At 36.8% G+C, this 72,089-nt stretch overlaps 2 protein-coding genes and 1 long non-coding RNA gene across 22 annotated transcripts; 1 reads left to right on the forward strand and 2 right to left on the reverse strand.

The window, feature by feature from the left end:
• Window positions 1–12,293: 12,293 nt before the first annotated feature.
• LOC112738211 (uncharacterized) lies at window positions 12,294–16,246 on the reverse strand. 8 transcript variants are annotated; one of them, XR_011869662.1, is made up of 9 exons: window positions 15,737–16,246; window positions 15,068–15,212; window positions 14,775–14,952; window positions 14,548–14,630; window positions 13,891–14,215; window positions 13,716–13,762; window positions 12,907–12,993; window positions 12,731–12,803; window positions 12,294–12,651 (listed from the first exon to the last, which is right to left on the reverse strand). It is a non-coding gene; the product is annotated as an uncharacterized lncRNA (long non-coding RNA). The 8 variants fall into 8 exon arrangements; XR_011869663.1 differs by having other exon boundaries at window positions 12,294–12,654; XR_011869664.1 differs by having other exon boundaries at window positions 14,775–14,971.
• Window positions 16,247–23,157: 6,911 nt separating this feature from the next.
• LOC112738213 (WD-40 repeat-containing protein MSI4) lies at window positions 23,158–29,276 on the reverse strand. Its single transcript, XM_025788555.3, has 15 exons — window positions 28,702–29,276; window positions 28,534–28,597; window positions 27,904–27,990; window positions 27,735–27,797; window positions 27,462–27,527; window positions 27,293–27,367; window positions 26,938–27,013; window positions 26,653–26,860; window positions 26,263–26,344; window positions 25,874–25,947; window positions 25,668–25,779; window positions 24,806–24,880; window positions 24,603–24,679; window positions 23,973–24,072; window positions 23,158–23,555 (listed from the first exon to the last, which is right to left on the reverse strand). Exons 1-15 carry the CDS (start codon window positions 28,971–28,973, stop codon window positions 23,448–23,450), a joined length of 1,539 nt encoding a protein of 512 aa, XP_025644340.1. The 5' UTR covers window positions 28,974–29,276; the 3' UTR covers window positions 23,158–23,447.
• Window positions 29,277–33,587: 4,311 nt separating this feature from the next.
• LOC112738216 (uncharacterized) lies at window positions 33,588–52,755 on the forward strand. Of its 13 annotated transcripts, none has more exons than XM_072211850.1 (9): window positions 33,588–33,938; window positions 34,074–34,117; window positions 34,625–34,730; window positions 36,071–36,219; window positions 37,003–37,109; window positions 38,894–39,024; window positions 51,142–51,243; window positions 51,346–51,696; window positions 52,500–52,755. In XM_072211850.1, exons 6-9 carry the CDS (start codon window positions 39,022–39,024, stop codon window positions 52,578–52,580), a joined length of 537 nt encoding a protein of 178 aa, XP_072067951.1. In that variant the 5' UTR covers window positions 33,588–33,938; window positions 34,074–34,117; window positions 34,625–34,730; window positions 36,071–36,219; window positions 37,003–37,109; window positions 38,894–39,021; the 3' UTR covers window positions 52,581–52,755. The 13 variants fall into 13 exon arrangements, 8 of the variants coding, with proteins under 8 accessions (XP_072067951.1, XP_029147419.1, XP_072067953.1 ...); XM_072211852.1 differs by having other exon boundaries at window positions 33,604–33,938; window positions 34,069–34,117; XM_029291586.2 differs by lacking the exon at window positions 38,894–39,024.
• Window positions 52,756–72,089: the final 19,334 nt, after the last annotated feature.

Here is a 72,089-nt window from a genome sequence, read left to right on the forward strand (position 1 = left end):
GTTCTTCGTGTTCATCTTGACCTTCAAGCTGTTCTTAGTTGTTTTCTTCGTTTTAATCTAAAAATTTTAAGTTTTGTGTCATTTTATTATTTTTCTCTTTCCTCATTAAATTAAAAAATATATTTTCTATTTATTTTAATTGAATTTTCGAAATTTTCATAAAAAAATAAATAAAAATAAATTTCCAGATTTTTATTTTAAAATTTTTATCTTATCTTATCTTATTTCAAAAATCAAATTTCAAAATTCAAATTTAAAAATTTTCAAAATTCAAATTTAAAAATTTAAAATTCAAATTTCAAAATTTAATTTTCAAATTCAAAATTTAAATAACATTTTAATTTAAATTTGTTTTTATTTTCGTTTTTAATTTTTATTTGCTACTATGAACTCTCACCCCTTTGGCTATGAGTCTGGTTACAATTATGTTGCAGGAAGAGGAAATTACAAGGAGAACAGGCATCAAGGTTGGAACAATCAAAGATGGGAGGAGCCACAAGGATTGGATCAACCCTCATGGCAACAACCACCTCCAATGGACTATCAACAACTACCACCATATGCCTATGAACCCTTTCCTTAACATGACTTTGGACCACCATACTCACAAGCCCCTTTCCACCATTCACCTCCATATGACCCTAACCCGTATCCACCATACCAACCACCTTATGAGCCAAATAAACCCTCCTACCCACCCCAAACCTCCATGGAGAAAGCACTTACCGATCTAAACTCTACTATACAAGCTCTCGTCGCCCAAATCGGACCACCATATACCTTCAACAATCAACTCTCAAGCTCTAGTGCACTTCCTTTTCAACCACTGAATGATCTCTCTATCCCACCACCACCATCCATAGAAGAGCACCCACATCCATCTACCCAAGAGCCATATGATCCTAATCATGCAATCCAAGCAGAACAAGAATCAAGGGACCATCTCAAGGAATCAGCGGATCGATTTCATGCAACTCTATATCAACTAAATCAAGCGATAAGTCGATTAGCTTCCCAATACTCGGACACTCAAAGTGCTCCCATGGCTACATGTGGAGAATCAAAAGAAGAGCGTAGCATGAAGGAGACACTAGAAACTTCGGTGGACAATGAGGAACATGGCTTTATATTGGAACAAGTGGAGGAAGCCATAATAGTTGCAGAGGAAGAAATGGTTGAAGACTTAGGAGATGCTGAACCTCCATGGAAAAGTCAGGTCATAGAGCCTCCTTCCAAGATGGTTGCATTTGATGCTGAGGAGGGTGTACAACCTCCAAGGCATATCATAGTTAAAGACTTGGAAGAGGTTGGTCAAGAGATGGAGATTAAAGAAGAAAAAGAAGCACAGCCTCCCATGCCCTTGGTGAGCAATGAATAAGAGATTGAATTGGAAGAAAGCTACCAAGAGGAAGAGGTTGATATTGAAGAAACTTGCAAAGAGGTGAAAGTTGTCAGAGAAGAGCACAAGGGAGTGGAGCCTGTAAATTCGTTAGAAATACCTCCCCCTAAGTTGCCATCATTCTTCACAACATTCAAGTGGTTAAAATTCATATCCCTTAGCTTTCTAATTCCACTTGAATATGGGCTACTGGAGACGGATGGTCAACTTAGAGCTCTTTGTGGCATTAAGCGTAAGAGGAAGATGTTAGTGGTAGGAGTCGTCATGCAAGATTCAATATGGTGGAAAGCTCAAAGTTTAAATGCAAAGGTTGGTGTAAAGCCCAGCTGAATGGGTCTAGGAAGTTGTTTGGCCGCCTTAGTGAGAATTCAGATTGCCTGCCACCCAGATGGAACAATATTGCTCAACAAGACGGGTGCAAAAGCAAGATTTGGAACCCCAGAATTCATTCTGGAAATCAACACTCTTGGGGCCTTGTCACTTGCTTTAACTTGCTTGAAGGCTTTCTGTGCCTAGTTTGGGATCCCGGAGGCCATTGGAAGTCCAAGCATTGGTGGCAGTTTCAGGATGAGTTCAAGCACAAGCCACCATGACAAGGAGCTCACCAAATGTCCAACTTAAGGACTTTAACTAAAAGTGCTAGGTGAGAGACAACCCACCATGGTATGATCGTTCTTTTTTCATTTTTTTATTTAGTTTTATTTGTTTTCGAGTTTTATTTTATTTTATTGTATTGAACCTGGAGTTTTGCATAACATTCATATTAGCATTGCATTATGCATACTGCATTATTAAAAAAAAAAAAATACGTATGCGACGCGGCAGCGTCGCTGATGCGTCCGCATCACCAGTGCGTTTTGAAAAAAAAGAGAATTGAACAGAGAGTCACGCGAAAGCGTGGGTGGAGGCGCGCTTTAGGCACAAACATGCCCACGCGTCCGCGTGACCCACGCGACCGCGTCATTTGGAAAAATAGCCTCCCACGCGTCCGTGTCACCCACGCGAACGCGTGCTCCAACAAATCGACGTAATAGGGGTGCATGGCCGAAAGTTGTGCTGGAGTAGGGCTGGAACGGTGCTAGAAGCACAAGCCTTACCACGCGAACACGTGCCCCACGCGTCTGCGTCGTTTTGCAAATATGGCCATTCACGCGATCGCGTCACCCACGCAAACGCGTCACCCCAGATATTTGGCAATATGAGCTTCAAACAGAGAGTTGCGCGACCGCGAGGCTGCCCTCGCGCTAATGGCACAGATCGATCCACGCGACCGCGTGGATGATGCGTCCGCGTCATTTCGTAGAAGTGCTATCCGCGCGAATGCGTGACCCACGCGTCCGCGTCAAAAGCAACGCACAGCTTATCCAGATCAGCTAGATATCTTATCTTTTCTTCCCCAAATCCTAATTTCTTTCTTCTTCTTTCTTCTTTCTTTCTCTTCTTCTCCCCCTCTACTCTATCCCTTTAATTTAATGCATTTATTTGTTCTTTTCTTTTGGTTTCTTTTTCAATTCTTTTTCATGCATTTTTATGTTGGTGTTGGAGTTTTATTTGGATAGTACCTTATTTTATTTGAGCATGTGGCTACTCTGAGGAGAGATTTGACAATTGACATTTACTTATGGCTCTCATATATATTTGGATTACATTATTTTCATCCCTATTTTAACTTGCACACCCAATGTATTTGGGATTATCATTCACAATTGTCATCATTACACATGCTCTTTAATTTGGCACATTTATTACTTGATGCTTGAGCTATGCTTCTCATGCCTATTATTTGCATGTTTTTACCCTCTTGCATCTAATTATTTTGAATTGCCCTTTTTGATCTTTATTGTTGTCTTCCCTACATGTTGTAGCTACCATGTAGTTGGGCTATCATTTTTCCTTTGGCATTCCTTATCACTTGGAATTTTCTCCCTTCCGGTCTGAGTTTTCTATATTTCACACTCTTCCTTTTTCCTCTTCCTTAGGCATGGGTACCAAGAAAGGAAAAGAGAAGGCCACTAACAAGACACCGGCACGGAGAGGAACCAAGAGACCTCCAGCTAAGGCGCCTCTATCTACAAGCGTCAGTTGTAGCAATCCGTCCACTTGTACATCTCAGCATGCACCGAGGACGGTGCAATCTTTAAGTGTGGGGAGGTCGATATCGATCTCCATGGGTTAGTTACTCTTCTATCTCAACACCAATGGTTTATTTTCCTTGTTAGTTATTGCATTTACATGTTTGATTGCATATTTGTTTGATATTTTTTGTGCATATTTTACCACCACTTGGTTAAAGTAATATTTTCTTTTTCAAGAAACTTTTTAAAGTATTTTACTAATTTGAATAAAATTTAATGTTAAACTTGTTTGAAGAAATATTATACTGGAACATGGTTTAGAGCTCGAACATACAAAACCAGTGAGATTTTTGAGCCTATTCGATTGGTTGTATTTTATCAACCAAAATTCTGTTTTAGTATGTATTTTTCTCTCTAAAATTGTGATCTTTGTCTTGCTTAATTCTATATTTCCATTATTTGATGTATGCATACACTTACATGATTGAGGCCTTTGTTTCACTGAGCTTACATACCCATATGGCCTTACCCTTTCATTATTCCTTGCAAACCAATGTTGAGCCTATTATACCCATTTGTTCTTTACTTTAGCACATCATTAACTCTAAGCGGAAAACAATAATGTCCTTAATTTGAATCCTTGGTTAGCTTAGACTAGTGAGAATACTTATGAATTAAGTGTGGGGAAAAGTGGGTTTAGAAACATTTGGTTTGAGAATTGAGTACGTTAGAATTTTTTGAAAATGTGAAAGAAATGTTTAGGACATGATTCATACATCCAATAATTTAATCATATGCATTGAGAAAAATAAAAGAAAAAAAAATATATATATAAAAAAAAGAAAAGAAAAAAATATTACAATTAAGCAAAAAGGGGACAAAATGTCCCAAAGTAAGTGGTTAGAGCAATGCATATGTGCTGTACTTGAAATTAGAATGCATGAATATGTGGAAAACATGGTTAATGGATAGTTAGATGTGGTATTATGATTACATGGATTGTCTAAAGTTAGGTGGAAAGTTTAAGTTAATTAAGGATTCAGATTTTAGTCCACTTGGCCAAATACAATCCTACCTTGACCCTAACCCCATTACAACCCTTAAAAGACCTCTTGATATGTGTATCTGTGCATTAAATTTATGTTGATTGTTAGATGAAGAGCAAGCCTTAGAAAGCAAGGTTAGTGGAGAATTGAGAGAATCGAACCTTAAACACATGAGTGATTAGAGTGTATACACTTCCGGTGAGGGCTCGATGCTCGATTCTTTGTTCCCGGCTTTCATGAGCTATTTTCTTCTGCAAGTCTATTTGTACTTCATTTTTATGATTTGAATTAGTGAAATCCAGTTCATGTTTGTTCTTGAAAGGTTTACTTACTTTTCACCAAGTAGGTAGAAACATTTTGTATTTAGTTGCATTCATAGAGATAGGATTGCATTTCATACATTTTACCATTCCTCTTCACTCCTTTATAGCTTCTCTTGAGCTTAGCATGAGGACATGCTAATGTTTAAGTGTGGGGAGGTTGATAAACCACTATTTTATGGTTTATCTTGTGCTCAATTGAGTGGATTTTATCAACTCTTTACCCACTTATTCATACTATTTGCATGGTTTTACTTTTTCCTTCCTGATTTTGTGCTATGATTGAAAACATGCTTCCTTGGCCTTATATTTGCTAATATTAATCCTCTCTTATTACCATTAGATGCCTTGATATGTGTGTTAAGTGTTTTCAGAGATTACAGGGCAGGAATGGCTTGGAGGATGGAAAGGAAGCATGCAAAAGTGGAAGGAATACAAGAAGTTGAAGGAACTGCAAAGCTGTCAGCCTGACCCTCTCGCACTAAAACTGTCACAACTTGAGCTAAAGAAGTTCAAACGATGCGGTTCCAGTTGCGTTGGAAATCTAACGTCTGGGGCTTCGATTTGATATATAATATGCCATAGTTGCTCTGATGCTAGGCGACGCTAACGCGTGCTCCACGCGGACGCATCGCAGTGATGAAAATCAGCGTGGCAGATTTCTTCTCCAGCAATTTCTGGGCTGTTTTCGACCCAGTTTTTGGCCCAGAAAACACAGATTAGAGACTATAAAGTGGGGGAATCCATTCATTCATAATCATAAGCTCATAATTCATAATTTTAGTTTTAGATGTAGTTTTTAGAGAGAGAGGTTCTCTCCCCTCTCTTAGGATTTAGGATTAAGATTTCTCTTACTTTCATGATTGTTTCTTTTTATCAGGTTCAATGTTCCTTTAATTTATTTTTCTACTTTATTTTATTGCTTTAATTGATATTTATCTTTTAAATTTAGCTTATAAACCTTTCCATGTTAGATTTGAATTTATGTTTAAACGTAGTTTGATGTGTTTCAGATTTATGAATGCTTTTAATTTAATTTAGAATTTTCCTTTTTGGGTTTGGTTGAGTCATTGGAGACACTTGAATTATCGAACTCATTGTTGATTGAAAATTGGAATTCTTCAAGAATTAATTTGAGTTCCAATAACTCTAGCCTTTCCCAAGGAAAGACTAGGACCTGAGGAATCAAAATAAATTCATCCACTTAACTTACCTTCATAGTTAAAGGTTAACAAAGTGCGAGAAAAATCCAATTCTCATCACAATTGATAAGGATAACTAGGATAGGACTTCCAGTTCTTATACCTTGCCAAGAGTTTTATTATTATTAATTTATTTTTCTTGTCATTTAAATTACTTACTCCTTATTTCAAAAACCCCCAATTTACAAAACTCATAACCAATAATAAGAACATACCTCCCTGCAATTCCTTGAGAAGACGACCCGAGGTTAAATACTTCGGTTATCAATTTCAAAGGGGTTTGTTACTTGTGACAACCAAAACGTTTGTATGAAAGGGATTCCTTGCCGGTTTAGAAGCTGTACTTACAACACGATTATATTCTTATAAAAATTCTAAACTAGCTAGAATCCTCTTCGTCACCTTCCTAAACAAGTTTCCAAATCCGATTTGATTAAGCAAGTTCACCAGTTCAATGTCAAACTCTGATGCTCACAGTATTAGATTTATGTTACTTGTTACCATTCCAAGCTTTTATTTTTAGCTCATGTTTGGGGCAAAAAATGTATGCAATCAGGTATATTGGTTCAGCTTCCATTGCCAAAGCATATCAATGAAGAGAAAGTTCTTAGTAAAATCAGCCTTGATGAAGTCCATAGACAACCTGCACTTCTCTATCTTGTGCATGTACCTAAGGTAACTTAGTAGTAGTAGGAGTAGTAGTGATTACCATTAAGATTAGATTAGATTAGATTGGATGTGTGGTTCTCTTCCTTAATCTTTTAGTTTAATTTAATTCCTGTCTTTTATCTGTTAAAGCTGTTGTCAGATTCAATTTAATTTAACATATACTACTAACTAAATCGAAAAATATCCCAGACTCTTGTGCACACAATTGCAACCAATGCGGGAGTTGAAGGTGCTGTTGTTGTTGGCAAACTATTGGAATAGAACAACCCTGATCTTAGGTATGATGCAACAAAAGGTTAGTGTTCCTTGTTTTTTTTATTGATGTTTATATGTCAAAAGATAAGGTCAAGCAGCATCACTAATTGTCCTGTTAACTTCTTTTTCTCATGATCAGGTGAATATGTTAATATGGTTAAAGTTGGAATTATTGATCCACTGAAGGTTATTAAAATAGGTGAATATGTTAATATGGTTAAACTTTTTGACCCTGATCTTAGGTATGATGCAGCAAAAGGTTAGTGTTCCTGGTTTTAGGTTTTTGTGAGAATTGAGAAATGCATTTTGATTTAATCTTTTATTTGGTGTGATTGGTAGTCTTGGAAATTTAATAATTATATTTTTTTAGTCCCACCAAATATAATACTGATCCGTGGCGATTCAGGATTTTGGTAGGGGTTGAAGAGCTTGTTGGAGTTGAAAGTGTAATTTTGTTGAATATGAAGTGTTCCATTGAAGATCAGAGAAGATGTGAAGCTGGTGCTGAGTGCCAAGGTGATAAGTAGCGCTCTTTTTTTTTGTTCTTGTTTGTAGATATTGTTTTAACTTATTGTCTCAATTGCCTCATGATTGTTGTAATTTGGCTCTGTGATATATCTATTATGGAGTTGGATTTACTTGGCTGTTGGGGAGGAGAACGATTTTGCCAGTTTGGTGTAGTTGAAATTCCATTGACATGGCCTTGGCAGCCAATTTTCCTAAATGTCGAAACATTCTTATAGAAGTGCTGTCATTGTATTTTTCTTGAAATCTTTGCAGATAATTATATGTTTGGAAATGGTTTCTATCAAATTATTAAACTTAGTTGCTAGCTGCTAGTTGTTCTATCTAGGTTCGGAGAAGATAGGGATTTGATAGTTAATCCCTTAATCAGTTATGGCAAGGTATTATATTCTTGGCTTGGATAGTAGTAATGAAGAGATTGACTGAATTTAGTTATACCTAAATGATCATGGGACCAAAAATCCTAGTTTACTAGAATTTGTAGGATTCAGTCAATTGTGTTAATGATTAAGAATTAAGTAAATGGGACCAAAATTAATGTTATTGTTGTGATTACCAAAAATAATAATAATAAAAGTGCTGATAGGTCCCATATATATAATGGTGGTGGAGGGAGTAATTGATGATGAATCTCTATTAATTCAAAGCTTTTCTTCTGGTGATGTTTTAGGAGGACCTTCAAAGAGAATAAGTGTTGCTACTTTCTTCTATATATTCATTCTTCTCGAAAAAGCATATATAATTAATAATTTAATACCGATAAATATTATATAATATATAGTTACGCTTTCTTTGAACTGCTATATTGCCTCCTTACTATTTTTAGTTTTTTAATTAATTTCTGATCCTCCATTATTAGACCTTCTTACTTTTAATTACCCTTTGTGGTCAAGCTATGGAGTTTATGAATTAGTGAAGAACAGAAGTGAAGTATTTTTAGAATTGATAGATAAAATTTGATGCAACAAGAATTTTCGCCTTAAATTATCATGATAGTTGAATAAAATAAAATGGTGGAATCTACTATCTCTGGTAAAAAATAACAGTATATATACTATTAACTACATCATGATATTCAGAGAGCTTTAATTAGAAGTTACAATTTTGAAGGGAGTGTATGGAGTGCAGTGTCACACATAATAACAGGCTGGCTTGTTAACACGGGTTGGTCTGGTGGCAGGTAAGCGTCGTCGGAATGATTGTCCTTTTTAAAGCTTTAGTTGATTACATGTTTAATAGGATTATTTACTTGTTTAATGCAGGTATGATTATGGTAGCTGTATCAAGCTACCCTACACAAGAAAAATCATTGATGCTATTTACTCTGGAAGCCTCTTAAATGCTGAGTACAAGAAGACTGAGATTTTTGGGTTTGAGATCCCAATTGAAGTTGAAGGGGTCCCTTCAGAAATTCTTGATCCTATTAACACTGTTAGTAGTTTGTGTTGAGTGTGTATGTCTAACCAATTCAAAATATTATAACCTATAGGACTATCATATTTATGTTGTCTTGAATTTTTATGTTGAATCTTTATTTTAGAGGATTATTTATTATTTTGATAAGTTTGTAAATTGATTATATCTAATATTTAGCACAAATTTTATTTTTATATTTAAAAGTTTAGTTGCCTCGTTATTTAATATTTAGTATAAATTTTATTTCTATATTTAAAAGTTTATTTGTATTAATTGTCAACTATTTTTTCAATAAAAAAATAAAAAAATATGGCTATTAAAATCGACGACACCCTTGTCGCTTTTTAAATTTAAAATAGACAAAGAAAAATAAAAAAATCAACGACATGTTTGTCAATATTTTAATAATTAAATCGACGGCTGTGCTGTCAATTTTAATGAATCAAATATCGACGGCAAACCTATCGATTTTATTAAAAAGGTAAAATTCTCAGCCTCATATTATAGACAGAAAGGTTGTCAATTTTATTGAATTATTATCGACGGCCTGGCAAGCCGTCAATTTTATTAGAATTTTGAAAAATCGACAAACTTAATAGCGACCACCACTACCGTCGATTTTGCTGTCGATTTTAACTGTGTTTCTTGTAGTGGTCCCTGCTGGTTTCATCACAGCCAAGTTATAAACTTCACAAATACATCAATATATCACAGAAATTCAATATAAACTCAATCAATAATCAATCACAACATCAAATTACTTATTCAAATACTCGAAACCCTACCTTCATGCGAAATTAAAATACTCGAAGCTCCGGAGAAGCTTTTCGACTGAGTTGCTGAAGAAGAAAACGTCAGAAATTGTCTGTGCCTCATAGAATTTCAATTGGCCGAACTCAAAGAGAAGGGGAGCTACGTCCCTATCAACTTCTACAGAATAAAAGTGACACCAACACGTAAAGAAGGAAAATACGAACACTTTTATCATATTAAATTTTTTATTGGAATTACGGATGGCAAAAAATTAAAACCGGAATTTCAGTGGAAGTTACGATTTTCTTCCATGAAAGCTTCGGACTCTCTTTTCCTTATTTCCTTTCTTCTGTTACGGTGATGATAAGAAAGGAATGAAGAATGATGATAGGTGATTAATGGAATAAAAGAAATGTGTCACATTATGTATATATATGCTTATATATAAACAAGCAACGTTTGGCTTTTCCTTGATTTTTGTTTCTTTATGGCTTCGGCCATTATTAATAATAATAATAATAATAATAATAATAATAATAATAATAATAATTTTATTATTATTTTTGAAATATCTTATTATAATAAAAATTATTTAAAAATCTTAATGAATTTTAAACTCAAAGTATCATAAAATTTAATTTAATTATTTTTAGGAGAATAATTTTTTTTAAATAAAATAATAAATCATGAATAATTTATTATTTAATTTTTATAAACTCGGATTGTTACACCACCAAGTCCAATCTCCAAGTTCACCTCCGCCAAGTTCAAGCACCACCAATGATCAACTTAATGCCTCTAATACTCAATCTACACTATCTCCACATAATATACACAATATTCAATCACTAAGGTTTTGTAAAATTTGATGAACACATGAAAAAAGTGGCTCTTACCTTTACCCACTGAAATTGGTGATGAAACCTAACTAGAACTCAAGCTAGAGCTCCCCAAAAGGACAAGAATCACCAAGTTTCATGAACACACAAGCCAAAAATGTGATTCTCATTCCAAATCAAATTTGCATCTTGGTGAGGGAGAGGCTTATCGAAATTTTTAGATAGAATTGATTGGTGGTTCAAAAAGGGTAGGCTAAGGGAGAAGTATCCATGATTATTTGGATTAGCTCAGAATAAAAATTGTAGCATTAGTAATTGCAATATGTGGGATGGACAAAACTGGATTTGGAGTTTAGAATGGAGGAGGCAACTAAGGGATTGAGAAGAAGAGGATTTTGTAGGTTCGATGCACTCATTATCAAAGGTGACGATTAAAAAAGATGAGGTGGATAAGTTGTTATAGAGGCTTGAATCAAAAGATGATTACTGAGTGAAATCATTCTTAGATGTTTATAAGAATAGAGAAAGAGGTGTTGAATAAAATATCTACAACTTCTCAAATAAACTATGGAAGGGCCTTGTATCACCCTGTGTCGAGTTACTTATATGGTTTATCATATTGGAAAGATTGAATACTAGGGGTTGACTATGCAGATTGGGAATGGTTACTCAGAAGGATGGTTGGTATGTGCTTTGCGGAATTGGGAAGGAGATCATTCATCATTTATTCTTCTCTTACACTTGGTCTTGGGTGGTGTGGGGAACTATTATTTAGAAATGGAATGTTTCCTAGTTTGGTAGAGATCCACTAAAGATTGAATTGATAATTAGATGGATAGAGGAGTCCATAAGCATCGAAAAGAGGAATAATATAGTGAGGATTTGGAGGAGCATCACAATATCAGGTTGCATGGTGAACAAAATACATACTAGAGAGAATTCCACAACGAATGATTTTCATGCAGATCCTTATTCAGCTACGATTGAGTACAATGATTGGAAAAGGTGAGAGTTTGGTGGTCATTTGACTGTATGCAACAAAGTTTAGGTCGATTCATTTGATCACAACAACGATCCCGCCATAGTAACAACCACCCCCACCACGACAACTACCACCACCATAGCTACACTATCCGCCCCATCACCCCTACACTATTCACCCACTACAAAAAATTCTGGTAAAAACAGCGGTTTTTTTTGTATTTACGGCGGTTTGAAGTAATGGCGGTTTCATAAAGCGACATAATTCTGGGCACCATTCTGGTTATTACGGCGGTTTTTTGAAAACCGCCACAATTTTCTGGGTTAAAATGACGGTTTTTGAATAGGTTAAAATGGCGGTTCAAACCGCTGTTATTTCCAGGGTTAAAATGGCGATTCTTGGATAGGTTAAAATGGCGGTTTGAACCGCCATTATTACCCTGACAGAGTGGCATTTTAGTTGGTTAAAACGGCGGTTCAAACTGCCGTTTTTTTCGAGGGTTAAAATGGCAATTTTTGCATAGGTTAAAATGGCGGTTTGAACCGCCATTATTACCCTGACAGAGTGGCGTTTTGGTTGGTTAAAACGGCATTTTTGAACTGTCATTTTTACCCTGACAGTAGCATTTTGATTGGTTAAAATGGTATTTTTGAACCGCCGTTTTACCCTGACAGTGACATTTTTTATCGTTTAAAAAATAATTTTTTACCGTCATTTTTATCGCGTTAAATAAATAATTTTGTGATTAAAATTTCACAATAGCAAAAAATCATAATCCATAAATGAAATATTATAGAACTCATAAAAAAATATTAATATAATATATAATTTTTTATTATTGAAAATCAAAAGTAATAACTCCTATACAAAACCTTGTCTTACTAAACTTACCAAAATACAAGTATTGCAATAAACACTAATCAGTCAAATCTACCATCCAGTTCCCTAAACTACCTTGAGCAGCAGAACTGCTCAGATTTTCAACAAACTTTTCAACATGAAAAGCTTCATAGTAACCCAACTTTGGTGATGAAAGATGATCAATTGAAGGCACAATTTGAGTGCCTGTACTCAAGAGCCCCTCCAAGGATCAACATGCGAGGTTTATCAACTTTTGATGTCATGCGACGATGAGTCACATTCTTCTTAGAAACAACTCCTTTAACAACCCTACTGTAAAAAAGAAAATCTAATAAGTATGACAACATAGAAATCACGTGCGGAAAATCAGATAAATTATAGCATTTACCTTTCAATGCGGCTAGCACAAGCAATGCATTTGACTTTCACATTTGCAATTTCCTTTTTTTTTGGTTCAGAATCTAAAAGAGGAGAAAACAATGAAATGAAACAAGTAAACAACATCATATATTATTGAAAACATGTTGGAGTGTGAAGAAAGAAAGAAAAAAAAAAGAAACTTGCCTAGTAAATCTTCCCAGTGGTTATGTTATTATCACGAGTCAACTTGATATCCATAAAGCGCTCATAGTTTCCAAGGTCTAGGTCCACCTATCAAGATTCATCATTTCTCTTTTTATGATTCTACTAAAAAAAGTAAGAAATTAACAAACACCATGTGCTTTTGATCTATTCACTCAGAAAAATTTTGCCTAAAGTTGCTACCTAACAAACACCATGTGCAAAATTTCACATTTTCTGTGCACATTTTAAGTCACCTCTCAATGAGGGGATAAAAGCTAAAAACCTAAGGCTCCAATTGAGCAACATATCAATTTTTTATTGAATCTTAACATGAAGGTTCTTAAAGATTACTATTAAGAATGAAGTAACAAAATTCATGTCCAGTACCATCATAATTTGTATAAGAGATTTGATAAATGGAGCCTGTTAATTTGTTTAAAGATATTGGACTCTTTTGATTCTTTTAAATAAACTATTTAAAATAAAAGAAAAGTACAAGAATAAAAATAGCTATAGTTGCATATAATATTATATTATATTATTGTTACTAATGAAGAGAAGATCAGATAGTGATTGTTGGATTAAACAAGTGATCAAGACCCCTTAATTACTTGAATAATATTATATACTTATATCATGGATCACAATGTCATAGAAACAAAAAAAAATACTAATATAGTACAATTCATCACTATAAAGTCAACCCATTTTTATTCCTTGAAAATAAATATATACAAATGTGTATAGATTTTTCAAATATATTCCCATTCTTACTTCCATGAGAAAGTATGCGAGGGAGAATAACTTACTTCCATCTTTTAAATATATTCCCATTCTTCTTATTCTTTTCCGTCCCCTGTCATATACTCCAAAATAAATAACCAGTGTTTGTTAGTATAAATAAATAGCAGGCCATTTGTTAGTATAAATAAATATATAATCTAAATGAATATGAGGTGTGTAGATTAAGAGAAGAGAGCACACTGAATTAAGTGAAAATTCTCCAGATTTAGCAGCAAAGGGTGTTGTGATGTATCTTCTAGTGGCTGTGAATGCTTGGGGATCAGCCAAATTGAAGTTGTTATAGCAGTGGACAAAGATATATGACATTTTTTTCTTCCCTTTCCCTTCTAGGTAGTTATATACTCCTTCCTCCTCTCTTATAACAATGGACAAAGAAGACAATGAATGCTTAACGGATTTTTGAATCCAAGTTCAGCTGTTGTCATATCTCTCTCTCTCTCTCTCTCTCTCTCTCTCTCTCTCTCTCTCTCTCTCTCTCCTTTGTGCAGTTAGACGCTCTTCAAAACTGTAGAAAATTAAAATTGAAGAATGCAAGATCAAATTTGTAATAGATTGCAAACAAGTTCATCACTACAAACTAGTTATTCTACATTAAATATTATATGTAGTAAAAAGAGATTCAAGGCTAAAAAACTTAACTAGTCAAAGACATACAGCTAAACATAAGTATACTTCCTTTTCTTTTGGTGGAGAAAAGAAAAGTGGGATCAAGGTTGCATCATTTCTACTTCTAGGCCAGTGCATGCCGAGAGCCCCAATGACATCTCAGCGTATTTATTATAGATGGTCTACAACCAAGGACTAAAAGAGAATCAAACCCAATTCCTTTGATCTTACCAGTTGAGCCAACCCTTATTTGCAAAATCCTAGAAGATCATCCTTCCGTCATTAACATCATCCACTACAATATTTCCATGATGCTGCATGGCCAAGTTAAATATTAGTAACACATGAGAAGAAGTATCAAATCCAGCTAAGCTATTAACACAAAACAATTACATGTCTTGAAATAGTGTTTAAAAAATTGATCTGAAATGAAATGAAATGAAATAATTGTATCTCACTTTTTCTTCTCATGCTGGTCCTTGACAAGAAGTGCAGAACCAAAAGCACCTTTTTCGATTTTCTCAAGTACTTCGTATATATATATATATATGTTTCCACTGTTGATGCGCCTCCTTGGTTGAGAAAACACTGTTGCGCCTCATCATATATATATTCCCACCATTCAATTTCTTTTATCTAGTCATTTTTTGTACATCTATTCTTAATCAATGCATTTTGATACAAATTAAAATAAGAGACATACATTACAATCTCGTATAGATCTTTAAGATTATCAATAAAAGTGAAATACCTTAACAAAACGAAGGTGAAGAACAACAAATTTTCCTGCATTACTACCACTAGCACCAGTGACTTCTCAGATGTAGTTGGGGCTCATTTCTCCATCAGCTTGTTGAGGATATCGCAGCCGGTTTATAAGAGCATCTCCGAGTGTTCTGATATGCGGAACACAGATTAAAGCCTGAAATAGTTATTAAAGTTCTGCAAGTATGATAATTGTTAATTCAGTAACTTCTAATTTCTCCCATTCCCAAAGGTAGAAAGTGTCACATATTTGACATTTGACATAGAACACACAAATCCAACCATCTAATTAATCACCTTTTCAAGTTTTAACTCATTTGACACTAGTAGAGCCATATTAAAACAGCAATGAAGAGATGATGATGAAACAATTTAGTTATAGTCAATTTTGAAATAGTTGAGATTGTGTTTGGTTTCACCATCAATCTCTTTCAATCAATTTCCAGAGTGTTTTCCTCTTTTCTTTTATGGAAATTGAACAACAAAATATGGCATATACATGCTGAGAATGAAGAACAAGAAATATTTTGATTACTATGCCGATATTCAAACCAAATTAATTAAATTTGTTCATCTAATCTAAGGCAAGCCTAAGACAATCGATTAGAATGAAATATTTTCAAGAGAACAAAGGAAAATAGGGAGAAGAACCTACTCGTGAGTCTGCCGGAGGAGAAACTCGCAGCTCAATAGCTGGATAGACGAGATTGCCAGTGTAGAAGAACGCCACAGGAGGAGATCACCGCTGGAGGAGATGTCGCTAGAAGAGACGTCGCCGAAGGAGACCGTCACTGGAGAAGACGTCGCAGAAGGAGGTCGCCGCTGGAGGAGACGTTGCCGGAAGAGACCGTCGCTGGTAGGAGGAGATCATCGCAGGAGGAGATTGCCATTGGAGAAGATGTTGCAAGAGGAGGTCGCCGCTGGAGGAGACTTCGCCGGAGGAGGTCGTCGCTGGAGAGGATTGTCACCGGAGGAGAGACCGTGACAGAGGAGATCGCAGTGGCAGAGCTTCAAGATTTCTCTCACCGTGGCAGCATTTCAATGAAGGAATGACTGAATGAGGAGGAGTTAATTTAGGGTTGGGAATTTTATACAAGTTGATAATGGCATTTTAAAATTGCCAGAATCCAAAACAATCGCTGTTAATTACAAATTAATTACGGCAACAGTAAGAAACGACGTAATATTGAAATATTAGGTCGTTTTTATAGAACCCCCATAATATTAATGCCATTTTATATCATTATTTTTGTAGTGACCACAGTACCCGCCACACTATCCACCTCCACCTCCATATTATCTACCACACTATCATCCACTGCCGCTCTACTATCCACCACAGAACAACCCTCCTCCACTATACTATCTACCACAGGATCCACCTCAACCACCTTATTCGCAGCAACATCAAGAAGGGAATGTTGAAAGTTCTTCAATATCTCATTTTTTAGAGTTGGAACCGGACCAGTTTCAATTTCTATTTTGGAATCCTGCCACATCAGTGATAAGCAATGCTCGACAACAGCAACCATAGAATAAAGAGAAATCACATGCAGGTTCCGTCTGTCATGAAGCAGAACCTGGTCGTATGTCACTAGATGCTCATGCTCGTCGTGGTGTTAATAATGCTGTCTCTTGTGTGAATGTCTATGGACGAAGAGGATGAGCAGGAATCCGATGACGCAAGCATGGGTGACAGCGATGATGGTGATGATGATGATGACTCCCCACGTGGTAGTACAAGCGGTAATCACCAATGCGATAGTGTGAATGAGAGAGCATATTTTCTTCTGACTCATGTAGCTTCACCGGATACACTCAGCCCATCGCCTTTCATGAAAATGCTTAAAAAGGGCATATTTCACATAATATTTTAGTGTAGCATGCTCGTGGGTACGCTAACAGCCAACTAATTGAACTCAACATACAACTCTAGTGTCGGCACTTGAGCTTGACTCTATCGATAAAGCATTAGCATCTCTAGCATAATGGCTTCGTCGGTCACATTCATTAATTGAAACTATATCACACCACCGAGGCATAACACCAACTGCTTGTATAAAATGCTTCTGACTCTTTTTGAAATATCATCGTATGTGTATTGACATAGTCTATTTTGTAGCTCTACAAATAACATCGTGCAAGGAATAATAAAAAAAGTTAGACCCCTACAAACAAATTTCACACCTTCAGTTGTGTATGGTATAACCTCACCATCAAAATGCACTAATAAACTCATGTTGCCTTCCATTACTCATAAAAAAGTTGTTACACCACTCTAAACTAAAAATCTAGGAGACATTGAAATTAAAGAAAAAATGGTAGAAAAATAGAAAACACAATTTTGAGAGGAGACAAAGAATGAGTGTCTTTTTCATCTAAGTTGGGTAGTCTCCATTAGGAAAAAAAATATTTTTATGGATTTTTCACTATAAAATAGTCAACTTTAGCTACATATAATACTAAATTATTATTATTTCTCATAAAATGAGATACTAAAATTGTTAAATCAACCTGCCAAAGAGACCTTCTCGCTCTTTATGAATTACTGACAATATCATATCACTTGCTTCTAAAACTATACATAGCCACTTTTTCACGGAAAAAAAATATTTTCTTCTATTTTTTCTCAACTAACAAGGTGAGTTTTTAATTTAAAAAATAAATTTTATTAAATTTATTAATTTTCTTCATCTCGCTATTAGCGAGAATACTTTCAACAGCTTTTAAAAGAATTATCTCGCTATATGCGAGATATGTGATTTCGAAATAAAAAAATATAAAAGTTAAAAAAAATATCTCACTATTAGTGAGAAGATTGGAACCACTACAACTAAATATATCACTCTCCTTCCCGTCCCGATGCATAACTCCAAAAACCAATCCATGGCCATGGAACTAACGTGTCCACGCTATTTATTGATACATGTTCTTGTTATTTTTGTTCTCCTATCAAACTATCACCTTTTACAATGATGTGTACGGATTCTTTTTGAGAGGTAAACTGTCAAAAAAAATATTGTATACTTCTGTAATTTGTACCTTTAAATATTAGATTAACAATGATGACATTAAAATTTTAATAACATTAGTCTACCGTAATGGGTTCAAGGATGGGTATTGGATGTAGACGGAACATAGAGAAGTAGACGAGTAGGAAATTAACCAGTCTCCCTCTTTGAATAGGTTTGATGGTCAATCAACGAGGATTCGAGTGCTGAGAGAACTAAACATGGAAGAAATGAATTGGGAGGATAACCAATAGAGATACAACAAGATGGTGTTTGATGCAATAGGTGTTACAAAGTTGGAAGAGGCTGAACAAGAGCCTAACCCGGAGGCAAAGAGATTGTATCATATGTTAGAATCTACCGCAAAACCTTTGTTCAAGGGGTGCGTTCATTCGAAGTTGTCTGCATTTTGTTAGAATGATGAGTATTAAGTCAGATTCAAATCATACCCAAGAATCTTTTGATAAGTGGGTCACACTTTGCAATGAACTGGTACCTATCGGGACTACTGGCATCCCCTGGAGCCACTACGAGGCAAAGAAGTTAGTTTCGAAATTGGCTCTAAATTTGGTGAAAATTGATTGTTGTTTGAATGGTTGTATGTTGTATTACAAGAGGGATGCAGACCTAACTGAATGTAAATTTTGTGGATCACCGAGGTTTCAAGCCGAGAGAGAACAAATCGGTAAACGGCAGTTAAAGAGAGTTCCAATGAAACGGATGCACTACTTGCCTTTAATCCCTAGGCAAAAACGATTGTATGGATCGATAAAATCAACCCTTCACATGACCTGGCATAGTAACAACAAGAAAGATGATAGAATCATGACGCACTCGTCACAAGGAAAAGCTTGAAAGCATTTTGATTAGGTCCATCCTACATTTGTGAGCGAGCCTAGAAACATTAGACTAGCTTTGTGTTTTGATGGGTTTGCACCAAATTCCAATTTCGGTAACGCGTACTCTTGTTGGCCTGTAGTGGTAACACCTTATAACCTGAGTCACAAAATATGCATGAAGGACCCATACATGTTCCTAACTTGCATCATGCCTGGTCCCAGCAATCCAAAGGCCAAAATAAATATCTTCTTGCAGCCCCTGGTGGATGAGTTAAAGGAGTTGTGGATCCATGGTATAGAAATGAATGATATTTTGACGAAGACAAACTTTCAACTTCATGTTGTGTTGATGTGGACCAGTAACAACTTTTTTGCATACGGGATGTTATCAGGTTAGTCAACTCAGGGCAGAATGGCAAGTCCCATTTGTATGGACGATACAAAGGCATTTTGGTTGAAGAATGGCGGTAAGAATTCGTAGTTTAATTGCCATCAAAGATTCCTCGACATAGATCATCCTTTTCGGCGCAACAAGGACTCTTTAAAAAGAATAAAACTGAATAAGAAGCGGCACCCATGATGTTGGGTGGCAGGCAAGTTTGGCTTCGTATCGGTGGAATCCCAAGTATCATCGATAATGGGTCAGGTTTAAGACCTCCGGGATATGACAGGGAGCATAATTGGACTAAAAAGAGTATATTTTGGGAGTTACCTTATTGGAAACACAACTTGGTTCGACATTGTCTTGATGTGATGCACATTGAAAAAAACGTATTTTATAATATCCTGCACACAGTAATGGACGATGAACAAATAACAGATAGCGATAAGGCTAGTTAGACTTGGTGGACATTTGTAGGTGGCCATATCTGAACTTAAAGAGACTTGAGAAAGGACGGTTGGCTAAAACAAAGGTGGTGTTTGCTATAACGAAGGACCAGAGACAATATTTGTAAGTGGATTAGAGAATTGAGGTTTCTTGATGGTTACGCCTCTAACTTGAGCAGGTGTGTAAACGTCTCACAGGATAGGCTTGTTGGATTGAAGAGTCATGATTGTCATGTCTTCATGGAGTCTTTGCTTCCTGTTGTGTTCAGAGAACTTCCAACCAACATTTGGAAACCTCTCACAGAAATAAGTGAGTTCTTTAGGGAGTTTGTGCTACTAAACTTAGCATTAATGATCTCACAATCATGGACAAGAACATTTTCATCATACTTTGTATGCTAGAAAGGATATTCCCTCCATCCTTTTTTGACATTATAGAACACTTAGCAATCCACCTACCATACGAAGTAATACTATGTGGGCCAATCCAATTTAGGTGGATGTACCCATTTGAGAGGATGATTGGTTCATTCAAGCACACCGTGAAGACCAGAGCTCGAATTGAGGACAGCATCTGCAAAGCATTCCTAGCTAAGAAAACATCCGCATTTTATTTTTAGCCTCATATTGAGTCACGTAGAACAAGGGTTGGAAGGAACGATGAGAGGGAAAAATTCTCGTCAAGTGGAACAACATATCCAATCTTTACTCCTAAAGGATCTGCAATGGGTGTGGGCAGTGACTACTGGTTAAAGTAGAAGGAAATCGATGTCACACATCTGCATGTGTTGCTTAAGTATGACTAGATTTCACCATACCTCATGTGAGTTTTTTAAGTCTTCATAAATATTGCAATCAGTAAGATATTAACTTCTTAATCTAATCAAAACTTATTTATCCTATTCTATCATATAGATTATACCAAGAGACAAATTCTCATACCTCATTGAACAATTTTTCACATTGGTTCAGAGAATATGTTAGTGTGTATCTAGCTAACACAACAAATTGGAAACTAGTTGCATTTAGTTGGGGCTCAATTAATAAGAGTACAAGCTACCTGATATACAATGTTAATGGATATCGATTCCATTCTTTACAATGATCCATTGGAAAGAAAACAAATAACACCGGAGTTTGGGTTCGTGGGGATTCAGGCGGTGGTCATTCTGATTGATTTGGTGTGTTGCACAACATAATTCAATTAGAGTATTTCTGTCGTACTACATATAAGGTGTACGTGTTTAAATGTGAATGGTATGATCCAAGTTCGCGACAAGGAACACGAAAGCACAAGGACTACGATGTCACTGAAGTTAATGTAACTAGGAAATATAGGCACTACGATCCTTTTATTCTACCTCAAAATCCACGATATGTATACTATTTGCCTTATCCGGGTTCATGCAAGTCTAGTTAGGTGGTTGTGGTTAAGACTAAGCCAAGAGGTCGCATTGAGTCCAATGGGACAGAGAGTTAGGAACCTTACCAGATTGATGACCCAACTTCAAAAATGGTGGTTGATACCAGTAATTCAATCACCCTTAGGTCGACTGTTATGGATGATGACATCATCGACCTTAGAATAGATGACGACGCACTACCACCAGAAGGAAGACGGGGTCGATGGCAAAGAATAAGAGGAAGATCAGGAAACTACCTCGAAAGAGGAGGATGGTGAACCAGAGGAAGAAGGTGATGAATCTGAATAGTGTTAATGTAAATATAGTTCTATCTTATGTATTTCTTTACCAAACTTTGAGAAGAATGTAATATAATTAGCATTGTTTTAGATATTTCGATTACCATCATTCCGTATTTTTAATTTGTATATATGATATTTCACATCAGGTTTAAAACACTGTTTTAATTATTAATTATCAGGATACATTATAAATGGACGAAAAAAAAAGTATTTACCGTCGGAATATACTGATGATAACAGCCTAGCTAATTTTCCAAAAAAATTAGAAAAAATATTTCAATCGGATTAATCCGCCAGTAAGGTGGCGCAAAGTCGTATAATTTGGCATCAATGTTACCTTCGAAAATTTTCTGATGGTAAGTTGCAACAGATTTCGTTTTCTTGATATCTATATTCCGACGCAAATTACCGTCGGATGCATAAATCTGATGGTAATTTGTTACCGGCGAGGTTATTCCGTCAGATTATTTCGACACAAAATCCGACGGTAAACAGTGTATCATTGGATTTTATTTGTTTTTCTGTCGGTAAATCTAATGGTACTCAACGTTTTTCTTGTAGTGAATTATCTACTAACAATTCACAAATATTTTAATTCAAGGTTTAACAAAATATACTCACAAATCTTTATAAATATAAAGATTCTTATGCAAGTAACAACAATTTCATCTGAAAAAAAAAAAAAGAAAAACACATTTAAAATTGCATAGTGTGCTCAAAAAGTCAGAATCTTCAGGCGTGATATGATTTTACACCAATAGATTAAATCAAATATAATTTCTTTCCCTAAAACAAAGAAAAAGCATAGCATATTCTTCTATGATCAAAACTTCAATTCTGACTTCAAAAACTTTTGACCTTGTTTTTTCTTTATTAAAAAAAAATCTATTTTCTCTTTTTTTCCTTAAAATACTCAAATTTTAATTACCTCTTCAAATATTATAAACAAAAAAAAAATTAAAAATTGGGATGAGTGAAGAATTTTGTGATACTATCCGAAAGTAGGAATGCTAACGGCATCATTGTCGGCGGCGAAGGTGAAAGGCAGCTGTTCGCCAGCTTTCGATCTCCAACAGCAACAGTGACGAGAGGGAACAATCACAAAGGATGTAAAGAGGAAGGGGTGGGAGGCGTGAAGAGTGTAACCGTGTGAAAAAAAGCGGGTGAGAGAGGTATAAAAAAATAATTAAATTATAAGAATATTTTAAACATTTCACCATTTAAGAAAAATCTTAATAGAATGAAATTCCAAATCTGATGTGAAAATTAATATGGAAAAAACAAATGGAATTGAATTAAATTCTTTCTAAATTAATTTCTTTTTTTTTTTTTCAAACAGAAATTCAATTGAGATTTCAAAGAATTTTTAAACACACTGTTAAAAAGTATTAATTAGACTTAATTATTAGGTAATGCTAAGGAGTACTCGTCTAATTTGTTTCCACAATTTTTCAGTCTCCGACTTTCTTGTCTCGATACCCATCACTCTAATGGCGAGGACAAAGAAAGCAGAAACATGTTATTAAAACAAGCCTTACTCTTTACGCCCCATCCTCCCTTCCTCTGGAATTATGGTATAAGATTTTCTTAACTACTCACTAGCTAATCTATATATCTCTCTCCAGTCAATATATATATATATATCCATCATCATCTTAAAAAAGCCTCCAGAAAAGTGTCAGTGTTCCATTCATTGGTTGAAGAACTGAGAAATGTACTAATATTTCCAATTTCAAATTTCCAAGGATCCATGACATTCAAGTTTTATGCAGAACTGATTCCAATTTAAGGAACATAGTCACAAAGCCTCAGTCATTCTATGCCGCAATCTAATGTTCCTAGTTTATCCTTTCTCCCTACAACCACATTTATATAAAGCTACCAAAAATCCAGGGCAAAATGTAAATAAAAATAAATAATATCCATAGTCCAGATCATAAGGAAGGAAGGAACGAACTCGGACTAGGAATTGGGAATATATTATCATTTTTCGGTCTTCGAGGCACACGCCACAACGTGGCTTTTGAATTTCTCCAGCTCCGCCAAAACCTCCTCTTCCGGTCTGTAGATCAAATCACTCATGCGCCATATCTGCAAAAATGAATTTTGAATCATCAGCTTAAAGAACTAACATTGTCACAAGCCAATAAGCACATTCCAATATTCAAATATTTGGATCACCACTTTAGCCTGTAAAATGCATTGTCTGAACTATTGGTGAGAAAATCAACAATTGTAGATTATATGGTAGTTATAAATGTTTTTTTTTTCTTATTAAGTGTGAAGCCATTGATTTTCTAATTAGCAATTCAGACACTGAACTTACTCTCAAAAATACAACACATTTCAAAAGAGTCAAATCTTAAAATTTTACATGCATTATCAAGTGTGAGATATTGCCCTTCTAGAGGTTCATCCTCAACGGCACTAAAAATTTGAGTGTCCAACATTTTAAGTTGTTTCGACAAGTAGACTCTTCAACTGAATAACCGTTTTATGTTTCTGTACCTGTAATGTTCCCCCTCCACCAGTACTTTCACAATCATCAGAGACGCTAACAATTGTCCATGGATCCTGTGCATTCCAGTGGAAGTCAACTACTTTGTCCCTGCATATAATTCGAAGTTCATTAGCGAAATAAAAGGAAGCAGTTCAGAATTACACAAAATGCCATACAAGAAAGAAAACAAGCAACTTGGTGTTGCAGCTATATAAAGGAGACCAAAATTCTACTAGAAATGACATCTAGAATGGATGGGATCAGCAAGTGACTAAACACAATCCTTTGCGCATATTTTACAGGCACAATGTTTTGCACGATATGTGATGTTCAAAAATCATAATCAAGTTGGTATCATATCACGTCTATTAAGTATTGCAGATGACCATATTAAAACAGAGAATCAGGTAAGATAAATATATACCAAGATAACCTAAAAGTAAAGACTCAGATTCAGATGACAAGAAGAACAATAGTTTCAGATTCTGAAAATTTTTCATAACATCTTGCCTTAGTAAGTCTTAATAAATTATCAAAGTAAAGGTAATCTCTGACCTATAACTACAGGGTTAGTTGTTTGAAATAAATATATTGAATTGAAGTGTGCCAAAGAGGTAAAAGAGATAGTGGTTTCATACCTATGGCCTGCATGCTGGAAAAACAACCCTGGAGGAGAACTTACAGATTTTCCGGAGCGCTCTATTTTTTTACCAACCTGCATTACCAAAAGAAAAAGGGAAAAAAGGGGGAAAAAACAAAAGAAAGAAAGAAAGAAACCCTTTTACAACACATTGACTTCATGGCAACAAAGAAGCAAAGCACAATCCAATCGAAACTATACCTTCTCATAGTCCCAGATGTTTAAGAGACCATCTTCTGCTGAGCTTCCAAATACAGATGCTTTGTCTGGAGACCACTGAATTAAGCAACTAGTGATTAGCCTATGACGTAGAAACCGTAATTGCAATACAAGAGAGGTTTACTCTTATGTGAGAGGCGATGGATATAAATGTTACTACTATATATTTAATATTAACTATTCACCTAAAAATTGATGATCAAGACTTACTTTCCTTGTTTTCAGAATTAACTACTAATCTCTTATATATATATATATATATATATATATATATATATATATATATATATATATATATATATATGTTGTGGCTCTGTTACGACAACTTTAAGATGTGTTGTCATTGTGTTAGTTTTGTGTTGATTATCTACGTTTAAGCTTCAAAGCCAAAAGCCTAGATAATTTGAATGATCCGCCTTTAATACTCATAGCCACTACCTGATGCTCTCTAGTCTCTCCTATCGCCTCTGATACATCGCTTAGCCAAGCTCCTCGTGTCTATTCTCTCCTATTTTCTAATTACCGTGACACTGAGACACTTTCCTGAAATCACATCAATTCCCATAATCCCATTCCATTCTTCCTCTCTTTTCTCAATGTTATTCCTCAACCTTTGAATTCTTGTTAATCGAAGGCTTAGGCTTAAACTTTAACTGGGATTTGACTTGTTAATTTTTGCATTATATTGAAGGTGGTTGCATATTTAGACTGCAAACTATGACTTGGTGAATGTGTTCACGACTCCTTTCTGTTTTAAGCATCTATAATGCTTTAGGAAGAAATAATGCCAGAATGAATGAAGGATTGTGAAGGGTAAGGGGGAGAGAATCATGTCAGCAGTTACCTGAACACAAAGAACAGCAGCTTTGTGACACTCAAATTTATGGATTGGTGTTCCAACTCCATTAGAGGTGAGATTGCGGCGATCAAACATGCGAACAGAATGATCTGCTGACCTGGAGAAATATGATGACAAGTCAAATGGGATGGGTGCTTCATCTGCATCCACTATTAACGATAATAATAATAATATACAACAGCAAACCATACCCAGTAAGAATCAAATTAACATCATGTGGATTCCAGTCAACACAATGAAGATCAGCATTATGCGCTTTCTCAACCTGTCACCAAATGCATAGAACAGGAAAAGAATATAATTAAATTTATTTATATAAAAATCTATATAAAAGAATGATATATTACCATTCTATATCTTAGTTTGAAATTAGAAGTCTTTTGCATATGAATATCTTGAAGTATAGGTACATTGCATATTTGGCTATTTGCTCAATTTGAAAACCTCAATGGCATGGGTGATATACTCCAAGTCCATTTGAAAACACGGTTCTGTTCACTAAAAAACATGCTTTAAACTTCAAACTTAGATGATCAAGGGAACCAAAATCAATTACATGACTGAATATTAGATAATATACCTTAACTGCAGGGCTAGAGCCAACACGAGCATCCCATAATATGAGGCAAGAATCATCTCCAACACTACAGAACTCCTGTGCACTTCAGTATGATCACAATAATGTCAGGCCAATATATATGTTGCTATTGCAGTACAAATAACTAACTCCCTAAATCATAAATTGAAAACACAGAATATTTTCTTCCATCATCAACAATGCTTGAAAAAGGGTATAGCTACCACATTTATAAGGAATAATATGGAGGTAAATAAAGGAACAAGAAGCAAATTAAGACTAGTAAAGCTGTAGGGGACACCGTAGACTTCAGCCTAAGAGTTCATAATAAGGTGGAAAGTCAAATGAGAATAGCCACTTGTGGATAACTAAAGAAATATTTAACAAATCTACCTAGAAGGGCAGAAAGTCACATCCTCCACAGTTTCATCATGCCCACAGTAGATACCTCGCGGTCCAACAGAAGGGCCATCAGCAGATTTATCATTGCCTTCGCCAGATTTGGAGTTTGATTTGACAATGGATCCCCCAGATTTGGAGTCTGTGGCAGAAGATGTTATATGGTCTTCAATACTCCACAGCACCACCGTTTTGTCCTTTCCTGCAACAACCACAATAACAGATGAGCAGGATTTTAAAAACCTGACATGATTGTTTTAAGAAAATAAGTATGCCAACCTCCTGAAAGCACATAGGGTTCAGTTGGGCACATTGCAAGGGCAAATTCCGCATTGTCTTGGTGTCCAGTCAACACCTGCAATAAGAAAAATGTGTCTCAATATCTCACATGATAGAAACCATGCTAAACATAGTGCATTGGAGTTTCTTTATTGACAATGGTTTGAAAGAACTGAGTAGAGGTGCCACTTAATTCAAAGTTAACTCCGTCTCAATAAAAAAATACCCAAAAAAAGAAACAAGATGACCATCCCAATGTTACATGGATCTCCTTCATCAACTGATGTCACAAATTACACTTAACACTTAGAGATGGGATAATCTAGAATATTAATGGATAACCATCAAACTATACCAAATCCGGACGAGAATTTGTAGCTCCAAGGACAGCATGACGATTAGGTTGACTTTCAACATCCCAAATGAGGACCTGAAATTTGGCCAATTAGAAACATGACACCATAAACCAAGAAATCAAACCAGCTCCAAAGAATATGCACAAAAGTAAAAGGTAAAGTTCTCACATCAGGGCTGTCCGTATGAGTAGCCACTATCTTAGAGTTCTGCGGCAATTCCCTAATTCTATTCACCTATAAAATGCATCATAGATCAGATCAACCACCACTATCTCATCAATTATCAACAAAACCAAGTTCAAGTCAAAATATAACAATGACCATAACTAGAAAATAAAAGCAAAAAAGAAAGCCGGACAAAATTGCATAAGCTTGTAACTTGTTAGCGAAAATAATGGATCCACTTTTGAATTTCTATCGATATGAAAGGTGAATATGTACCTCTCCTGGATGTATAATGGTCTTATACTTCTTGACGAATGGAGAGCGCGCCTCTTCATTAAACTGATACCAAAAGGCGTTCCCAAATGCTTAATTGAATTTCAAACACCAAAGTAAAACCATTCAAAGATAATAAGCTATATATCACATTCACATATGATTAACAAACCTGTGAAATGTGCTCTGCAGCTGCGACCCTAGGCTTAACAACCTCACAATTCGCAATGACCAGTGTATTTGGAACACTTCCATCAGTCTACCAACACATAAAAAGAACAGTGAGTCTTTTCTTTCTTTCCTTTCAGCTCAAAAGAACATAGACACATTAAAGTTATTATGAAATACACATCAAGATCATAAAAGGTGTAATTTCTCTTACAACATTAATTTCCTCTCAGCAGCACACAGCAGCATGCACAAGAAGCCATTAAACAAACACTGAATAAGGGGACTTTCAAGTCTCAATAACATTAATGTCGTCAAATCAAACCCACTTATAAAGGAAAGGTTTAATCTTTCTCATAACTTTATTCAGCAAACATAATATAAAAAATTTAAAAAATTTGCTATCAAGTGCTTAAACGTTTTATCTTAATAAATGCATTCCAAGTGAATTGAATATTTTGAACCGCTTATTTTTTCCATACAAACTTTCTCTTTTAAGCACCTTAACTAGTGTCCTTAAAAAAAATGTTTTTCTTTGCATCGAGACAAGATTACGATAACATCATTCCTTCAAAATCAAAATTAATTACACAAAATGCACAATTTTTAATCAAAATAACACACACAAAGTTACCTGCTCAGAGAGGTATAGACGCTGGCGATTCTTGTAAGTAGCTTGTTCCAGCTGAGGACCCCACCTAATTACCGAAATTTGAAAGTAAAAAAAATAGAATTTAGAAATTCCTAAAATTGAGAACAGCACGGAGCAGAAGGGAAAAACCCTAGAGAGAGAGAGAGAGACCGGCAAGAGAGAGAAGGCCAGACGAGGTTATGGTTGGCGAGCCAGTCATAGAGAACGGGAACAAGAGACTTCCACTGAGTGTACTTGTCGTCCACCGAAGGTTGGTGGTGGTGGTGTTGTTGATGGTGCTGCTGATGGGGGGTCTTCTTGCCTTCTTTGATGGTCTTGGTGTGTTGTTCGTCCTTAGGCTTGGGCTTGGGCTTTCGGCCCCTTGTCTCCTTCTTCTTCCCCACCGTAGGAGAGGCGGCACCAGCTGAAGGCGGACTCTCCATCTTCGTTTTCCCTTTTCAGTCACACAGACACACACTATGACTTTTCAGCGATTCAAATTTCAAAGTACCACACCTCTTCGCGTGTTAGTGTTAATGTTACTGATGCTTTGCTTTGACTGCTCACTGCTCTGTTTCTCTCTCACAATCCCAAAGACATGTTTCCAAACTTCAAGCCAAACCCATTCTGTTCTAGTGTTGTTGTTTCCTTTTTTTTTTTTTTTTTGTTCTTCTTTTAATTTGGTTATGGCTAGAGGAATTTAATTATTATGGAGTCATACACACACCTCGGTTGACTTGTTTTTTATTTTTCCAATAATATAGCTTTCCTTTTTTAAGGAATGTTTTAGGGTTTGTTTTCAACGTCATTTTTAGAAAAAAAAATTAATAATTTTTTTTAAAGATTTTTTATAAAAATAAAAATAATTTTATATTTAAATATTTTATGTAAAAAAATCTTTTTATTTATTAATTATGAATTTATTTATACTTTATTTTTTAAAAAAATATTTTTTTAATAATTTTTTAAAAAAAATTTACAAAATAAAAATAATTTTATATTTAAATTTCTCATGTCAAAAATTTTTTTTATTTATCAATTATATTTGAGTAAAATAAGAAAAAAGTACTTTTTTATTTATTTATTACGTGAAAAAGCATATTTTTTAAGAAAAAATATCTTTTAAAAAAATATAAATTATAACTTTTCAAAAAAATATTTTTTATTTTTTTAGTGTTTTTATTTTTACTATTAGAAATTTACCAAATGCACTAAAAAATAAAAAAAAATCTTTTTCTTTAAAAAAATATATTTTTATCGATTTAATAGCGCTCAAACAAGTACTATATTTGAGTAAAATAAGATAAAAGTACTTTTTTATTCATTTATTATGTGAAAATTTATTTTTTTTAAAAAAAACTTTTAAAGAAAATGTAAATTGTAGCTTCTCAAAAAATATATTTTTTATTTTTTTAGTGCTTTTACTTTTATTATTAAAAATTTGCTAAATACACTAAAAAATAAAAAAGATCTTTTTTCATTGAAAAAAATCTTTTTTATCGATTTAACGGCGCTCAAAGAAACACTTAATCTTTAGACTAAGTGTATATTGTAAACTATGTAAAATTAGCGAATAATTGTCAATAAATTAAATTTTAACGAAATAAATTGGAAAAGTAAATTTTATATAAAAATAAGATAGAGCAAATTAAAATAAGAATTTTGACACTAATTTAAAATAATTTGGCCCAAAATTGGGCCGAACGGACCAAAATGAGTGAACCGGACCCAAGGCCCAACCCAACTCAGCCCAATTAAGCAAAATAGCACCCTATTCCCTTGGGATTTGGATCCTCTAAATTTTAAATTTCACTTTAAGAGTAAAGTTTGATCTCTCATCCTTGAATGGTTTCTCACTCATATTTTCTCTTGGTCCCACCTATAAAATAAATGGTGAGAGATCAAATTTTACTCTCTAAAGTAAAATTTAAAATTTAGAGGATCCAAATTTCCTCCCTTGTGACATTCATTTTCACGCTGAAACTCAGCATGAAGGGGGAAGGAACTTTCTCACAAACATAAACCTAGGTTGATCTTTAAACAAAGATAACTTTTGATCCGGAGCTTCGATTGACGAATCGTTTGTGACTACGCGTTCACCGCGACGAGGTCTACGAAACCCATAGAACAATTTGGTATGTAACTCACTATTTCCTTCTCAGCCAGCTTCTCCCAATTTCAAAAATTCATGAACAATTATGTTGAAAATTGTTCAATTTTAGTGTTCTAGGTTCGATTTAGCTTGTGGAGCTTATTGAATTTGAGTTGCTACGCGTGTGGGTACGGTAAGGATCACTCAAACCCTAATCCAATTTTGATTTCATTATGTAAAATCTGAATTTGGAATATATATGTGAATTAGGTGTGAATTAAGTTTGTATATAAGCATTGGAATTGAAAAGTGAGCATTTGGAAGCTTGGTGGTGGTTGAGGCTAAGCTTGTGGCTGATTTCTCTAAGCTTGAGGGGCTGTGTTGTGACCTTGGGGGCTGTCTTGGACTAAATAAAGTGATCGGCCAATGTATGGTTTAGGTTTCGTGCGTTTAATATGTAAGGTTGTGTGAAAATTTAGGCTAGAGAACTATAGGATAAGTTGAAATGGTTTTAAGCATTAAATGGTTAGTTTTGTGATGTTAATGGTAACTTGATGATTAGGTTTGTGTTGGAATTAATGGTCATAAGATGAATGGAATTAATGAGAATGTGTCATTGGAATTAATAATGGTGAATTGATGATGTTGTTTGTATATGTCAATGAGATTTTATGGCTATGACTTGTTGATTGGTTATTAATGAATTGAAGAAGTAAATTAATGAAGTTTTAAAAGTTGTAGCTTGTGGTTGGAATGGTAAATATTAGAATTAATGTATGGATTTTATAGAATGGTGTGTACTAGTGTGCTAGTAGTTGGTGTTAGTAAAAAGGGACTTGATATGTTGTAAATTTGTAGGTTTTAGAGTAGGATTATGATATAATTAAAGTAGATATGGTGATGAATGAGAGGAATGGTGGATTAGTATAAGTTGGAAACCTAGAAGACTAAATTTGGTTAGTGAAATTGAGAAGTCTTGCTGCAGAAATTCCTAATCTGTTTGGACAGCAATTTAAAACGAAAACTAGGAATAATCTGGACATGATTATCAAACAAATCTATTTTTCTAACAACTTTTTATAAGTCAAGATTATTACAAAAAAATTTCAGGGAATTTGGCCAAGTGGTTTAGAAGATATGATTTTTTGAAATTTAGTGGTTGCTGCAGATTTTTCTGGTTTTCTGGTTCTGCAGTACCAACTTCTAGACGCTATAACTTTGGATTTAAATAGAATTTTGAGTTGCTTCTAAAAGAAATTTAAAGATTTATCAGTCTATTTTAAGGGAGAATAAGTTTCAAGTCCATACCTATTTTTTAGACTTAGATAAGTCATTTGGAAGATGGGTTGTTTGCTGGAAATTTTGAACTGATTCATAAAAACAGGGTGCCTCTTCCATTGATAATTAATTACTCAAATGAAGTGATATGAACCTGAAACTTGTGGGTTTTTAAATTTGGGAATGTTGACTGTAATCCCACCAAAATTTAGAGGCAACATATTAGAATTAGAATTATTGTGGAATTTATAAAAATACTGCTGCTGTCTGTTTTTCTAGAATTTTGTAAATGCAATAGCAGAATTCTAAATCTTGTAAAAAATTCAATTCTAATCCAAGTTCAGCAAAACCTAACTTAAATTGAAGATTATGATCTCTAGAGTTACCTTATCAAGAAAAATAGGTCGTTGATTTTGATGAACGGATTTTTGGCGGTTCAACACTCTCCAATTTTTCTACTTGTTGCACAACACACTCCACGGTTGCTCCCCCACAATCATCCTTGAACCCAATTATTATGGGGCATGAATCCCATGAGTCTATCTTTTGACGGATGGTTGCTTGAAGCTGGTCCATTGTTTCCTTGAGGCGATCTTGTTCCAACTTGCAAACATAGGTAAGACCATCTTGCTCTTGGATTGACGGACATGAATATTCTTCCATAGAGGGTTGTGGTGGAAAGTAAAATTCATCTTGTGAGTGAAAATTTGCATACATTGGAGGTGGTTCATCTTGGTAATAGTATGGAGGAAGTGGTTCTTATAGGTGTTGATGTTGGAATGGTGGTGGCTCTATATGTGGTTCATATGGCTCATATGATTGTTGGTATTGTGGGTAAGGATTGGGGTCATATGAAGGTGTTTGGTAAAAAGGGGCTTGTGAGTATGGTTGAGAGCTATGTTGAGGATGGGGTTCATAAGTATATGGTGGAGCTTGTTGGTAACTACAAGGAAGTCATCATAGCTATTGGATTGATATGCATTAGGAGTGGAATTATACCTATAAGCTAAGAGACCGAAGGAGGTTGTTGCCAAAAAGGTTGTCCATAGGCTTGAGGCTCCTCCCAACCTTGATTGTTCCATCCTTGATGATTATCCTCATTATAATCTCCATTTTTTACAACATAATGTGAACTAAACTCATAGCCCAAGTGAGAATTCATGATAGCAAAAGCAAATAAAAATAAAATCAAATAAGAAGCAAAGAAAACTAAATCCTAAAACTAGCAAGAACTAACAAAGGCAAATATATTCACAATATTCACATATGTACAATAACCAATAACAAGCGCACATTTGCAACTCCCCGGCAACGGCGCCATTTTGATGAACGGATTTTCGGCAGTTTAGAATTTCACAAATGAAATCTCGTTGCTAGTATAGTTTCTAAACCAATAAAGAATCCTCTCATACAAAAATTTGGTTGTCACAAGTAACAATCCCCTAAAAATAATAACTGAAGTATTCAAACCTCGGGTCGTCTCTCAAAGGAATTGCAGGGAAGTGTTCTTGTTATTAGTTATGAGATGTATATTTTAGGGTTTTGAATAAGAGAACAAGAAAAATAAATTACAAGAATTAAACTAATAGCTAATAAAGCTCTTGGCAAGGAATGAGAATGAGAAGTCCCACTACAAAAAAAAGAGTTTAAAATGACATTTATAATATGACGATTTTAAAAACCTGCCATAATATTTGGATATTGTGGTGTTTTTTGTTGCTTCCGTTAAGTGATTTGTTCTTGGTGGCATTTTAGGTCATTACAGCGGTTCCAACCCGCCGTATCTCCCATATATATAAAAGCCCAATTCCAACCCTAATTTTAGAAACACTGGGTCATTGCTGAAGACGCCTGCGTACACTACTGCTTCCATTGTGTGGCGATCTCCGATCCTATGCGTTCCTTGACGATCTCCTCCGGCGGGATCTCCTCCTCCTCCGACGATCTCCTCCGGTGAGGTCTCCTCTAGCTTTTTGCTGTCCTTCTCTGCCAAAATCCTTAGTGCCTCTCTTTCGTTCTCCCTTTCCTTCCATTGATGGTACTTCTCTCTCTCTCTCTCTCTCTCTCTCTCTCTCTCTCTCTCTCTCTCTCTCTCTCTCTCTTTTTGGATTCGCTTCTCACTCAAAAATTTGTTGTAACTGTTAAAATGTGATGTGAATTTTGATAAGGACAGTGTCTGATGATGGAAACCTAGCGCAGGGGAATAGCTTCATAGATGTGAGTGCTATTTCTTCTTTTTCCAGCTTTGTTTTGTAAATTATAGCTTAAATTATAGCTTAAATCTTTATAGAACTAATTAACTTGAGTTGATAATAATAATTACTGGTCTCTATGTTGTTGAACCATTATAAATTTGGTTTACCCTTATGACAATGTAACATCAGCATTCTAGTGTTTACACTGGTGGTTAATCAGAGGTATGATTTGGAAACTGTTACATTATCCTGCATCTATAGCTTTATAATTATATTCCTGATTAATTTTATTTTACTATGTTAATCTTGCACATATTGGATGTTGTTTCCAACTTCCAATAGATACTTCTTCTTGTTGCAATTGCACCGAAAATGAATTATCAATATGCAGAAGGAGTGTATCTTTTTTTGCACATCATGAAAATTAGTAGAAGCAGCTACTTTTATTTTTAAATTAACTTTGTTATTCAAATTATTCTACTGTGCCATGCTTATTCTCAATCTTGTTTATTTTTTCTTATATTTGCAGCATAAAGATTTTTGTTGCAGTGACTGTGGTGGTACTCCTGAAAAAAATTGGTAGTAAGCGACATTGATAAACTCTCAATATCGAAAGTTCCTCCTAAATCCACAAGGTATGGTTATTATTTTAATTACAGATATAGTACATATTGCTGGTACTATGATTTAGTACTAATGCAGTTATTGGTTCTGTTCTCCCTTGTTCTAGCTGACTGGATTTGTTATTAATCAGAGCCTAGCTGCCTTAATTGAATTTGTGTTCTTGTGGTTTAAAGGGGGCCTACTGGTGTTGTAGTCTTGCTATTTGGTATCCATATAAAAGAAATGAGAAAAATTAAAATAAATAGCATTGCCTATACAATAAACGAGGCCAATTCTAATAAAAAAATATATTTTTGATGAACTAGCAAGTAAAATAGATGTATTTAGTATAGCACAAAGAAGCATTATATCTATCCCCTTAATTATTCCATAACCAACCGATTTGATTATATATGGCTTGTAAACAGAAACAAATATTGTTGAGTAATAATAAAAGTTCATATTTTCATGCTATACTTCATTATTTTATTTTTTAGCAGAACATGCTATGAGTGAGGGTAAAGAAACGAAAAAGCCCAAAGTAATTTGTAGTTCAGTTCTCTACTCTTTGGAAATGAATCCTTTTAATTTTTTTCCAATTGTGTATGATTTTTCATTATACATTTTTTAAGTAAGATTAAGAAAAAATATAAATAGATATTAAATAATAAAATATTATACTTGACAAAATTGAGAGAATCCATTTTCTTTTTGTTTTATGTATCCTGTTACTGCTGTGATAGTTTATATTGAGTTAACGCCACTTTGGTTTTTATGTATATATGCATGAATTACTTTGTTCATTTATGTTTTTAATTATTCAAAATAACAAAATAGTTTTTCTTTCATTGAACAGAAAATATTGTATCCTTGTCTCTTTTTTTAATCAGTAAAAATGGGCATCCAATTTTGTAAATAAAAAAAAAAGAAGATAAAGTTAAATTCTTATTGATAAGTCCTGGAGAAACATAATTTAATTAACAATGTTACAGACTTACAGTACCTAGCTTCCTCCACCCCTTAAAAAATTACACAAAAAAAGGAAAACAGAGGGAAAGAAGGGACAGAAAAATCACTAAATTAGAACAAGATCTGTGTTTCTAGTCTAAGGAGGTAAGCATCATTATCTTTTAAGAAAAGAGTGAATAAGAATAACCATTCCATCATATTCACAAGGTGAAGTTGGCCGTGTGATATTTTTCCTTCTCATGTTCTTTTTTTTTTTCTGGTTGTATATACACCACTTTATGGCACCTCTCTAAAGGGAAGCACTTGATTTTGTATTTATTTATTTAATTTCTTGGTTACATACTTACATTAGACTGTGTTTAGCATTTTTAGTGATTTAACTTTTGTACTTGGTCCTTTAAAGGTCATGTAAAATCGCCAACCCAAGACTACTAGCATTTGGACACATGCTGTTTCTCATGAGTATAAACAAACAAGACTTTTCTTCAAATGGGGTGTGAGCTTTCCATACCAAGTTTAATTGAAAGTCAGAAAGCAAAATAGAGGAACAAGGTTAGATTAAAAAGCTTACATGCTTTTCATTGTTGTCAATTCAAACTGCAAGTTCTAGTTCAGGTTAGTGAGTTTGGTTGTTATACTATTACTACTGCCATGTGTTAAGACCTGAGAGCAAGAGAAAAAAAAAAGCTAAGGGAAAATACCAAGAAGCTCAGCTTCCTTTTCTAGCTGCAAATTCTTGGTGGTTTCCATTGCTTTACTTCTTCCTTTTGCAGCTTCCTTTCTTTAACGCGCTTTAATATATATATATATATATATATATATATATATTCTTGAGTTGCTTATAGTGGTTTGTATTACTTTATCTTGTGGCCACTGTCCACAAGGCATAGATTCTCTGTGTGCGGTTTAGGAGAATGGATGATTGTGCTTTGTTCTGCTTAAATTTAATTTAATTTATTAGGTATATTTATTTATTATACTAAATAAAAAGTTAGGACTCTATATATAATGAATTATATTTTTATAAATGTTGTATTAATTAATTCTTATTGTTCAAATCCTTTAATAATATAATTTGATATTAATCCTAAATTATTAAAAATACAACATTCATATATTCTTAGTTGATTATACATACACGCATGATGTATAGATATTGATTGTACATGCCTTAATTTAGTTATGTTATTATTTTGAGTTGAAAATTTTGGTATATATATATATATATATATATCATTCTAGTTGACCACAGGCATGCTGATTATTTGAAATTTTGAATGTTTAATTTTGATAATTTTAATAAATTTGTTGGTGATAATTTTTCATGTGAAACAGGTTTTAGATCTTCTTCAACTCTTGCTGCTAGCTACTTTACTTTAAAAGCTTCAAGTTTTAATATTTGTTGGGAAAGAAAAAAGAAGGGAAATTATTATTTGAAAGAGGTAATTATAATTTTCTTATATTTTCTTTTAAATACTATTTAAGTAAGTTTTTAATATCTAATTTGCATATAAAAGAATAAATTTCTTGCCTTTAGAATATATATAGATTTTTAATGAATAGATTTTTTAAAATCCCTATTTGTAGTCCCTCTTAATCATGTCAATCGATAAGTCATGGATTGGAAAACCACGAACCACGCATGAGTATAAAGATGGTTTAAACAAGTTTTTGGATTTTGCTTTTGAGCATCGATCTCTCGCGGGTCGTCAGATTAAATGCCCTTGTCCGGTGTGTGGTTTTGGCAAGTGGCAAACAAGAGAGAAAGTTTTTGAACATTTAATAGTCAAGCCATTTCCAGAAAACTACAAAGTTTGGTATTGGCATGGTGAAGAAGTAGTTGGAGTTGGGTCACAAGTTCATCAAACTAGTCATATTGTACAAGATGATTCGACATCTCAGCATCCAATGGTAACAATGCTCAATGACGCATTTGGAGTTGCTGGACCTGACTTGAATGAAGATGGCGATGGAGATGAAGACAACATAGAAGATGGAGATGGAGACAATGCAGAAAATGAAGAGCACAATGGAGAAAATGTAGAATTTTACAAGTTGTTAGAAGATGGCAATGAACAATTGTATGAAGGATGCACAAAGTATTCAAAACTGTCTTTCTTAATTAGTCTGTATCACATAAAGTGCTTATATAGAATAAGCGACAAAGCCATGACCGAAATCCTCAAGTTATTAAAAGATGCTTTTGGAAATGCAAAGATTTCAAATACATTCTCTGAGGCCAAGAAAACCATAAATAAACTAGGGCTTAATTATACCAAGATACCTGCTTGCCCTAATGATTGCATGTTATATTGGGGGGAGGATGAAGATTTGCAAGAATGCAAAAGATGCAAGACATCTAAATGGAGCGATGCTAAAAAGAAGAAACCAGCAAAGATCTTACGATACTTTCCACTAAAACCGAGACTTCAACGATTATTCATGTGTTCTAAGATTGCTCAATCAATGCAATAGCATGCTTCGGCAGAAAAGAAAGATTCAAAGATGAGGCATCCGTGAGATTCTGAAGCTTGGAAAATATTCGATTTACTTCATGATAGGTTTGCCGAAGATCCTCGAAATGTACGTCTTGGTCTTGCAGCCGATGGATTCAACCCCTTTGGAGCTATGCGTACAAACTATAGCGTTTGGCCAGTGGTGCTTATTCCATACAATCGGCCTCCATGGGAGTGCATGAAGCCAACATCACTTATCTTGTCAATGATTATTCCTGGAGAGAAAATGCCGGGGAAAAATATAGATGTATACTTACAACCTCTTATTAAAGAGTTAAAAGAGTTGTGGCATGATGGTGTTCAAATATTAGATAGGTTCAAAAATGAAATGTTTACATTGCGAGCAGCCTTTAGTTAATAGTTTGCTGCCTGCTCGTCTTTTATTTTATATAGAGTTGGTAATAAAAAGCCTTTAGTTATAGTTTGCTGCCTGCTCGTCTTTTATTTTATATAGAGTTGGTAATGAACCAGTGATATGTTGAACGCATGTTATATGTTGAATGCATGTTTGACTCTATTTAATTGTGTCCAAATTTATTTTGCAGAATCTTTGTAAGAGTGATGAGCGGATATTCTATACGTTTTTTGGGGTTAATTTCATATAGTTTTTAGTATGTTTTAGTTAGTTTTTAGTTTATTTTCATTAGTTTTTAGGAAAAATTCATATTTCTGGACTTTACTATGAGTTGTGTGTTTTTCTGTAATTTCAGGTATTTTTCTAGCTGAAATTGAGGGAGCTGAGCAAAAATCTGATTCAGGCTGAAAAAGGACTGCTGATGCTGTTGGATTCTGACCTCCCTGCACTCAAAGTGGATTTTCTGGAGCTACAGAAATCGAAATGGTGCGCTTCCAATTGCATTGGAAAGTAGACATCCAGGGCTTTCCAGCAATATATAATAGTCCATACTTTGCTTAAGGATAGATGACGTAAACTGGCGTTCAACGCCAGTTCTCTGCCCAATTCTGGCGTCCAGCGCCAGAAAAGGATTAAAAGTTGGAGTTCAACGCCAGAAATGGATCCAAACCTGGCGTTGAACACCCAAAATGGCCTTATACACGTGAATTGCTTAAGTCTCAGCCCCAGCACACACCAAGTGGGCCCCAGAAGTGGATCTCTGCATCATCTGTCATAGTCTACTCAATTTCTGTAAACCTAGGCTACTAGTTTAGTATTTAAACAACTTTTAGAGACTTATTTTGTATCTCATGACATTTTAGATCTAAACTTTGTACTCTTTGACGGCATGAGTCTCTAAACTCCATTGTTGGGGTGAGGAGCTCTGCTGTGTCTCGATGAATTAATGCAAGTATTTCTGTTTTCCATTCAAACATGCGTGTTCCTATCTAAGATATCCATTCGCGCCTAACTATGGAGAAGGTGATGATTAGTGACACTCATCACCTTCCTCAATCCATGAACGTGTGTCTGACAATCACCTCCGTTCTACATCAGATTGAATGAATATCTCTTAGATTCCTTAATCAGAATCTCCGTGGTATAAGCTAGATTGATGGCGGCATTCATGAGAATCCGGAAAGTCTAAACCTTGTCTGTGGTATTCCGAGTAGGATTCAGGGATTGAATGACTGTGACGAGCTTCAAACTCGCGAGTGCTGGGCGTAGTGACAGACGCAAAAGGAGGGTGAATCCTATTCCAGCACGATCGGGAACCTCAGATGATTGGCCGTGCTGTGACAGAGCATTTGGATCATTTTCACAAGAGGAGGGGATGTAACCATTGATAACGGTGATGCCCCAACACACAGCTTGCCATAGAAGGACGTGCGTGCGTGAGCCAGAGGACAAAGGAAAGCAGAGGTTCAGAAGACAAAGCATTTCCAAAACTCCAACATATTCTCCATTACTGCATAACAAGTAACATTTAACCCATGCTCTCTTGTTCATTCGCAATTCAACTGATAAATCTAATAGACTTCCTGACTAAGAATTGCAAAATAACCATAGATTGCTTCAAACCAACAATCTCCGTGGGATTCGACCCTTACTCACATAAGGTATTACTTGGACGACCCAGTGCACTTGCTGGTTAGTGGTACGAGTTGTGAAAAGTGTGATTCACAATTCGTGCACCAAGTTTTTTGCGCCGTTGCCGGGGATTGTTCATGTTTGGACAACTAACGGTTTATTTTGTTGCTTAGATTAGGAAAAATTTCTCTTTTTTTAGTTTAGAGTCTCTTATTGTTGTCGTGTTAAAATTTTAGAACCCTTATTTTCCTTTTCTTAAAATCTTTTTCAAAAAAAAAATAAAATAATTTTTCTATTAAATCCTGTGCCAAACTTTAAGTTTGGTGTTTTCTTGTTGATTTTTCTTAAAATTTTTGAAAATTTATTCTGGTTTTCTAAAAATTTTAAGTTTGGTGTTCTTCCTTTGTGTTTTTGTGTTCTTGTGAATCTTCAAAGTGTTCTTGAGTTTTCCTTGTGTCTTGATCTTAAAATTTTTAAGTTTGGTGTTCCTTGGTGTTTTTCCCTCCTAAAAATTTTCGAAAACAAGGAGCATTAGATCTAAAAATTTTAAATCTTGTGCTATCTTATTGTTTTTCTCTCTCTTCTTAAAATTCAAAAATATCTTTTCTCTCTATTTTAAAACATCTTTTCGAAATCTATTTCTAAAATTCAGATTTTTATTTAAAAATTTAAAACCTTTTTCAAAATTCATCATATCCTTTTTAAAATCTCCTAACCACTTTTTCTCTCCTCACTTTTTCGAAAATCTTTCACTCATCTTTATTTATTTTATTTTGATTTATTTTGTTTCTGAAATAAATAAATAAATAAATAAATAAAAATATTTTTTCTATTTTACATCATCTCCCTTTCTCCATCATGGACCTAAGCGGAAATGAACAGTCCAGGAGGACTCTGGGGTCATATTCTAACCCCTCTACTGCTTCATATGGGAGTAGTATCTGCATACCCTCCATTGGAGTCAGTAGCTTTGAGTTGAATCCTTAGCTCATTATCATGGTGCAGCAAAGTTGCCAGTATTCCGGTCTTCCACAGGAAGAACCTACAGAGTTTCTGGCACAGTTTCTACAGATTGCTGACACAGTACATGATAAAGAAATAGATCAGGATGTCTACAAACTATTACTATTTCCATTTGTTGTAAAAGATCAAGCTAAGAGGTGGTTGAATAACCAACCTAAGGCCAGCATAAGGACATGAAAACAGCTAACAGAAAAATTTCTGAATCAATACTTTCCCCCAAAACGGATGACACAGCTAAGGCTGGACATCCAAGGCTTCAAACAAGGAGATAATGAATCTCTTTATGATGCCTGGGAGAGATACAGAGAGATGCTACGAAAATGCCCCTCTGAAATGTTTTCAGAGTGGGTTCAGTTAGACATCTTCTATTATGGGCTTGCAGAAGGAGCTCAGATGTCTTTGGATTACTCAGCTGGTGGATCTATCCACATGAGAAAGACAATTGAAGAAGCTCAAGAGCTCATTGATACAGTTGCCAGGAATCAGCATCTGTACCTAAGCAGTGACCCTTCCATGAAAGAAGAGGTTAAAACAGCAACTGCTGAACTCAGTCCTGTAAAACAAGCTACTGAATTCAATCAGTAATTGGACTTTCTAACAAAGCAGTTAGCCGAATTCAAAGATAGACTACAAGAGACAAGGATGGCTAATATACATATGGACGAACAGTTTAAGCAAACAAAGCAGCAGCTGTCAAGGCAAATAACAGAAGAATGCCAAGCAGTTCAACTAAGAAGTGGGAAAACATTAAATACCCCACCTCAAGGCAGCAAAATGCTAAGAAATGAGCAAACCACCCAAAATTCACCTGAGGACAGTAAGAGCCCAGGGAAAAGTAATTATGGAACTAAAACGCCAGAAATTTGGTGGAAGGCTGGCGCTGAACGCCCAGACCATGCTCAGGACTGGCGTTCAACGCCAGAAGCAAGGCAGGACTGGCGTTCAACGCTAGAAATAGGCAAGGATCTGGCGTTGAACGCCTAAAATGGGCAAGATCTGGCGCTGAACGCCCAAAATGGGCATAGTTCTGGCATTCAGACGCCAGGAACAGACAAGGAGTTGGCATCTAACGTCACTCCAGTCTCTAACTCTGGCACTCAATTGCCAGTGAGGGATCAGACACACAAATGCTGAAAGCAACCCCTCTAAAAAGGCTTCTTCAACCACTTCTGTAGGCAATAAACCTACAGCAACTAAGGTTGAAGAATATAAAGCCAAGATACCTTATCCTCAAAAACTCCGGAAAGAGGAGCAGGATAAGCAATTTGCTCGCTTTGCAGATTATCTCAGGACTCTTGAAATAAAGATTCCATTTGCAGAAGCACTTGAGCAAATACCTTCTTATGCCAAGTTCATGAAAGAGATCTTGAGTCATAAAAAGGATTGGAGAGAAACAGAAAGAGTTCTCCTCACTGAAGAATGCAGTGCAGTCATTCTGAAAAGCTTTCCTGAGAAGCTTAAAGACCCTGGGAGTTTTCTGATACCATGCATATTAGAAGGTCAATGCACCAAGACAGCTTTATGCGGTCTTGGGGCAAGCATCAACCTAATACCTGCGTCCACTATCAGAAAGCTTGGCTTAACTGAAGAAGTTAAACCAACCCGGATATGTCTCCAACTTGCTGATAGCTCCACTAAATACCCATCAGGCGTGATTGAAGACATGATTGTCAGAGTTGGGCCATTCGCCTTTCCCACTGACTTTGTTGTGCTGGAAATGGAGGAGCACAAGAGTGCTACTCTCATTCTAGGAAGACCTTTTCTAGCAACTGGACGATCCCTCATTGACGTCCAACAGGGGGAAATAACCCTGAGAGTCAATGATGATGAGTTTAAGTTGAACGCTGTCAAAGCCATGCAGCATCCTGACACATCAAAAGACTGCATGAAAGTTGATCTTATTGACTCTTTGGTAGAAGAGATCAACATGGCTGAGAGTCTCGAATCAGAGTTGGAAAACATCTTTAAAGATGTTCAGCCTGATTTAGAGGATTCAGAGGACATGAAAGAGCCTCTGAAAATTCTTCTGGAAGAAGAAAAATCTCCTAAACCCGAGCTCAAGCCATTACCACCATCCTTGAAATATGCATTTCTGGGAGAAGGTGACACTTTTCCAGTGATCATAAGCTCTGCCTTAAATTCACAGGAAGAGGAAGCATTTGTTCAAGTGCTAAGGACACACAAGACAGCTCTTGGGTGGTCCATAGGTGACCTTAAGGGCATAAGCCCAGCTAGATGCATGCACAAAATCTTATTGGAGGATAATGCTAAACCAGTGGTTCAACCACAGAGGCGGCTAAATCCAGCCATGAAAGAAGTGGTGCAGAAAGAGGTCACCAAATTACTAGAGGCTGGGATTATTTATCCTATTTCTGATAGTCCCTGGGTGAGCCCTGTCCAAGTCGTCCCAAAAAAGGGAGGCATGACAGTGATTCATAATAAAAAAAATGAACTAGTTCCTACAAGAACAGTTACAGGGTGGCGCATGTGTATTGACTACAGAAGGCTCAATACAGCCACCAGAAAGGATCATTTTCCTTTACCATTCATAGACCAGATGCTAGAAAGACTAGCAGGTCATGATTATTACTGCTTTTTGGACGGTTACTCAGGCTATAACCAGATTGCAGTAGATCCTCAGGATCAAGAGAAAACAGCATTCACATGTCCATCTGGGGTGTTTGCTTATAGAAGGATGCCATTTGGGCTGTGTAATGCGCCTGCAACCTTCCAGAGATGCATGCTCTCTATTTTCTCTGATATGGTGGAAAAATTTCTGAAAGTCTTCATGGATGACTTCTCAGTATATGGAGACTCATTCAGCTCCTTTCTTGATCACCTGAAACTTGTTCTGAAAAGATGCCAAGAAACCAACCTAGTTTTAAACTGGAAAAAATGTCACTTCATGGTGACTGAAGGGATTGTTCTTGGGCATAAAATTTCAAACAAGGGAATAGAGGTGGATCAAGCAAAAATAGAGGTAATTGAAAAATTACCACCACCTGCCAATGTTAAGGCAATCAGAAGCTTTCTGGGGCACGCAGGATTCTATAGGAGGTTTATAAAGGATTTCTCAAAAATCGCAAAACCTCTAAGCAATCTGCTAGCTGCTGACACGCCATTTGTGTTTGACACAGAGTGCCTGCAGGCATTTGAAATGCTGAAAGCTAAGCTGGTCACAGCACCAGTCATTTCTGCACCAGACTAGACATTACCATTTGAGCTAATGTGTGATGCCAGTGATCACGCCATTGGTGCAGTGTTAGGACAGAGGCATGATAAGCTTTTGCACGTCATTTATTACGCCAGTCGCGTTCTAAATGATGCCCAGAAAAATTACACAACCACAGAAAAAGAATTACTTGCAGTGGTTTACGCCATTGACAAGTTCAGATCATACTTAGTAGGATCAAAAGTGATTGTGTATACTGATCACGCTGCTCTTAAATATCTACTCACAAAGCAGGATTCAAAACCCAGGCTCATCAGATGGGTGTTGCTTCTGCAAGAGTTTGATATAGAAATAAGAGACAGAAAAGGGACAGAGAACCAAGTGGCTGATCATCTATCCTGGATAGAGCCAGTAGAAGGGACGCTCATCCCCTCTCTTGAGATCTCTGAGACTTTTCCAGATGAGCATTTATTTGCCATTCAGGAAACACCATGGTTTGCCGATATTGCAAACTATAAAGCTGCAAGGTTCATACCCAAGGAGTACAATAGGATACAAAAGAAAAAATTAATTACTGATGCAAAGTACTACTTGTGGGATGAACCTTATCTCTTTAAGAGATGTGCAGACGGAATAATCCGTAGGTGTGTGCCTAGAGAAGAAGCACAGAGGATCCTGTGGCATTGCCACAGATCTCAATATGGAGGCCATTTCGGAGGTGAGCGAACAGCCACCAAGGTCCTCCAATGTGGCTTCTATTGGCCCACACTCTATAAAGATTCTCGAGAGTTTGTACGTAACTGTGACAGTTGCCAAAGAGCTGGTAATCTGCCTCATGGTTACGCCATGCCTCAAAAAGGAATCTTGGAAATTGAGTTGTTTGACGTATGGGGAATTGACTTCATGGGACCTTTCCCACCATCATACTCAAACACTTATATTCTGGTAGCAGTTGACTATGTATCAAAATGGGTTGAGGCCATTGCCACACCCACCAATGATACTAAAATAGTGCTGAAGTTCCTCCAGAAACATATCTTTAGCAGGTTTGGTGTCTCTAGAGTACTCATCAGTGATGGGGGCACTCACTTCTGCAATAAACAGCTTTACTCTGCCATGGTTCGGTATGGGATTCGCCACAAGGTGGCTACTCCATATCATCCACAAACTAATGGGCAAGCTGAAGTCTCTAACAGAGAATTAAAGAGAATCCTGGAACGGACAGTAAGTACCCGTAGAAAGGATTGGGCACGGAGCTTGGATGATGCTCTGTGGGCTTACAGAACGGCATTCAAGACCCCTATAGGGACCTCTCCATACCAACTCGTGTATGGTAAGGCATGTCACCTGCCCGTGGAACTAGAACATAAGGCCTACTGGGCAACCAGATTCCTAAACTTTGATGCCAAATTAGCAGGAGAAAAACGATTGCTCCAGCTAAATGAGCTAGAGGAATTCATATTTACAGCTTTCGAAAATGCCAAGCTTTATAAAGAGAAATAAAAAAAGTGGCATGACAGAAATCTGTCATCTAGAATCTTTGAACCAGGACAGAAGGTTCTGTTGTTTAACTCTAGACTCAGGCTATTCCCCGGGAAACTGAAATCCCGGTGGAGAGGACCATACGTGATTACAAGTGTATCACCATATGGTTATGTGGAGCTTCAAGATATTGATTCTGATAAGAAGTTCATTGTCAATGGGCAGAGAATCAAGCACTATCTTGAAGGCAACATTGAGCAAGAGTGCTCAAGGCTGAAGCTAGATTAAAAGCTCAGCAAGGTCCAGCTAAAGACAATAAAGAAGCGCTTGCTGGGAGGCAACCCAGCCATGGGGCAACAATCCTCTAAGCATTTTGTCCTATTTTTATTTTTATTTGTTTATATACAGTTCACTGACACTAAGGTGAGGAATCATTTGTATAAATCCACAGAGTTACAGAAGGACTCGGCACACAAAACAGAGAAAAAGAGCTCACTGGCAAGAAAACGCCAGTAAAAGTGTATTTTGGGCGTTCAACGCCCAAAATGGGCATCCACTGGGCGTTGAACGCCAGTAATGGTAGCAATCTGGGCGTTCAACGCCAGAAATGGGCACCCACTGGGCGTTGAACGCCAGTAATGGCAGCAGCTGGGCGTTGAACGCCCAGGAGAGCAGCAATTGGGCGTTGAACGCCCAAAACAGGCAGTGTTTGGGCGTTCAAACGCCAGGATGGCAGGGAGAAGACAAAACTCATTTTTCTTCAAATTTTTTCATTCTAAATCTTGGTTTTCATACTTTAATACATGATTTCTTATATAAACATGTTAAGAACCCTGATTTCTAAAATCCCTAATTTCTAAAAACCCTACCTTAAAAATATCAAATGTATTTTAATCCATAAGCACCAGGCCTCTTTGCAAATTCAATCCAACTCTTTTCAAAAATTTTTTTTTTACAAATCTATCTTTTTAACTCATCAATATCTTTTTCAAAACCTCCACTTTATCTTTTTCAAAATCTAAATCTATCTTTTTCAAAAATCTTTCATATCCTCTCAATTTTAAACTATATCTTCTCTTATCATATCTTCTATCTTATCTTTTCCAAATAAATCTTTTTATCATATCTTTATCTCTTTTTTTCGAAAACCCACCCTCCCTCCCTATAAATTTGAGTTCGGCCTCCCTCCCCTCCCATCAACAATTGCACCTAGCTCTCATTCTATCCCTCACCTTTCTTTTCTTTTGCTTGAGGACAAGCAAACCTCTAAGTTTGGTGTGTTTATCCGCGATCACTAAGATCATGGCTCCCAAAGGAAAACAACCCACTCCAAGAGGCAAGAAAGAGAGCGTTCCAAAATCACTTTGGAATCAAGGGAAGTTCTTATCTAAAGAACATTCAGACCATTATAACAAAATAATGGGTCTGAGATCAGTGATCCCGGAAGTTAGATTCGATCTGAAAGAAGATGAATATCCGGAGATCCAGGAACAAATTCGAATCAGGAACTGGGAAGTCCTAGCTAATCCTAAAACGAAAGTGGGAAGGAATATGGTCCAAGAGTTCTATGCTAATATGTGGCAGACTGACAAGCAAAAACTATCTAGAACTGCTTTCTATGAATATCGGACCATGGTCAGAGGAAAGATTGTTCATACCATCCCTGACAAGATCAGAGAGATCTTAAAGCTACCTCAACTGAAAGACGATCCAGACTCCTTCAACAGGAGAATGATGAGAACAGACAAGGGCCTGGATAAGATTCTAGAGGACATATGTATCCCTGGAGCCAGGTGGACCACCAACACAAAGGGTGTCCCAAATCAACTCAAGAGAGAGGATCTCAAACCAGTCGCCAGAGGATGGCTGGACTTCATTGGGCATTCTCTGTTGCCTACTAGCAACCGTTCTGAAGTCATAGTTAAAAGAGCAGTGATGATCCATTGCATCATGATGGGAAAGGAAGTGGAGGTTCATCAGCTGATCTCAGCTGAATTCTACAAAATTGCTAACAAAAATTCTAAAGAGGCCAGGTTGGCTTATCTAAGCGTGATTTCTCTGCTCTGCAAGGACGCCGGAGTAAGAATGGGAATAACTGAGTATATCTCAGTTGAGAAACCAATCACCAAAGCATCAATGAAAAAACAACAAGCGCAGGAGGATCCCACCAAGAAGAAAACACAGGAATTTCTCCCAGAAATCCCTCAATCTGAATACTGGGAGTATCTTGAGACGTCTGTCACCAAGATACGGGAAGCTATGGAGCAAATAATAAAAGAACAGAAGGAACACAGTCAAATGCTGACCTATATGTTTAAAGAACAAGAGGAGCAAGGGCATGACTTAAGGGAATTGAAGCGCCAGAAGTTTTCTCTTGAAGAATCAAGCACCCCACGGATCAGAGGAACACCCATTTCCCAGAACAAAGGTTGTTAAATTCCAATCTCTGCTTTAACTCTGTGATAGTGTCGTTATAAAAGTTCACCTTAGGAGTCATATAGTAGTAATTAGTATCTATTTTGATTTTATCTCCAATTAAGCCATAGTTTGTTTTTCTCATCATCAGCAAACATGAATAAAATAGTAGATCTTTTGAATAAGAGGCAATAAAATTTCGAGTTTTAATAAGAGAAATTCTCATTAGTTACATGTGGTGGCAATACTTTCTGTCTTCTGAATGAATGCTTGAACAATGCATATGTCTTTTGAATTTGTTGTTTAAGACTGTTAAATATGTTGGCTCTTGAAAGAATGGTGAACATGAGACATGTTATTGATAATCTGAAAAATCATAAAAATGATTCTTGAAGCAAGAAAAAGCAGCCAAAAAAAAAAAGCAGAAAAAGCCAATAGCCCTTAAAATCAAAAGGCAAGGGTAATAAAAAGGATCCCAAGGCTTTGAGCATCAGTGGATAGGAGGGCCTAAGGGAATAAAATCCTGGCCTAAGCGGCTAAATCAAGCTGTCCCTAACCATGTGCTTGTGGCGTGAAGGTGTCAAGTGAAAACTTGAGACTGAGCGGTTAAAGTCAAGGTCCAAATCAGAAAGAAAAGTGTGCTTAAGAACTCTGGACACCTCTAATTGGGGATTTTAGCAAAGCTGAGTCACAATCCAAAGGGTTCACCCAATTATGTGTCTGTGGCATTTATGTATCCGGTGGAAATACTGGAAAACAAAGTGCTTAGGGCCACGGCCAAGACTCATGAAATAGCTGTGTTCAAGAATCATCATACTAAAATAGGAGAATCAATAACACTATCTAAATTCTAAGTTCTTATAGATGCCAATCACTCTGAGCTTCAATGGATAAAGTGAGATGCCAAAACTGTTCGGAAGCAAAAAGCTACTAGTCCCGCTCATCTAATTAGAATCTGAGCTTCACTCAAAAACTCTGAGATATTCTTGCTTCTCAACCTATTAGTCTTCTATTTTATTTTTCTAGTTGCTTGAGGACAAGCAACAGTTTAAGTTTGGTGTTGTGATGAGCGGATATTCTATACGCTTTTTGGGGTTAATTTCATATAGTTTTTAGTATGTTTTAGTTAGTTTTTAGTTTATTTTCATTAGTTTTTAGGAAAAATTCATATTTCTGGACTTTACTATGAGTTGTGTGTTTTTCTGTAATTTCAGGTATTTTTCTGGCTGAAATTGAGGGAGCTGAGCAAAAATCTGATTCAGGCTGAAAAAGGACTGCTGATGCTGTTGGATTCTGACCTCCCTGCACTCAAAGTGGATTTTCTGGAGCTACAGAACTCGAAATGGCGCGCTTCCAATTGCATTGGAAAGTAGACATCCAGGGCTTTCCAGCAATATATAATAGTCCATACTTTGCTCAAGGATAGACGACGTAAACTGGCATTCAACGCCAGTTCTCTGCCCAATTCTGGCGTCCAACGCCAGAAAAGGATTAAAAGTTGGAGTTCAACGCCAGAAATGGATCCAAACCTGGCGTTGAACGCCCAAAATGGCCTTATACACGTGAATTGCTTAAGTCTCAGCCCCAGCACACACCAAGTGGGCCCCAGAAGTGGATCTCTGCATCATCTGTCATAGTCTACTCAATTTCTGTAAACCTAGGCTACTAGTTTAGTATTTAAACAACTTTTAGAGACTTATTTTGTATCTCATGATATTTTAGATCTAAACTTTGTACTCTTTGATGGCATGAGTCTCTAAACTCCATTGTTGGGGGTGAGGAGCTCTGCTATGTCTCGATGAATTAATGCAAGTATTTCTGTTTTCCATTCAAACATGCGTGTTCCTATCTAAGATATCCATTCGCGCCTAACTATGGAGAAGGTGATGATCAGTGACACTCATCACCTTCCTCAATCCATGAACGTGTGTCTGACAATCACCTCCGTTCTACATCAGATTGAATGAATATCTCTTAGATTCCTTAATCAGAATCTCCGTGGTATAAGCTAGATTGATGGCGGCATTCATGAGAATCCGGAAAGTCTAAATCTCGTCTGTGGTATTCCGAGTAGGATTCAGGGATTAAATGACTGTGACGAGCTTCAAACTCGCGAGTGCTGGGCGTAGTGACAGACGCAAAAGGAGGGTGAATCCTATTCCAGCACGATCGGGAACCTCAGATGATTAGCCGTGCTGTGACAGAGCATTTGGATCATTTTCACAAGAAGAGGGGATGTAACCATTGACAACAGTGATGCTCTAACACACAGCTTGCCATAGAAGGACGTGCGTGCGTGAACCAGAGGACAAAGGAAAGCAGAGGTTCAGAAAACAAAGCATCTCCAAAACTCCAACATATTCTCCATTACTGCATAACAAGTAACCTTTAACCCATGCTCTCTTGTTCATTCGCAATTCAACTGATAAATCTAATAGACTTCCTGACTAAGAATTGCAAAATAACCATAGATTGCTTCAAACCAACAATCTCCGTGGGATTCGACCCTTACTCACGTAAGGTATTACTTGGACGACCCAGTGCACTTGCTGGTTAGTGGTACGAGTTGTGAAAAGTGTGATTCACAATTCGTGCACCAAAGAGGAATCAAGAAATTCGTCAAAAACAAATAATTCCTCATACTTCAGGTGCTAAATCAATTGCAAGAAGAAGGGCTGAATTGGTAATCATTTATATGGTTTTGTTTGAATTGGATGAGAACTGCTATCTTCAGCTTATGTTTAGTTTGCTGCCATTATTTCTTAATTTTATGTTTAGTTTGGCTGAGAATTGTTGCTGTTAGTTACTTAATTTTATGTATACTTTTTATTGAATGATATATTTCTTGATTGAGTCTTTCTACTTTTCTTGAATTTTAGACGGAAGAGACGGGAAAAGAAGTTAGTAGGGTTCAAATGTGGGACATCACTCACAAGAAAATAGATGAAAGTTATGTTAATGAAAAGGCTAAAGAAATAGCGGTAAGACTAAAGTGCAATAAGTAACTTTTTTTATTTCTTTTTCTTTCTTTTTTATAAGATAATATTATGTTTGATTCTTTCTTTTTCTTTTTATATATGTAGGAGAAGATTGAAGCATATAGCAGTCAACAAGCGGTGGAATCAACCGTTAATTCTCCTCTTGATGCTCTTGGAGTAGTTCTTGGGAAAGAGCACCCTGGTCGTGTTCGAGGTTTAGGCATGGGAGCTGTTCCAACAATTGCTTTCAAGAACAACACTACAAGAATTAGTCAGATGAATTTAGGTTCTTCAAATGATGCTGGCACATCATCTACTTGTGGTCCAAATGTGCAAGAAGAGTTGGATACCATTAAAGCGCAATTGCAAGCACTAGTCTCTTATATTGCTTCTAAGGAAGGAGGTAAAATTCCAGTGGAATTGGCTGGAATGTTTCATACTCAACAAATTTCACAGGTACAAATACAATTTATGTTCTTAATACCTTATTCCATGTGTAATATTTGGACTCTTAAGGGAATCTGGGTCAATTTTAAAATTTGACTTTGAAAGCTAGCTTTAACTTTGTTAATTAAAAGCCTACCAACAAAGTGGAAAGATGGGCAGTATTATTCTCTTAATAAATTTTGTTGAGGCTTAAATATTTCTGTTAGTTTTTTTAGATGCCATGAGCCTAGGAATAAAGAAGTCAACAAATCATTTTTTACTTTTGAGAAGAGAAATATAATGTTAACTCCTGTTATTCCTTGTTCTCTCATAAAAGTCTAAAATTGCTACCCTTAGCTTCTTCTCTTTTTTCCATCTTCAACGTTGAATGATGGCATGAAAAGTCAGTATCTTGTGCAGTCTTTCTCCTTTGGACGACAACTAAATTTAGCAAGTAGGTCCTCTTTAATTTGGACCTCACCGGATTTAGTAATTTATATCTTGATCCCATGCACCTTACTGCTTGATATAATATAATGTCTTACATGTCAATATCAAATTAACTTTTTAATTAAACTGCTATATTGCTTCTTAATTAAAAGCCTACCAACAAAAGACTAATACTGCTATATTGCTTCTTAATACCTTATTCCATGTGTAATATTCTTTCAGTTAGCCCCATATTTGTTAAGATTATTGTTGGGTGGAAAGAAATAAAAAACTGTGTTAGTGTATGTGAGTTTTCTTTTTTGATTGAATAATTTCATATTAATAGTTTCAGATTTAGTTTTATATCTTTTTTTATTGTGCTCATAATTATATTTTTGTTGTAGGGATTGGATCAAGAGAGTGAGATTCCATCACCAAGAGAGTTAGGAAGTAGGTCTTCTGGAGCGAGCAACAAAGAAGCATGATCTTGTATGATAAAGATTTTATGTATTAAGTATTATAGATATATGTTAAGACAAATTATTGAAAAATGTTATCTTTAATACTTTGTTTTTGGATTATGATTTTTTATTTTCGGAGACTATGTATGAATTAAAAATCTTGTTATGATGTTTGATTTAAGGTTATGCTTTTTGGTTATTATGAGATTCTAAAAATGTCACTTTAAATACGTAGTTTCAATCTCATTTTAAATGCTATTTTAAACAAAAAGGATGCCATTAAACTATGGTAAAAACGGCGTTTAGAAATGCCATTTTAAACGAAAAGGATGCCATCAAATACAGGTAAAAATGGCGGTTTAAAAATGCCATTTTTAACGAGAAGGATGCCATTAAACCCAGGTAAAAACGGCGGTTAGAAATGCCATTTTAAACGAGAATGATGCCATTAAACCCAGGTAAAAACGGCGGTTAGAAACACCATTTTAAACGAGAAGGATGCCATTAAATCTAGGTAAAAACGGCGGTTAGAAACGCCATTTTAAATGAGAAGGATGCCATTAAATCTTGGTAAAAATGGCGGTTCGTAACCGCCGTTTTAAACAAACAAAACCGCCATTTTATCTGGTTAAAATGGCGGTTAAAACCGCCCTTATTACCGTAAAAAAACCGCCGTATTATAGTATTATCCACTGTTATTACGGCGGTTTTCTGAAAACCGCCGTAATAACCAGAATGGCGCCCAGAATACCGGCGTTTCTTGGAAGCGCCGTTTTCGGTCATAATGGCGGTTATAACCGCCGTAATTCCCATAAAAAACCGCCATTTTAACCTTTTTTTTGTAGTGTCCTATCCTCATTATCATCATCAATTGTGACATCAATTGTCCATTGCTCCCACTTAGTCAACCTCTAACTATGAAGGTAAGTCAAGTGGATAAATAAACATGAATCCTCAAGTCCTAGTCAACTCCCAAGGAAAGACTAGAGTTAGTGGAATTCAAGTCAACTAGCAACTTTCAATTATCAATCAACAAAAGAGTTTGATAACTCAAGAGTCTCTAATTACTCAACCAAAGCCAAGAGGAGAAAAATCTACTCTAACATCCTTCCAAGCATTTAATCAAACACTTGAAATGCATAAAAGAAAAGCAAGATAAAATTGCAAGAATTATAAATCTACAACTACTAATTGCAAGGAAATTAAAAGCAACAACTCAAATCAACAATAAAGGAACATGAAACATGAATTGCATTAAAAAGAAAATAGGAGAAACAAGAGTGCATCAACATAAAATTAAAGAATTACAAGAATGAAATACAAAACTAGAAAGAGAAAAAGTAGAGGAACAAGAATTGACAAAGGAAAAGAAAATCAAAGCATGAAATTAACCTAGATCTAAGAAATTCTAATCTAACCTAATCCTAATTCTAGAGAGAAGAGAGAGTTTCTCTCTCTAGAAACTACCTCTAACTAAACTAGAAACTAAAAGTGTCTAAAGATGCCAAAAGATGTGAACCCCTTCAATCCTTGGTCCTTTTAATCCTTTCCCGCCAGAATTTCACTCAGAATTGGGCCTGGAAACCCTCCAAAATCGCTGGGCACGATTTCACTAAAGAAGTCACGTGCGAGCATCGACGCGTACGTGTGGGTCATGCGTACGCGTCGCTTGGCAATTTACGTTCCATGCATACACATCATGTACGCGTACGCGTCACCTGGCGACTTCCATCTTCCACGCGTGCGCGTGGGGTGAATTTCTCCCAATCCTTGATTTTCCATGATTTCTCCACTTTGTATGCATTTCTCTCCATTCTTTTGATTCATTCCTGATGCCAGGGCATTTTGGCTAGTTTCACTGACCTTTTCTTTACTGTTTTTAGGATAGTTTCATGCATTTTCTTAGGAAATAAGCTAGTTTTGGGTAGATATTCACTTACACCTTGATTCAAGCATACATTGTGTATTTTACATGATTTCATGAGGATTTTGCATGAGTTTAGTGACAAATTGTATTCTGCATTACCCATGACTTGGACTAGAACTTTGATGCACTCTATTGCCTAATTTCAGGACCAAAGGAAGCAAGGAATGGGAGGTAACTTGCAAAGTTAATGAGAAAAGTGACTGCCAATGACGCTCTCGAAGCCATCATTACCCACGTTAAGAGTCACGTTAACTAAGTTAACGTAAACTCTAATGTGAAGAAGGGAATTTGAGCTAACATTAGTGACACTTAACATTATCACTAACTTTGGCCAATGCTCACAAGTGGCCACGTTAGAGTCCACGTTAACTTAGTTAACGTGGCCTCTAACGTTAAAAGGGGGAAAGGAAGCAAATGTTAGTGACATTCAACATTGTCACTAATGTTGGCCTAAGTGCACAATGCCACGTTAACTTGGTTAACGTGGAAGCTAACGTGAAGAGGCAAGAATGGTCGACAACGTTAGTGACACCCAACATTGTCACTAACGTTGGAAGCAACCACACAACCCCAAGGAGCCACGTTAACTTCCACGTTAACTTAGTTAACGTGGAGGCTAACGTGAGAGAAGAAGGTGATGGCCAACGTTAGTGACACTCAACATTGTCACTAACGTTGGAAGGAGCCACACAAGCCACTATGAGCCACGTTAACTCCCACGTTAACTTAGTTAACGTGGAAGCTAACGTGGATGAGTGAATGATGAGCCAACGTTAGTGACACTCAACATTGTCACTAACGTTGGGGATGGCTAAGCATGGCCACGTTATAAGCCACGTTAACCTAGTTAACGTGGATTCTAACGTGAGACATGGGGGCACATTGGAACGTTAGTGACAATGTTGAATGTCACTAACGTTCTCGAAGGATGGCAAGCCCACGTTAACTAAGTTAATGTGGGCTCTAACGTAGGAGCAGTGGGGGCTTTTCAACGTTATTGGGAAAGTTAAGTCCCAATAACGTGTGCGAAAGACCTAGAGGCAACGTTGGTGGCAACATGTGTGCCACTAACGTTGAGGTTAACGTGGCTTTTACTTAGGAACGTTAGTGAGAAAGTTGATTGTCACTAACGTTCTCGAACTCATATTTTCACTAAACGTTAACAACCCTAATGTCCTGAGCTAAAATCTCTGCCCACTTCACACTTTCTCTCTGCAAGTAAAGCCAAGCCCAAATAAAGAAGAGAACTGCTTCAAACTCAAGATCCAAAGGCCCAAGACTTGAAGAGCCAACTAGAAGATGAGAAGAGTAGTATATATAGGAGTAGCTTTGAATTATTTTAGGGAGTTGCAGGGAGTTGCTGGGAGTTGGAAAATAGCATAGAACTACTTCCTGTATTTTACTTTCTCTGCTCTTCTAGTTTTCATCATGTATTCTCCATCTTTGTTTTCATTTTCCAGAGCTATGAACAACTAAACCCCTTTCATTGGGTTAGGGAGCTCTGTTGTAATTTGATGGATCAATACTAGTTTTCATTATTCTTCTTCTATCTTTTCTCTTGATTTTACTTGAAAGCTTTCGATCTTCATCCAATTGGGTAGTTATCTTGGAAAAGAAACTATTCATACTTGGATCTCTTCTAAACCTTGGAAGAGGAATGAAGAGATCAAGCTAGAAATGCTTTCTCATGCTGGACCAAATTGGGTTTGGATGGATATGTGACTATAATCCTCTCAATGCTTGATTTGGGAAATGCATGTGGTATAATCAGTGACCATACTTCATCTCTTCTCATGAGCAATTGATCAAGGAATTGGCTATTGATCAAGATTTGAGAGATTGAATTACAAGAAATTGTAATTCAATCACTTAAGATTGCCAAGGAGATCAATGAGTGCATTGATTGAGGAAGAGATGTAAATGAGATTGATTCGGAGAATACAACATCTCCTAAGCCCAATGAACTCCCCATTTCTGATCTTACCCATTCTCTTTAATTTCTGTCATTTACATTTATGAGCAATTCTCCCATTCCCATTTAAGATTCTGCAATTTACTTTCTGCCATTTACTTTCCCGCATTTAACTTTTTGCAATTCTCAACTCAATTTCTGATTCGCTCAACTAGAACATTCCTCTAATTAAAGTTGCTTGATCAATCAATCCTTGTGGGATTTGACCTCACTCTATTGTGAGTTTTTAGTTGACGACAAATTCGGTACACTTGCCGAAGGAAATTTGTTATGAGACAAGTTTTCCGTGCATCAATTCCTAACTTTTTCAACTTGAAATTACTCAACAAACACATCAAGGCATCTAGTGGAATCAAAGGTGAATTAAAATGGGCTAATTAAAGGCCTAAAAAATATGTTTTCACTCTTAAGCATAGATTAGGGAGAATATATAAAACCATGATATTTCAGTGGATAAATGTGGAAAAAAGGTGATAAAATCCCCTAAATTCAGCATAGAATGCACCACCAAATAGCGGTGCATCAGTCGTGCATAAGTATTTACAACACAAGAAGGTTTTAGATTAAACAAGCTTAGGAAATGAAAAGAAATGTAAGTTGCCCCTAGGAAGGGTTAAAGTTAAAAACAATGATATTGAGAGACAAAAAGAAGAAAGAAGAATGAGAAAAAAGAAATGAAATAAAAGTTGAGAATTAATGATGTTAATCAATCAAGAATAATAAAATGTATGAACAATAAGTAAAGTTGAGAATGATGAGATGAGATATGAATTGGTTTCGAGAATGAAACTGATAATTATGAGAAATGACTGAATAACTTGAGTTTGGGGCGTTGTCCCCATATCAGCCGGGATTTTTCCCGTGGTTGTTATTGAGCTTGGAGTATTTTTTTTCCCATGTCAGCTTGGGGTGTTGTCTCTTCTCCCCATGTCAGCTTGGGATTCGTCCCATGGATATTATTGAGCTTGGGGGCGTTCTCCTCCCCATGTCAGCTTAAGAATTCTCCCCATGGTGTATTTTCTGAGCTTGAGAACATGTCGGGATGGCTATGTAACCGACAGTTGATATCAATAGCCATAGGACAGGCATGCATCATGTGCACATTGTTTGAATTGCTTGTTTGTGAACTATTTCGGAATGCCTACGTGATTATAACATGCTATCTGTTGTACTTGTTATTTGTATTACTTGTAAGTTACTTGTGCTTGCCTTGTTTGCTTATTTGTCTGTGTAAACTAATTGGTGATGGAGGAGCAGAGGAAGGGTGGACCGGTTTGGAGTTAATGTTAGGTTTAAACTATGTAAGGTTAGAATTCATTAGGCCACCTACCCTTTTTTATGGCTTCCGCTTAGAAATTAAGCTTTGCAATTGTATGACAAAGTTCTAGGATTGCCTCTAGCATTCCCAGGACCTTATTTATTATACGCGTAGCACCTTTACCATGCTGAGAACCTCCAGTTTTTACCCCATACTGTGTTACTATTTTCAGATGCAGGTCGAGAGGCTCCTCGTTAGGCGTCTGGATCTCTGAAGCGGAGCGGTTCCTGGGTTTTTGGTGTTTATCAGCTTATGTATATAAGTACTTAGCTTTCTCTCTAAGAAACTTGATTATTTTGTTCCTCATAGAGGTTGAGGGAGAGATAGGATCCTATTTTGTATTTTGTGTATTTTGGGACACCTGTATATATATTTAGTGAGACTTTACAGTACGCAAATTTGAGTTAGGATTCTCACCATGTAAGCCGACAAAAGAATTAGGCGGATCTAAGAAGAAGACTTCTCAAGTTGGAAGAAAAGAGGATATCTATCTCTAAAGATTACCTCAACGAACTGGAATCGGATGAGCAATCAAAAACTTAGAAGTTAAACCCCGTTATGTTGGCCCATTCCAATTTTTGGAGAGTTTGGTGGTCAGGGGCGTGCCAAGTAGCCTTCTTCCGTACCTTTCAAACCTATTCGACGTACTCCATATTTCATAACTTCTGAAACACGCTTCTAAAATAAATTCATGTCTTACAACCTAAACAAGTTTAAATGAAAGGAGATGGATGTTTCGAGTAACGGGATCAGCTTCAAGAAATTCTGAATATGCCGAAGGACTACCCACACCACTTTTCAGATAACTGAATCTGAATTTTGAGGGCAAAATTCCTAATTAGGTGGGTAGGATGTAAACCCTGTAAAATTAGCGAATAATTGTCAATAAATTAAATTTTAATGAAATAAATTGGAAAAGTAAATTTTATAGCAAAATAAGATAGAGCAAATTAAAATAAGAATTTTGACACTAATTTCAAAGAATTTGGCCCAAGATTGGGCCAAACGGACCAAACCGAGTGGACCGGCCCCATATTAGGCCCAAGGCCCAACCCAACTCAGCCCAATTAAGCAAAACAGCACCCTCCTCCCTTGTGACACTCATTTTCACGCTGAAACTCAGCATGATGGGGGAAGGAACTCTCTCACAAACATAAACCTAGGTTGATCTTCAAACAAAGATAACGTTTGATCCGGAGCTCCGATTGACGAACCGTTTGCGACTACACGTTCATCACGACGAGCTCTACAAAACCCATGGAACAATTTGGTATGTAACTCACTATTTTCTTCTCAGCTAGCTACCCCAATTTTCAAAAATTCATGAACAATTATGTTGAAAATTGTTCAATTTTGGTGTTCTAGGTTCAATTTAGCTTGCGGAGCTTATTGAGTTTGAGTTGCTACGCGTGTGGGTACGGTAAGGATCACTCAAACCCTAATCCAATTTTGATTTCATTATGTAAAATTTGAATTTGAAATATATATGTGAATTAGGTGTGAATTAAGTTTGTATATAAGCATTGGAATTGAAAAGTGAGCATTTGGAAGCTTGGTGGTGATTGAGGCTAAGCTTGTGGCTAGTTTCTCTAAGCTTGAGGGGCTGTGTTGTGACCTAAGGGGGCTGCCTTGGACTAAATAAAGTGATCGGTCAAGGTATGGTTTAGGTTTCGTGCGTTTAATATGTAAAGTTGTGTAAAAACTTAGGCTAGAGAACTATAGGATATAAGTTCAAATGGTTTTAAGCATTAAATGGTTAGTTTTGTGATGTTGATGGTAACTTGATGATTAGGCTTGTGTTGGAATTAATGGTCATAAGATGAATGGAATTAATGAGAATGTGTTATTGGAATTAATAATGGTGAATTGATGATGTTGTTTGTATATGTCAATGAGATTTTATGGTTATGACTTTTTGATTGGTTATTAATGAATTGAAGAAGTAAATTAATGAAGTTTTAGAAGTTGTAGCTTGTGGTTGGAATGGTAAATTTTAGAATTAATGTATAGATTTTAGGGAATGGTGTGTACTAGTGTGCTAGTGGTTGGTGTTAGTAAAAAGGGACTTGATATGTGGTAAATTTGTAGGTTTTGGATTAGGGTTATGATATAATTAAAGTAGATATGGTGATGAATGAGAGGAATGGTGGATTAGTATAAGTTAGAAACCTAGAGGACTAAATTTGGTTAGTGAAATTGAGAAGTCTTGCTGCAGAAATTCCTAATCTGTTTGGACAGAAATTTATAATGAAAATTGGGAATAATCTGGACATGATTTTCGAACAAATCTATTTTTTTAAAAAATTTCTATAAGTCAAGATTATTCCAGAAACATTTCAGGGAATTTGGCCAAGTGGTTTGGAAGATATGATTTTTCGAAGTTTAGTGGTTCCTGCAGATTTTTCTGGTTTTCTGGTTTCGCAGTACCAACTTCCAGATGCTATAACTTTGGGTTAAAATGAAATTTTGAGTTGCTTCCAAAAGAAATTTAAAGATTTATCAGTCTATTTTAAGTGAGAATAAGTTTCAGGTCCATACCTATTTTTTAGACTTAGATAAGTCATTTGGAAGATGGGTTGTTTGCTGGAAATTCTGAATTGATTCATAAAAATAGGGCATCTTTTCCAATTGATAATTAATTACTCAAATGAAGTGATATGAACGTGAAACTTGTGGATTTTTAAACTTGGGAATGTTGAATGTAATCCCAGCAAACTTTAGAGGTAACGGATTAGAATTAGAATTATTGTAAAATTTATAAAAATACTGTTGCTGTCTGTTTTTCTAGAATTTTGTAAATGCAATAGCAGAATTCTAAATCTTGTAAAAAATTCAATTCTAATCCAAGTTCAGCAAAACCTAACTTAAATTGAAGATTAGGATCTCTAGAGTTACCTTACCAAGAAAAATAGGTCGTGCATACGTATTTACAACACAAGAAGGTTTTAGATTAAACAAGCTTAGGAAATGAAAAAAAATGTAAGTTGCCCCTAGGAAGGGTTAAAGTTAAAAACAATGATATTGAGAGATAAAGAGAAGAAAGAAAAATGAGAAACAAGGAATGAAATAAAAGTTGAGAATTGATGATGTTAATCAATCAAGAATAATAAAATGTATGAGCAATGAGTTAAGTAAAGTTGAGAATGATGAGATGAGATATGAATTGGTTTCGAGAATGAAACTGATAATTATGAGAAATGACTGAATAACTTGAGCTTGGGGTGTTGTCCCCATCTCACCCGGGATTTTTTCTGTTGTTGTTATTGAGCTTGGGGTATTGTTTTCCCCATGTCAGCTTGGGATGTTGTCTCTTCTCCCCATGTCAGCTTGGAGATTCTCCCCATGGTGTATTTTCTGAGCTTGAGAATATGTTGGGATGGCTACGTAACTGACAGTTGATATCAACAGCCATAAGACAGGCATGCATCATGTGCACATTATTTGAATTGCTTGTTTGTGAACTATTTGGGAATGCCTACGTGATTATAACATGCTATCTGTTGTACTTGTTATTTGTATTACTTGTAAGTTACTTGTGCTTGCCTTGTTTGCTTATTTGTCTGTGTAAACTAATTGGTGATGGAGGAGCGGAGGAAGGGTGGATTGGTTTGGAGTTATTGTTAGGTTTAAAATATGTAAGGTTAGAATTCGTTAGGCCACCTACCTCTTTTTATGGCTTCCGCTTAGAAATTAAGCTTTGCAATTGTATGACGAAGTTCTAGGATTACCTTTGGCATTCCCAGGACCTTATTTATTATACACGTGGCACCTTTACCATGCTGAGAACCGGACCCCATACTGTGTTACTATTTTCAGATGCAGGTCGAGAGGCTCCTCGCTAGGCGTCTGGATCTTTGAAGCGGAGCGGTTCCTGGGTTTTTGGTGTTTATCAGCTTATGTATATAAGTACTTAGCTTTCTCTCCAAGAAACTTGATTATTTTGTTCCTCATAGAGGTTGAGGGAGAGATAGGATCCTATTTTGTATTTTGTGTATTTTGGGACACATGTATATATATATATATATATACCTCCGGCCAGCCTTGGCTTCGCGGGCTGAGTCAGGAGCTAATTATGATGTATTCTTGGCTTTCTTTTACTCTGTCGCTTATTTTTATCCTTATCTTCTAAGTTTCTTAGCACGCAAGTAATCATATTCCTTGAGCGTTGCGCTTATTATTTTGTGACTTTTGTTTACCCATTTTTCAAGGCTCCTAGTATATTATCTCTTTTCACTATTATATGTATCTATTTTATGGATTAGAGGTCCGTAACACCACACTACCTCTGTTCTACGACTTAAGTGTAAAACTATATGTAGTAGGGTGTTACATTATGGTATCAAAGCAGTTCGTTTTTCCTATGGAGCCTGAGGCCGGACTGAATATGCTTTTGTGCATTCTCTGTGTATGTGTCTATGTGCTATTAGGATATCTGGTGCATGAAATTATGATTACACTTTTCACAACTCCGCACAACTAACCAGCAAATGCACTGGGTCGTTCAAGTAATACCTTACGTGAGTAAGGGTCGATCCCACGGAGATTGTCGGCTTGAAGCAGGTTATGGTTACCTTGTAAATCTTAGTCAGGAGATTAATGATAAAAATGATTTTGTTTATGAAAAGTAAATAACATGAAATAAATGGTACTTGTGATTCAGTAACGAGGAATAGGTTGAGGTTCCGGAGATGCTCTGTCCTCTGAATCTCTGCTTTCCTACTGTCTTCTTCTCCAAACATGCATGGCTTCCTTCAATGGCAAGCTGTATGATCCTCTCGGATGAAAAATACCAAGTACAGTATCTGCACGGCTAATCAACTGTCGGATTTCTCGTCTCGGATGAAAAATACCAGGTACAGCTACCACACGGCTAATCATTTGTCGGTTCTCACTAGCGTCGGAATAGGACCCTTATCCTTTTGCATACTGTCACTACGCGCAACATTCGCAAGTTTGAAGCTCGTCACAGTCATCCCCTCCCGGATCCTACACGGAATACCACAGACAAAGTTTAGACTTTTGGTGTGCAAAATCGTGATCATTCCTTCCTTGGTAACGGCGCTAAAAACTCAATACGCACGTTCATATTCTTAATTCTGTTTTACAACTTCGTACAACTAACCAGCAAGTGCACTGGGTCGTCCAAGTAATAAACCTTACGTGAGTAAGGGTCGATCCCACGGAGATTGTCGGCTTGAAGCAAGCTATGGTCACCTTGTAAATCTCAGTCAGGCGGATTCAAATGTATTAAGAGATTATAGTGTACTAAAAGATAATTAAAATAGGATAGAGATACTTATGTAATTCATAGGTGAGAATTTTAGATAAGCGTATAGAGATGCTTTTCGTTTCTCTGAACCTCTGCTTTCCTGCTGTCTTCATCCAACCATTCCTACTCCTTTCCATGTCAAGCTTTATGTAGGGCATCACCGTTGTCAATGGCTACATCTCATCATCTCTGTGAAAATGGTCCAATGCGCTGTCACTGCATGGCTAATCATCTGTCGGTTCTCGATCATACTGGAATAGGATTTACTATCCTTTTGCGTCTGTCACTACACCCAGCACTCGCGAGTTTGAAGCTCGTCACAGCCATCCCTTCCCAGATCCTACTCGGAATACCACAGACAAGGTTTAGACTTTTCGGATCTCAAGAATGGCCATCCATGGGTTCTAACTAATACCACGAAGACTCTAATATCTCGGACTCGGTCCCCTGTATTAGATATCTAAGAGATGTTCATTCTAGCTTGTTTGCTTGTAGAACGGAAGTATTTGTCAGGCACGCGTTCATAAGTGAGAATGATGATGAGTGTCACATAATCATCACATTCATCATGTTCTTGGGTGCGAATGAATATCTTAGAAGCAGAATAAGCTTGAATTGAATAGAAAAATAGTAGTACTTTGTATTAATTCATGAGGAACAGCAGAGCTCCACATCTTAATCTATGGTGTGTAGAAACTCTACCGTTGAAAATACATAAGTGATGAAGGTCCAGGCATGGCCGAATGGCCAGCCCCCATGATCTCAGAACTAAACGTCCAGAGATGAACAAAAAGATATCCCAAGATGTAAATACAATAGTAAAAAATCCTATTATACTAAACTAGTTACTAGGGTTTACAGAAATAAGTAAATAGTGCAGAAATCCACTTTCGGGGCCCACTTGGTGTGTGCTTGGGCTGAGCATTGAGCTTTACACGTGTAGATGTCTTTCTTGGAGTTGAACGCCAATTTGTAACCTGTTTCTGGCGTTTAACTCCACTTTGCAACCTGTTTCTGGCGTTTGACTCCAGAATGCAGCATGGAACTGGCGTTCAATGCCAATTTACGTCATCTATCCTTAATCAAAGTATGGACTATTATATATTGCTGGAAAGCCCTGGATGTCTACTTTCCAACGCAATTGAGAGCGCGCCATTTGGAGTTCTGTAGCTCCAGAAAATCCACTTTGAGTGCAGGGAGGTCAGAATCTAACAGCATCTGCAGTCCTTCTTCAACCTCTGAATCTGATTTTTGCTCAAGTCCCTCAATTTCAGTCAGAAATTACCTGAAATCACAGGAAAACACACAAACTCATAGTAAAGTCCAGAAATGTGAATTTTAATTAAAAACTAATAAAAATATACTAAAAACTAACTAAATTATACTAAAAACTATGTAAAAATAATGCCAAAAAGCGTATAAATTATCTGCTCATCACAACACCAAACTTAAATTGTTGCTTGTCCCCAAGCAACTGAAAATCAAATAGGATAAAAAGAAGAGAATATACTATAAATTCCAAACTATCAATGAAACTTAGCTCCAATCAGATGAGCGGGACTTGTAGCTTTTTGCCTCTTGAATAGTTTTGGGATCTCACTTTATCCATTGAAGTTCAGAATGATTGGCATCTATAGGAACTTAGAATTCAGATAGTGTTATTGATTCTCCTAGTTCAGTATGTTGATTCTTGAACACAGCTACTTTATGAGTCTTGGCCGTGGCCCTAAGCACTTTGTTTTTCAGTATTACCACTGGATACATAAATGCCACAGACACAAAACTGGGTGAACCTTTTCAGATTGTGACTCAGCTTTGCTAAAGTCCCCAATTAGAGGTGTCCAGGGTTCTTAAGCACACTCTTTTTTTTTGCTTTGGACCTTGACTTTAACCGCTCAGTCTCAAGTTTTCACTTGACACCTTCACGCCACAAGCACATGGTTAGCGACATCTTGGTTTAGCCGCTTAGGCCAGGATTTTATTCCTTTAGGCCCTCCTATCCACTGATGCTCAAAGCCTTGGATCCTTTTTATTACCCTTGCCTTTTGGTTTTAAGGGCTATTGGCTTTTTGCTCTTGCCTTTTGGTTTAAAGAGCTTTTGGCTTTTTCTGCTTGCTTTTTCTTTTTCTTTCTCTTTTTTTTTTTCGCTTTTTTTTTCTACAAGCTTTTGTATTCACTGCTTTTTCTTGCTTCAAGAATCATTTTTATGATTTTTCAGATTATCAAATAACATTTCTCCTTTTTCCTTATTCTTCAAGAGCCAACATATTTAACATTCATAAACATCAACTTCAAAAGACATATGCACTGTTCAAGCATTCATTCAGAAAACAAAAAGTATTGTCACCACATCAAAGTAATTAAACTAGTTTCAAGGATGAATTTGAAACCATGTACTTCTTGTTCTTTTGTTTTTAGAACAGTTTTCATTTAAGAGAGGTGATGGATTCATATTCATAACTTTAAGGCATAGACACTTAGACACTAATGATCATGTAATAAGACACAAATATAAATAAACATAAAGCTCAGAAATCGAAAAATAGGAAATAAATAGACAAGGAGATTAAGGAATGAGTCCACCTTAGTGAGGGTGGCGTCTTCCTCTCCTTGAAGAACCAATGGTGCTCTTGAGCTCCTCTATGTCTCTTCCTTGCCTTTGTTGCTCCTCCCTCATAGCTCTTTGATCTTCTCTAATCTCATGGAGGATGATGGAGTGCTCTTGATGCTCCACCCTTAGTTATCCCATGTTAGAACTTAATTCTCCTAGGGAAGTGTTGATTTGCTCCCAATAATTATGTGAAGGAAAGTGCATCTCCTGAGGCATCTCAGGGATTTCATGGTGAGGAATCTCCTCATGCTCATGTGGAGGTCCATGATCTCTTGTTTGCTCTATCCTTTTCTTAGTGATGGGCTTATCCTCTTCAATGAGGATGTCTCCCTCTATGTTAATTCCAGCTGAATTACAGAGGTGGCAAATGAGGTGAGAAAAGGCTAACCTTGCCAAATTAGAGGACTTGTCAGCCACCTTGTAGAGTTCTTGAGGTATGATCTCATGAACTTCCACTTCCTCCCCAATCATGATGCTATGGATCATGATGGCCCGGTCTACAGTAACTTCAGACCGGATGCTAGTAGGAATGATTGAGCGTTGAATGAACTCCAACCATCCTCTAGCTACTGGTTTGAGGTCAAGCCTTCTTAGTTGAACCGGCTTGCCTTTTGAGTCAATTTTCCATTGAGCTCCTTCCACACATATGTCCATGAGGACTTGGTCCAACCTTTGATCAAAGTTGACTCTTCTAGTGTAGGGGCGTGCGTTTTCTTCCATCATTGGCAAGTTGAACGCCAACCTTACATTTTCCGGACTGAAATCTAAGTAATTCCCCCGAACCATGGTGAGCCAATTCTTTGGATTCGGGTTCACACTTTGATCATGGTTCCTAGTGATCCATGCATTTGCATAGAACTCTTGAACCATTAAGATCCCGACTTGTTGAATGGGATTGGTGAGAACTTCCTAACCTCTTCTTTGAATCTCAAGTCGGATCTCCGGATACTCATTCCTTTTGAGTTTGAAAGGAACCTCAGGGATCACTTTCTTCTTGGCCACAACTTCATAGAAGTGGTCTTGATGGACCTTAGAGATGAATCTCTCCATCTCCCATGACTCAGAGGTGGAAGCAATTGCCTTCCCTTTCCTCTTTCTAGAGATTTCTCTGGCCTTAGGTGCCATGAATGGTTATGAAAAAACAAAAAGCTATGCTTTTACCACACCAAACTTAAAATGGTTGCTCGTTGTAAGGCCCACATCGGTTGGAGAGGGGAACGAAGCATGCCTTATAAGGGTGTGGATACCTCTCCCTAGTATGACGCGTTTTGACGAGTGAGTGTGGGGGGCTTCGGCTAGCATCCCTATCGTCAAAGGCAAAACCGTGAGGCCTTGTGTGCCAAAGCGGACAATATTATGCTAGCGGGTGGTCTGGGCTATTACAGATGGTATCAGAGCCAGAACCCAGATCGATGTGCCAGTGAGGGCGCTGGGCTCCCTTAGGGGGGTGAATTGTAAGGCCCACATCGGTTGGAGAGGGGAACGAAGCATGCCTTATAAGGCTGTGGATACCTCTCCCTATCATGACGCATTTTGACGAGTGAGTGTGGGGGGCTTCGGCTAGCATCCCTATCGTCAAAGGCAAAACTGTGAGGCCTTGTGTGCCAAAGCGGACAATATCATGCTAGCGGGTGGTCTGGGCTGTTACACTCGTCCCCCAGCAAAAGAAGAAAGAAAGAAGTAGAAGAAGAAGAAAAATGGGGGAGAGAGAGAGAGAGATGGTTTTGGCCAAGGGGAAGAAGAGAGGGTTTTGTTGTGTGAAAATGAAGAGGGAATGAGGGGTTTATATAGGAGTGGGGAGGGGTTTAGGGTTCGGCCATTTAGGGTTGGGTTTGGGAGGGAAATTATTTTGAATTTAAAGGTAGGTGGGGTTTTTGGGGAAGAGAGGATAGATGTGATTGGTGAAGAGGTGATGGGGAAGAGTGATTGAGTTGATTGGTGAGGGGTATTTGGGAAAGAGAGTTATGGAAAGGTGTGAAGAGGAGAGAAGAAGTAGGTAGGGATCCTGTGGGGTCTACAGATCCTAAGGTGTTTGAGGATTTCTCATCCCTTCACCTTTTAGACGTGTAAAACGCCCTATATATGCAATCCTGTCATTTAACGCCAGACTGCAGCATGTTTCTGGTGTTAAACGCCACTTCCATGCTTGTTTTGGGCGTTCAACGCCAGTCTATAGCATGTTTCTGGCGTTGAACGCCAGTATGGTGCATGTTTCTGGCGTTAAACGCCAGTCTGATGCTTGTTTCTGGCGTTTAACGCCAGCTTTCCTCTGGGTGCAATCCTGGCGTTTAAACGCCAGACTGCTGCTTGTTTCTGGCATTTAACGCCAGTTTCATACTCTGTTCTGGCGTTAAACGCCAGCCAGATGCTCTTTACTGGCGTTTAAACGCCAGTAAGTCCTTCCTCCAGGGTGTGCTGTTTTTGATGCTGTCTTTCATTCTGTTTTTGATTTTTTTGTAGTTTTTGTGACTCCACATGATCATCAACCTAATAAAACACGAAATAATAAAATAGATATAATTTAAATAACATTGGGTTGCCTCCCAACAAGCGCTTCTTTAATGTCAATAGCTTGACAGTGGGCTCTCACGGAGCCACACAGGTGATTAGGTCAATTTTGTAGACTCCCAACACCAAACTTAGAGTTTGAATGTGGGGATCCAACACCAAACTTAGAGTTTGGCTGAGGCCTCCCAACACCAAACTCTAAGTTTGATTGTGGGGGCTTTGGTTGACTTTGCACTGAGAGAAGCTTTTCATGCTTCCTCTCCATGGTTACAGAAGGAGATCCTTGAGTTTTAAACACAAGGTAGTCTTCATTCAATTGAAGGACCAACTCTCCTCTGTCCACACCAATCACAGCTCTTGCTGTGACTAGGAAGAGTCTTCCAAGGATGATGGATTCATCCTCATCCTTCCTAGTGTCTAGGATTATGAAATCAGCAGGGATGTAAAGGCCTTCAACCTTTACTAACACGTCCTCTACTTGTCGATAAGCTTATTTTCTTGAGTTGTCTGCCATCTCTACTGAGATTCTGGCAGCTTGCACCTCAAAGATTCCCAATTTCTCCATTACAGAAAGTGGCATGAGGTTTATCCCTGACCCAAGGTCACATAGAGCTTTCTCAAAGGCCATGGTGCCTATGGTACAAGGTATTAAGAACTTTCCAGGATCCTGTTTCTTCTGAGGCAATGTCAGTTGATCCAGATCACTCAGTTCATTGATGAGCAAGGGAGGTTCATCTTCCTAAGTCTCATTACTAAATAATTTGGCATTCAGCTTCATGATTGCACCAAGGTACTTGGCAACTTGCTCTTCAGTAACATCTTCATTCTCTTCAGAAGAAGAATACTCATCAGAGCTCATGAATGGCATAAGGAGGTTCAATGGAATCTCTATAGTCTCTAGATGAGTCTCAGATTCCTTTGGTTCCTCAGAGGAAAACCCCGTATTAATCACTGGATGTCCCAAGAGGTCTTCCTCACTGGGATTCACGTCCTCTCCCTCCCTTGTAGGTTCGGCCATGATGGTCAATTCAATGGCCTTGCACTCTCCTTTTGGGTTTTCTTCTGTATTTCTTGGGAGAGTGCTAGGAGGAGTTTCAGTGACCCTTTTACTCAGCTGGTGGTGCACGAATTATGAATCACACTTTTCACAACTAGTACCACTAACCAGCAAGTGCACTGGGTTGTCCAAGTAATACCTTACGTGAGTAAGGGTCGAATCCCACGGAGATTGTTGGTTTGAAGCAACCTATGGTTATCTTATTATTCTTAGTCAGGATGCCAACAACAGTGTTTTTCAACTTCAATTATAAAGAGTCAAAGGACATAATATAAATACTTATTGTGCAATGATGGAGAATATGTTGGGGTTTTGGAGATGCTTTGTCTTCTTTATTTCAGTTTTTCTCTTGTACTCCTCTTCACACACGCAAGGCTCCTTCCATGGCAAGCTGTATGTAAGGTGTCACCGTTGTCAATGGCTACTTCCCGTCCTCTCAGTGAAAATGGTCCAAATGCTCTGTCACAGCACGGCTAATCATCTGTTGGTTCTCGATCATGTCGGAATAGAATCCCTTGATTCTTTTGCGTCTGTCACTACGCCCAACAATCGCGAGTTTGAAGCTCGTCACAGCCATTCAATCCTTGAATCCTACTCGGAATACCACAGACAAGGTTTAGACTTTCCGGATTCTCATGAATGCCGCCATCAATTCTAGCTTATACCACGAAGATTCTGATTAAGAAATCTAAGAGATACTCATTCAATCTGATGTAGAACGGAGGTGGTTGTCAGGCACATGTTCATGGATTGAGGAAGGTGACGAGTGTCACGGATCATCACCTTCTTCATAGTGAAGCGCGAATGAACATCTTAAATAGGAACAAGCGTGTTTGAATGGAAAACAGAGATAATTGCATTAATTCATCAAGACGCTGCAGAGCTCCTCACCCCCAACAATGGATTTTAGAGACTCATGCCATCAAAGAGTACAAAGTTCAGATCTAAAAATGTCATGAGATACAAAATAAATCTCTAAAAGTTGTTTAAATACTAAACTAGTAACCTAGGTTTACAGAAACTGAGTAAACTATGATAGATAGCACAGAAATCCACTTTTGGGGCCCACTTGGTGTGTGCTAAGGCTGAGACTTAAGCTTCTCACGTGCCTGGGCTGTTTTGGGCGTTCAACGCCAGGTTGTAACCTGTTTCTGGCGTTGAACTCCAACTTGTAACTTGTTTCTGACGCTGGACGCCAGACTGCAACATAGAACTGGCGTTGAACGCCAGTTTACGTCATCTATCCTTGAGAAAAGTATGGACTATTATATATTGCTGGAAAGCCCTGGATGTCTAATTTTCAACCCAATTGAGAGTGCGCCATTTGGAGTTCTGTAACTCCAGAAAATCCACTTTGAGTGCAGGGAGGTCAGAATCCAACAGCATCAACAGTCCTTTTTCAGCCTGAATCAGATTTTTGCTCAGCTCCCTCAATTTCAGCCAGAAAATACCTGAAATCACAGAAAAACACACAAACTCATAGTAAAGTCCAGAAATGTAATTTTTAAATTAAAAACTAATAAAAATATACTAAAAACCAACTAAATCATACTAAAAACTAAGTAAAAACAATGCCAAAAAGCGTATAAATTATCCGCTCATCACAACACCAAACTTAAATTGTTGCTTGTCCCCAAGCAACTAAAAATAAAGTAGGATAAAAAGAAGAGAATATACAATGAATTCCAAAAACATCTATGAAGATCAGTCTTAATTAGATGAGCGGGGCTATTAGCTTTTTGCTTCTGAACAGTTTTGGCATCTCACTTTATCCTTTGAAGTTCAGAATGATTGGTATCTATAGGAACTCAGAATTCAGATAGTGTTATTGATTCTCCTAGTTCAGTATGTTGATTCTTGAACACAGCTACTTTATGAGTCTTGGCCGTGGCCCTAAGCACTCTGTTTTCCAGTATTACCACCGGATACATACATGCCACAGACACATAACTGGGTGAACCTTTTCAGATTGTGACTCAGATTTGCTAAAGTCCCCAATTAGAGGTGTCCAGGGTTCTTAAGCACACTCTGTTTTTTTGCTTTGGACCTCGACTTTAACCGCTCAGTCTCAAGTTTTCACTTGACACCTTCACGCCACAAGCACATGGTTAGGGACAGCTTGGTTTAGCCGCTAAGGCCAGGATTTTATTCCTTTAGGCCCTCCTATCCACTAATGCTCAAAGCCTTGGATCCTTTTTATTACCCTTGCCTTTTGGTTTTAAGGGCTATTGGCTTTTTTTTGCTTGCTTTTTCTTTTTCTTGCTCTTTTTTTTTTCGCATTTTTTTCTGCAAGCTTTGTTCTTCACTGCTTTTTCTTGCTTCAAGAATCATTTTTATGATTTTTCAGATTGTCAAATAACATTTCTCCTTTTTCATCATTCTTTCAAGAGCCAACAATTTTAACATTCATAAGCAACAAATTCAAAAGACATATGCACTGTTCAAGCATTCATTTAGAAAACGAAAAGTATTGCCACCACATCAAAATAATTAAACTATTTTAAAATTCGAAATTCATGTACTTCTTTTTCTTTTTCAGAAAACAATTTTCATTTAAGAAAGGTGATGGATTCATAGGACATTCATATCTTTAAGACATAGACACTTAGATACTAGTGATCATATAGTAAAGACACAAACATAATTAAACATGAAGCATAGTAAACGAAAAACAGGAAAATAAGAACAAGGAGATTAAGGAATGGGTCCACCTTAATGAGGGTGGCGTCTTCCTCTTCTTGAAGGACCAATGGTGCTTTTGAGCTCCTCTATGTCTCTTCCTTGCCTTTGTTGCTCTTTCCTCATAGCTCTTTGATCTGCAGTCAATTGCTCTACCACTGAATTATGGAAAAACAAAAGCAATGCTTTTAC

This window comes from Arachis hypogaea, chromosome 13 (genome assembly GCF_003086295.3).
Source record: "Arachis hypogaea cultivar Tifrunner chromosome 13, arahy.Tifrunner.gnm2.J5K5, whole genome shotgun sequence".
In the NCBI taxonomy this organism is placed as follows: Eukaryota; Viridiplantae; Streptophyta; class Magnoliopsida; order Fabales; family Fabaceae; genus Arachis; species Arachis hypogaea.

Bases quoted from the DNA above. Each gene is read 5' to 3' on its own strand.
- LOC112738213 (XM_025788555.3), bottom strand. From the start codon at position 28,973: ATGGAGAGTCCGCCTTCAGCTGGTGCCGCCTCTCCTACGGTGGGGAAG. The intron at 27,991-28,533 runs GTAACTTTGTGT...ATGTGTTGGTAG, and splicing joins GTCTATACCTCTCTGAGCAG to ACTGATGGAAGTGTTCCAAA. The intron at 27,798-27,903 runs GTTTGTTAATCA...TTTTGGTATCAG, and splicing joins CTGCAGAGCACATTTCACAG to TTTAATGAAGAGGCGCGCTC.
- LOC112738216 (XM_072211850.1), top strand. The intron at 51,244-51,345 runs GTAAGACTAAAG...TTATATATGTAG, and splicing joins AAAAGGCTAAAGAAATAGCG to GAGAAGATTGAAGCATATAG. The intron at 51,697-52,499 runs GTACAAATACAA...TTTTTGTTGTAG, and splicing joins ATACTCAACAAATTTCACAG to GGATTGGATCAAGAGAGTGA.